This window comes from Lissotriton helveticus, chromosome 1_1, assembly GCF_964261635.1.
Source record: "Lissotriton helveticus chromosome 1_1, aLisHel1.1, whole genome shotgun sequence".
Classification (NCBI taxonomy): Eukaryota; Metazoa; Chordata; class Amphibia; order Caudata; family Salamandridae; genus Lissotriton; species Lissotriton helveticus.
Window position 1 is genome coordinate 1,197,911,567 of NC_136057.1, and position 72,089 is coordinate 1,197,983,655.

The window sequence follows — 72,089 nt, forward strand, 5'->3', positions numbered from 1 at the left end:
GTCCAATACTGGTTAGGGACATCAGTACAGCATCGTCTGCGTATAAAAGGGCTGGGATAGGTCATCCTGCCACTTGGGGGAAATCATGGTTATCTTTTAGGAGAGCCTCTCCCAGGCCATTCATATACAGGTTAAAAAGAAATGGAACAAAGACACAACCTTTCCTGACTCTGCTATTAATTGGAAAGGAAGCTGTGCGTTCACCCTGGAGCCCGCAACGCACACGAAAGTTAGCCTCGCTATATAAACGTTTAAGAAAATAAATAACCTGTGAATCAACCCCCATCGTGTCCAAAATTGACCAAAGTTTATCGTGGACCACGCAGTCAAATGCGGCTGTGAAGTTCACAAACGCTAAAAATAAATTCCCCCCCCCCCTTGGCCCTAGTATATTTTCCAACTAAAAGGGACAGGTTCAGGCCCTGCTCAACTGTACCTACACCGGCTCGGAAGCTGTATTGTAAGTCCGATAGGACGGAGTTTTCCTCCGCCCATGCTTGGAGGCGTTCTGACATTATTCTGCCTACTACTTTTGTTGTAGCATCTAATAATGAAATGGGCCTATAACATGTCGGGTCCTGTCTGTCCCCCATTTTAAAAATGGGGACAATAGTTGATTCTACCCATGTAGGAAGGAAATCTGCTTCGCAGCTAGCATTTAAAACTTGCAGTAGGATGGGTCCCCAGAGGGTAGTATTAGATTTAAACAAATCAATGGGTACCCCATCAGGCCCAGGTTCCTTGCCGCCTTACTTACGGACAGGGCCTGTTCTACTTCATCCAAGGTGAACATGAGAGCATTTGCTTGGGCGGGGGATTTCAAATTGCGAATATCCTGGTTAAAACAGTTTGTCAAAATAGAGTTACCCATGCCCTGGTAGACCTTGGTGAAATGGTTAATCCATTGCTCCTCGCTTATAGCTATTTCGAGTGATGGACTATCCTCTCTAGATAGAAAAGGGGCCCTAACCACTTTCCAGAAGGCCGCACTGTCATTAAACGTTGATGTAGAGATTAATGCCTCCAACAACTCCTTTTTGATAGTGGCCTTCCTAGCCCTTAGTGCTAAATTATACGTGTGTCTTGCCATCTTTACTTCAGTACCATTCCTCGGGATTTTATGTAGTACCTTTTTTAGATAGGAAAGAGCTTGAGTACATTTAGGGTCAAACCAACCCTTATTGTGACCCTTAAAATTACATTGTCTAGTTAAGGACTCTGTGACGGCGTTCGTGATGGCCTGGAATGAAGCTAAGATTGCTTCTGGAGTGGCTGTATCACTCAGGCACAGCTCTATTGCTGGTTTAATTTTACCCAGTACTGATTTAACCAGGGCGTCTTGATCCACCATAGTCCAGCACAGTGTAAACCCGTTGGAGCTCTTTATTGCTAAATTGCTGAGCAGATGGTTGTTCTTTTCCCATCTTAAGATGGTTTTGGTCAGGAGTGAAAAGGCCAAGCAAAGAGGGAAGTGATCGCTCAGGGGGTTATCAGACACGTAGAATGAGTAAAGGCAATGTGCGTGGCTATTGGAAACTAAAACATAACCGATGGTGGAGCAAAAGCCCCTACCATTAAATGTGGGGGGCATTTGGACAGGGATTGGGCACATTTCATTAGCAAATGCCAGATCGAGGGTAAAAATTAGCTCATTAAATTGTTCCCCCATTACCGAATGTCAAAAATGAGATATAAATGCCCCATCCTCATTTAACGCTTCACATAGTTTGTCCCCAGCATTCGGACATAAAGTACAATGAAAGTCACCAGCCACAATCAGCATTGCATCTTTACTACTGCCTGTATTTTTTAACATATTTAACTAGTTGTCAATTACAGTTTTCTTCTTGTCAGAAGGAATATTGTTATATAAATCAATAACTATAAGTGAGTGCTTAGAATCTAGATCCATTTTAACTAGCTGAAAAAACTCAGTATCTGTGTGCATTATTATCTTTTTTAAATTGATAGTGCATGATATGTAAACACAAAGACCACCGTTGTCCCTACCGCTCAGACTGCTGACTGCTGGCGTATGGTAAGTCAGGTAACCATTCAAATGGACAGGGTCCTTACTCCAGGTCTCCTGGAAGCACAAGATCTCAAACTGATTAATCAATTCTCCCCATATCGGATTGTGCAACTTGGAGGCTATACCAGCAATATTCCAGGAGAGAACTTTACAAAGTTCAGAATTACTTCTCACTGGGGGTATAGCCACATTTGTCCTGGTTGCTACTTTACTGATGTTATTAGGGGCTAGAGAAATAGCAGGGGGGTCAAGAGGATCATAAAGGGATCTAGTGTTCCCTGCTAGCTTTTGTTGAGCTGCTGGACTATCACATGGCGATGGCTGACTAGTTAAGTCCTTGCTATAAAGGTTAAAAAGTAAACCCGCAATACACTGTTTCACTGCAGGGGTTAAACGGGCTTGAGTTCCCCTAACCAGTCAATCAGCAGAGGCTCAAAAGATTAAACACTGGGATTGGAAATCTGTGCTCCCTAAAACTCCTCAAGTGGTCACCCAGAGGAGTAGTACCTCGGAATTCAAAGGGATTTGACGGTTTATAAAAAGAGCCCAGTGGTAAAGTATATATGTCACTAGCATTGGGGGTCCGTACATTGCTTCTCTCCAAGATCGTGCGCACCAGCAGGGGTGAACTAAAAGTTAACACAACACAGTCTCCATTAAAGATCTTCTTAGAGAGGCCAATCCAGCCTATTCTACGGGCCATTTTAAAGTCGGAGAAGAGGGGGTTGCCTAAACCAGTGTTTTTACTCAAATAATGGATTGACTTGTTTTTTAACGCTGCCCAGTGTTCATAGGTGTTATGAAGTAGGGAGGGAACATTTGCCAAGACCACGATGTAAGGAGTAGTAGCCGGAGGTAAGTTTAAGGTGGACGGAGATTGAATGCGGGACTCAGAATGATCCCTAGGGACAATACCCCTTTCACAGTCTATCGGCTGACTAGATGGCCCAAGAGTCAAGTCTCTGCTCACTGCATTGTGGTGACTGATTAGCTTATTGTGAGATAATTACCCTAAAGAAAAAGGTAGGAAGAAGGAATGTTGTAGTCCTAAGGGGGTACTAGACTAAGTGTTGAGATGAGGGTTCCAATATGTTACTGGTATTGATACACCAATCGCTCAACTAATCCCTAAGCATGAAACATCATGGTTGCATGGATTGGATAAAATGTCATGAGCTCCATAGGAAAAAGAGGGGGCGGGTTGGAAGGTCAGTAGATCTAATAGCAATTCACAGATCAGGTTTCTGGTATGTATTTGCTTATGGGAAAGGGACATAAAGAGACAAGAAATTCTATATAAATAAGACTGTGATTTGAAATGTTATTTCAAGAGGGTTGTATGGGACTGGAATTAAGGACATCTTAGGGTTGAGTGGTGCCACTGGGCAGGAGAGGATCCCAAGGAATTTGTATCTTTTTTAGAATATTGGACTAGGTGATGGGCAAATATCTTTGTTTCACGGCTGTAGGTAAATACTTTGTGTAGTGCAATTGAAGGCTTTGGGATTAAAACATTTCTTACACTTTGGTTCTCAGGGTGTGAGGGGAACAGGACCCATAAAAGAGGAAGAAGATCGGGAGATGGTAAGCAGTCTGGAGAGACTACCCCTCAAGTCCTCTTGCTCTGAGATGATAATAGTTGATGGTTGGACATTTGTATCTATGTGTGGAGTGACCCTTGACCCTGCTCCAGGCAGTTTGCTCCCCATGCCGCAACAACACCACCTGTTGTGCCTGTGTTCCTTGCCCAGTGCTGCTGGTAGGTTTGCTTGTCTGTATTGCCTCAGTTTTTACTGCTCTTATTGCTAATTGTTTCGTATTTCCTCTTTTTTCCCTTGTATTCTGTGCCCTGTGCCCTCTTGCCTTCTGTTACCTCGCCATTCCTGCACCACCCCCCTGCTTGTACTGTATTGCCTCTGCTCTCACCTTGTTTAATTGCATCGTTTTTCCTCTTGTCCCCTTGTATTCTGTGCCCTGGATGGATTACTGTATATGTTTTTGTTTGTCTATTTTTAAGAAAATGATAAAATATTTAATAATGACTAACAAATAAAATATCAGCTCAGTTGTTCTGTGGGTGAATGCTTCTATATCATGGAGCTATTTTTAATTACTGCTGGAGGCATCCTTAGATGTTCTTTAGTTTGTTCTTTTCCCTGGTTGGATGCTCCCTTAGAATAGGTTTTTCTAGGGGTACTCAACATCGCCATAGCCATTCCGGACGGCTACAAGATCACCCGCAGAGACCGCACCAAGGGAGTAGGTGGTGGAATCGCCATCATCCACAAATCCACCCTCAAGGTCTCGACCAACTCCAACGACACCCTCAACCCCGCCCAATACCTGCACTTCCAGATTCACCCCAATCCCAACACCACCCTTAGAGGAACCCTCATCTACAGACCTCCCGGTCCCTGACCACAGTTCAGTGACTCCATTGCCGACTTCATCAGCATGCACACCCTCGCCTCCACGGACTACATCCTCCTCAGAGACCTTAACTTCCAACTCGAGAACAACAACGACACCAACTCCACCACCCTGATCGACAACCTCGCCAACCTCGGACTCAGACAGCTCGTCACAAAGCCCACCAACTCTGCCGCCCACACGCTTGATCCCATCTTCTCCGCAAGCTCCCACGTCGCCTTCAGCCACACCACCAAACTCCACTGGACCGACCATTGCTGCATCCACTTCACCTTCCTGAAACCCACCACGCACCACCGCACCCAACAGATCCCCCGCCGCAGCTGGAGCAAAATCACCGAAGACCAGCTTCACCTCGTCCTCGCCCAAAGCCCACCCACAGACCCTACCGACCCGACGCCGCCGGCAGCAACCTCAGACACTGGATCGACGACTACGACAACACCCTCGCCCGATCAAGAATCCTTCCAACAGACACACCAACAAGAATGCCAGCTGGTTCACCGCGGACCTCCAGACCTCCAAACAAAACTGCCGAAAACTGGAGAAGAAATGGCGCCACAAACAGACACCAGAGATGCAAGCAGCCCACTAGAACACCATGCATCAACACCATCACCTCATCAGATCTGCCAAAAAGACCTCCTTAAAGGACCTCCTTGACAACAACGCACACAACAGCAAAGAGCTCTTCAACATTGTGAACGAACTCTCCAACTCCAGCTCCAACACCAACGACATCCCACCATTGCAAGACCTGTGCATATCCCTTGCCTCCTTCTTCCACCACAAGGTCACTGTCATACATGACAGCTTCGACAACCAGACCACCACGGCAGCCAACAACACCTCAGACCCCACGGCCACTACACACAGCTACCCCCCTGCTCACCTGGACTAATATTAATGAAGATGACAATATCAAAATCATGAGCACCATCCACTCTGGCTTCCCATCAGATCCATGCCCTCACCACATCTTCAACAAAGCCAGTGCCACCATCGCACCCCATGTGTGCAAGGCCATCAACATCTCCTTCGAGACCGCGACCTTACCGGAGAACTGGAAGCATGCTGAGATCAACGCCCTGCTCAAGAAACCCAAGGCAGACCCAAGGTACCTCAAGAACTTCCGGTCCATCTCCCTTCTTCTGTTCCCAGAGAAGGTCATCAAGAAAACCGTCAAAAAACAGCTGACCCGCTACCTCGAGGAGAACAACATCCTAGACCCATCCCAGTCCGGGTTCCGCAGCAACCACAGCACCAATGACATCAGGGCCCGGCTGGACAACGGCGAGACCGCAGCCCTCATTCTCCTGGACCTATCAGCCGCTTTCGACACGGTCTGCCACCCCATCGTACGCACTCGCCTCCATGACGCAGGAATCCAATGCAAAGCACTGGACTGGACCACTTCCTTCCTCTCCGGCAGAACACAGAGGATCATCTGCGGCATACCCCAGGGATCATCCCTCAGTCTGACATTGTTCAACATCTACATAGCCCCACTCGCCTGCGTTGCCAGACTACACAACCTCAACATCATCTCCTATGCCGATGACACCCAGCTGATCCTCTCTCTCACCAAGGACCCTTGCACCGCCAAAACCAAACTCCACAAAGGCATGAAAGCTGTCGCCAAATAGATGAAGAACAGCCGCCTGAAGCTGAACTAGGACAGACGAAGGCCATCTTCCTCGGCCCTACCCCCTCTGCCTGGGACGACCCTGGGAGCAGCACCGACACCCACCGACCACGCACGCAACCTGGGATTCATCCTCGATTCAACACTCTCCATGACCAAGCAAGTCAACGCCATCTCATCCTCCTGCTACAACACTCTCCGCATACTCCGAAAGATCTTCAGGTGGATCCCCACCGACACAAGTAGAACGGCCACCCAGGCCCTCGTCAGCAGAAAACTGGACTAAGACGAAGGCCATCTTCCTCGGCACCACCCCCTCTGCCTGGGACGACCCTGGGAGCAGCACCGACACCCACCGACCACGCACGCAACCTGGGATTCATCCTCGATTCAACACTCTCCATGACCAAGCAAGTCAACGCCATCTCATCCTCCTGCTACAACACTCTCCGCATACTCCGAAAGATCTTCAGGTGGATCCCCACCGACACAAGTAGAACGGCCACCCAGGCCCTCGTCAGCAGAAAACTGGACTACGGAAACGCCCTCTACGCTGGAGCCCAGGCCAAACTGTTGAAACGACTGCAACGCATACAGAACACCTCTACATGCCTGATCCTCGACATCCCTTGCCACAGCCACATCACACCTCACCTGAGTGACCTGCACTGGATTCCAGTCAACAAGAGGATCACCTTCAAACTCCTCACCCACGCACACAAGGCACCGCAACCTCGCCCTCACCACCTTCCTCCGCATCCGAAGTGCGACCACCGGTGGCAGATCATTCTCCTACCTTGCCGCCAAGTCCTGGAACACCCTCACCATCCTCCTACGGCAGACCGAAGACCTACTAATCTTCAGGAGGCTACCCAGGACCTGGCTATTCGAGTAATAGCAGCAACCCCCCCCCCCAGCACCTTGAGACCCTTGCGGGTGAGTAGCGCGCTTTACAAATGTCTTGATTGATTGATTGATTGATTGATTGAGTAAGAACCCTGGTTGTTCTGTCAGTCCCCTCACCTCTGGAAGAGGTTTAGCGTTATTTTGTGCTGGTTAGGTCTGGGAGCAAGGTAAGCGTAAGAATAAATTAGAACAATGGAATAAATAGTAGAAGGAGTTTGTGATTCGATTATAGGTAAGATGGTAGATGGCAAATGATAGGTATTGTTGAAGGCATAAATACACTTTTTTAATAGATTTGGGTAGTGGAAAGCTGGGGATGGTGGCGTATTTATCTTACAGTGTCTCATCCTAAGAAATATGTGTTGGGACATCGGTTTGGTGATTTATTGTACATCTAAAATTCTGAAAGTAAGCAGTCCCAACATTTAGTGACAAGAGTGGCTGTTTGTAGGGGCCTTACAAATGCTTCTGGTTTAACCATATGATAGAACCGTCGGTAGGTGTCTACAATGGCGGCATCTGTAGTGTGTTCTACCGCGTCCCGATCTCGAACCGACTGTACGGCATGCATATGAGAGCGCCTCCGAAGCCTGTGGGCCAGCATCCGACCCGCCTTATCCCCACAGAGATAGAACTTGTGCCGCAGACGTAGGAGAGCATGCATAGTTCTGTCCGTGTCTAGATGTTTTAACATGGGCCTCTTTGTCTCCAGTTCCCACCAAATCCTCGTTGCCCCAGTCCGCTTGTGGATCGCCTCGAGGCCACTAATGTCACCCTCCAACTCCGTTTGTTTTTCCCTACGCAGGCGATAGTACGTCGCTGCCAGAGCAATAAACTCGTCTCGTGCCACTAACTTTAGGGCCTCCCGTACCGCCACTAGGGGAGTGCCCTCTACCTCATTCTCAGCCAGGTAGTGAACTATCGTCTCTCTGACCTTCGCGATCACTGACTCGGAGTGCAGTAGGCAGTCTCTAAGGCGCCATCCCGCCGATGGTGGACGAGCCCCACTAGAAGTCAGGATCACCGAAATTAGTGCGTGGTCCGACAAGGAACGCGGCATAATGTCTTACCCTGCCAAATGAGATAAGATGGAGGTTGAGGCTAAAAAGTGGTCCAAGCGCGCATATGTCTTGTGGGCTGCCGAGTAGTAGGTGTAACCCGCTACTGGGGATGGTGAACGCGCCACACATCATGTAGTCTCCCCTCTGTTAGCCGCTGTTTTCCTCCCTAAGACAAAGCCCCCGTTTGGTACACCCGCTGGCTCGTCCTATCCAAATCTGCCTCCATCACAATGTTTAAGTCGCCTCCCACCACGATCTGAGTGTCCGGTGTGGCTAAAACCTGCGCAAGCGCTGACTGCAGAAAAGGCTCCTGGCTAGTGTTCAGTGCATAGATGGTTCCCACTGTGAATTGCGTGTCCCCCCACTGTACTCGCACAGCCAAGAGTCTTCCTTTAATTTCCACCACCTGGGCTATAATTTTGCATTGCACCCGCGCACTAAAGAGGATAGCCACCCCATTCTTCTTGTCAGGCCCTGAAGACCAAAGCTGCAACGGGAAGCGCTTGTCCGACATCCGCCGCGTGTCTTTGGAAAGGAGATGGGTCTCCTGTAACAGACAAATAGCACCTTTTGACCTCTCTAGGAGAGACAGAATGGAGGCCCACTTGATCGGGCGGTTGAGCCCACGGACATTCAGTCTCACTATTTTCAGTTCCCTACCCTGCATGTGGGTAGACAGGGAAAACTCGTGTAGCACCTTTACGCGCTGTGAACCCCAAAGTGTCACCCTGCCCTGCCACCCCTCTGGACCCCTTCCTCATCCCCCCTCAGCTGACGCGAAGACCCCCCATCCCCCCTCCCCCCAAGCCCCTTCCCTCAACCCCCTCTCACTCACACAACTCTCACCCAGACCAACTTCAACAAGAAGGAAAACAAAGAGGGTTAAACAACAGTTTGTCAAACAGGCCCCAAGAGCTGGGGAACATGGCACCAACTGCTCAAGTAACTGGTACCTGATACAGGGTTCAGCGCTCGTCGAGGACATAAGAAGAGCTACAGCAAACTCTCGTGGACAGTTCCCTCCGGCGCCATCAACTAGCCCTAGAAGTGCCAGCTATAGCTCACTCTGCGCCGGAGCCCCTAGGCGCCTTCGTCACCAGTGCCACTGACGCGACCGCCGCTCCCCTCTCCAGGCGGCTCGTGGACAAATCAGGCTTCGCAGTAGGTGCTGGCCTGCCGACCCTTTGCCATTCCGATGACTGTCTGCGCCTTCTAATGGGAGACCCAGCATCGCCCGACGGAGCAGCGGATTTTTCCAGCCCAAAGAGATCGAGGGCCGACGTGAGGGAGCGAGTCTGAATCAGCTTACCATTGAGCTTGAAGATTAGTCTGAATGGATGCCCCCAGGAGTAGGGGATGCCTTGCTCTTTCAGGTAAGTAGTGACTGGTTTGAACTCTCTTCGCTTGGTCAGCGTGGATGCCGCTAGGTCCTGGACAAGCAATGGACGGTGCTCTCGAAATTGGAGGGGAGCGAGATCACGAGCCTTCCGCAGAATCCGCTCCTTCAGCTGGAAGTCGTGGACGCACACCAAGATATCCTGAGGGGGGCTTTAGGCCCCCTCGGTAGGCCCACCATGTGCACTCTGTCCATTTGGGTGTCTGGCAGGTCTTCCTCATCCAGTACTTGCTTGAAGAGGGCCTCCACATACTCCCGCAGATCAGCCCCTCGCCCTTCCAGGGCACCGCTCGGATCCTAATGTTGTTCCTGCGTGACCTGTTCCCTAGGTCCTCAGCATGTGCCTGTAGGTCTAAATTCTGTTCAGACAGTCTAAGCACATCCTGCTGAAGGCGATGTATGTCACCCGCTGTTTCCAAGTCGTGCTCCTCGAGCGTGGCTACTCTCTCTCCCACCGAACCTACATCGCGCCGTCCTTCCCACAGATCAGAGGCTAACTGGGATCGCAACTCTGCAAAGTCTTCCTCAATGGCCGTAAACAACTCCACCATGAAGGCCTTGGTAGCTGGCGCGTCATCGTCCTCAGGCCGCGGCGACCTCTCTGCAGTCTTCGGGGTGGCGTGCCCCGTTAGCGACGCAGGTGTGTCCTTCGGGGGCTTATCCTTCCTGTTCGTGCCCGTCGCCATCATGCCCCAGCCACCGACAACGGCACCACCGTCGGGCCTATGTGGGTACCAAGCCTGAACTAAGTATGCTATCCTGCGCAGATGCCCACAGCCACCTCCCGGGACACAGCCCCTGCAGGTGAAGTCAATGGGGGCTGAGAGGCTGAAAGGTCGCGGAGCACCACACGGCAGGACTGAGGATAGTCACTCAGAAGGGGGGGCAGTCCACTTCCACTAGCGTCCCCCAACCGCCGCCCTTGGCACTTGTCTCAGTCTCACTCGCACAGCACGGGTCGGTACATACAGGGGGGGGCCGAGCATCACTCCCCTATCTTCTGCTGGGGTTCCGTGCTTCAACGCTGCCAATCTAACCTCAGGCCCCGCCGCTAAGCCGGCCCTGCGCTGTCCGCCGAGCTCCTCCCTAGGCCTTTCCCACTCTCCTCACCTCAGTGCTGTGCCGGACCGCTACCTGACAGAATGTGGGGCGAGTGCCCTCCTGGCCGCCGCTGTATCAGAGGGACAGGCCTCCTGTGCTCCACTTGCCTGCTGACTCTCGGGCCGAGATTAGGTGCCCCCGAAGTCTAGGTCCGAGTAGTCTCCCACTGCAGCCAAGGCCTGAGGGGGAATCGCTCCCCACGTCTCCACCGTGGCCCGCCTCCGGCAGTAATCACAAGGGCCCCTACACCACAGTTCACCCTGAGACTCGTATCAGGCCGCAGTCGCTCCTTGTGGGGGAGGGCAGAGCCTTTCCGCAGGGCACACAGTGCTTCCCGCCAAGCCGCGGGCCGATTATGTTCTCCGTGGGGTAGGTCCACGAAAGAGGGGGGTCCCACACTCACTGGTCTCCGTCTCAAGGGCAGGCGGAGGCCTCGTCGCGCCCACGGCCCGAAACGTATGCTGGGAGGTTGCTGCTACATCTCTGCCTCCTGTGACCTCCGAGTAATGGTGCCCGGGCTGCCCAACCGCAACTGCCACTGCGATAATGCCCCAACAGCGTCAAGCCCTCTGGCGGCAGCGCTCAGCCCGACTTACGGTCCGGTGTACCTCCAGCCTCACTGCCACGGCATTTCAGCCGAACACCAGTCACTCGGAGCCCGGGGTGCGCCACTCTCCTCTACAGGGCCTCCGCGCCGCCCCACACGTGGCCGGTCAGCACCAGGGGCTCTGAGGCCGCGACTCAGCAGGGCGGCGGGTCGCCATCAGCCCGCACCCAAAGAGTGGCTTCGTTGGAGTCAGGACACACAGGGGACTCCCGGGCACCCCGTTGTCAGCGTGGCTGGGCACCAGGTAGGGCGAAAAACAAAGCTGTAGAATAAGCGGCGCCAGAGGGACTTCAATTCACGTCCTACTCTGCCGCCATCTTGGCCACGCCCCCTTGCCCGTAATTTAGAGCTCAAATTTGAGATGTTGCAAGATTTTTAATTTTTTGACCTCAGAAGCTATAAGCTATTTAATTCCATGCTATTATTGTTCTCCTGCGTAGTGTGGCAGTAAACAAACACATGTATTGGTCACTATTGAAATGGGGGTCTCTAGTTGGCAATGGTTTGCACCGTTGACCAAGTAGGGGCCCTTCTTCCTAGTCAGGGTAAGAAGGATACACTTCTAAAATAGCCCCTGCTCACCCCCTTGGTAGCACGAGCAGACAGGCTTATCTCAAAGGCAGTGTGTAAAGCATTTGTGAACACATACAGTAATACAGTGAAAACACTACAAATGGACACCAAACCAGTTTAGAAAAATAAGTAATCTTTATCTAAACCAAAACAAGACCAAAGCAACAAAAATCCACAATACAGTACTAAATATATGATTCTTAAAAGGTTAAACAGTTCTGATCCAAGAAAATGTCGGATGCAACGCTTTTACCCAAAGTACCTTGGATGCGTTGGAAAAAATTGCAAGCAAAAAGGGTCACAGGGAAAGTGATACTTTGGTTCCTTACACTCAGGGAAGGTGATGTGTTGGTTCCTTGCTCAGGGGAGGTAATGCATCTGTTCCTTACTGCTGCGCAGGGGAGGTGATTCGTCGGTTACCAACTTACCAGAGAGGAGGTGATGAGTCTGGTTTCTTATTGTGTGGGTAGGCGTTCCCCAATGATGCAACAGACTTGACGCTTCGATGCGATGTACAAGGAGATGCATGAAGACCCGGGATGTGCTGGGGATGACTTCAGCCATGTCCCCTTGATGTGTTGGTTCTTCTCCAACAGGGCCTGCATCAGAATCGGTGCGGTGATCTCTGACATCGGAGATTGGTGCACAGGATTCGTCGCAAGGCAGACACTTCAGCCGCTGGCAGTCGCTGTGTCGATTCTTTGGCGATGCGCCGGTAAATTCTTCCTGCACCTTTGTGATGCGTAGGAAACAGGCGATGTATCGATTTTCACAGTTCTTGCAGTTTCCAGTCCCAAAACAACCACCAGATGTCCAGAACACTGTCAGGCACTTCTCAACAGGTAAAAACTCCCAGAAAAGGAGTTCAGTGAGGACTGGGGGTGAAGTCTTTTTGTCCCTGAGACTTCAGAACAAGAGGCAAGCTCTACTCAAGCCCTTGGAGATCTTCCTCGAGCAGGGTACACAGCACACAGCAAAGTCCTTCTCCTTTACTTGGCAGAAACAGCCACTGCAGGCCAACCCAAGACAGCACACAGCAAAGGGGCAGTACTTTTCCTCGGTTTCCCCAGCTCTTCTCCTTGGCAAACGTTCCTCTTGATTCCCAGAATGATCTTTGAAGTTTTTTCTATCCCGGAGACTTCCAAAAGGAGTCAAGCTCCACTTCACCCCAGGAGGAAACTCTAACAGCAGGATGATGAAAGCACAGTCCAGTCCTTTCCCTGCCCAAGACAGAAGCAACTACTGCAGGCCAACCCCAACAGCACATAGCACAGGGGCAGTACTCCTCCTCCAGATTTCTGGTTTCTTCTTCATGGCAGGTTCCTTAGTTCAGCAGTAATATAGTTCAGGAGTCTGGCCCCACTTTTTGTAGCACAAATTCCTTTGTTACTTGATGGCAGAGACGCTTTTTGCCCAGCCAAAATCAGCTCTGTCTTCTCTGGTGCAGCTGCCTAGCAGGAGGTGGAGACAGCATTGTGTAAGGCAGACAGGACCTATTCGGGAGCAAGGATACTCTCCTCCCACCACTCTAAATGCAGACCTGGCCCATTCAGGTGCTAGAGAGAACTCCTCCCCTTTCTCTGAATGCAGCCCAGGACTATTCAGCTCAGCCCTGATTCATTCTGGAAAGTCAGGACACATACCACGCCCCCTCCCTTGTGGTTGTCTGAGAGAATGCTTTGCAGCAGCCCCTGTCACTCCAAAACCAGACAGTCAATACACAAACCAGCCGAGGCACACAGGATGGCTAAGCAAGAAAATACCCACTTTTCAAACATGCAAAATATAAAAAACAACTTTACTAAAAGATTCATTTTTATATTCTGAGTTCAGGAATACTAAATTCCATCTTTCTATCTTGTCCCAATGCAAATTTATATTTATAAGATGCTATAAATACACTCCCATTCTATCCTATGGGACAGATCTCCTTTCGATAGTAAAATATGAAATTGGGAGTATTTCACTATCAGGACATGCCACACACATCAGGGTATGTCTGACCTTTCACATACCCTGCACCCTGCCCACTGGGGTACCTTGGGCCTACCTCAGGGGTGACTAATATGTGAGAAAAGGGAAGGTTAGGGCCAGGCAAGTGGGTGCACTTGCCAGGTCTACATGGCAGTACCAAACTGCGCAGAGACACTGCAGTGGCAGGTCTGAGTTACTATACAGGCTGTTTATGTGGGTGGCACAATCGGTGCTGCAGGCCCACTAGCAGCATTTGATTTACAGGCCCTGGGCACACACAGTGCACTGGCAAAAACACAAAACCTCTCCCAAGCAATAATTTTGACAAATGGGTATTATCTCAATTCATTACGTAAACATTAATATTGTCCCGAATTAGAATCATATAAACAGTTATTTTTTTATTATTAAGTCATAAGTTTCAACGTACTATTTATACCTTATACACATTAGTTATCTGTACATCCTAAATATTTACATAAAGCCCCAACCACAAATATATACATGAAGGTCATTCCAATCCTACTCATTCCACACATACCCACATGCATCAATCAAGCCATACACAAAATACATCAGACTAAGATACATCAAACATAACAATATACACAAAAGTTACAATATCTACAACCACTGGAGACAACAGTAAAAAGAGAAACCACCAACACGCGTTTCGGAGTAGGATAAGGGTCCAAATTCCTTCATCAGGGCGCAATGGATGCAATATCTTTACAGATACGGGATTCCTCCGAGGATTTTGGAAAACAGAAATGCATAAACACCAGAAGGGGCTCAGCCTCTATATCTGAATGGGACAATAGAACAATGATATACACAATTATTTACAGTACTGTAAAGAAATTGCATGTGATTGGCTTAAGGGATGGAGCCTGGATGCCTACTTCCTGTTTCTGGAAGCAGACTCAGGAGAGAAGGAGAGGGAAGACATGGGATCCGGCTTCAAGGTAAGATTTATCTAATTTAAATATTTATAACACCCACTTCCACACACACAGCTACATCCACGCCCCATTCGGCGTCCTTTCCGGCGTTTCCCATCTCCCACCTGTCCAGTCCCCCGCAGCACTTCTTAATGGCAGTTGCTGTGCGGCCAAGCGCAGCGTGCGTACCCCTGGTGTGCCAAAGGTATATATGAAGTTATGACGCATACCATTAGATCGCATTCCATTACAATGCATCCTAATACTAGGCATATTGCAAGAGTATGGAAAGTGTTAGATAGCAGGGATGTAAGTATTACTATTCCCGCTTTAGTGAGTGTACCCTAAAACTAACCCTTGCACCCCAAAGCGAACCCGAACCATAAAATTCATCTTTGAGCTCCAAAACACACCATAAAAATCAAAGCTGACCCAAATGCACACCTCAAATTTCCCAATTGACCCCAAAATACACCCCAAATTTAAATTTTAACCCCATAATACACCACAAATGGAAGCTCCGACAACCAAAACCCATACCCACCCTAAAACTTAAAAATATCCCATTACTGACCTCACAATACTGTGTAATGGAATGCGATGTAAAGGCACCTGCGTTGTTGGTGTTGCGTTGTAAAGGCATTACGATGTAATGCCTGCATTGTAATGGACATCTCCCGTACCAAAGACAAGCCATAGGCCATCGCACCAAGCACCCATCCTCTCGGACACTCCACTAATACGACCCAAGCACCCTCCTCGCCATCAACCCTGGATGCCACATTGCCTGCCTGGACCAACCTCTATTCCGGACCGGACATCTCCATCACCACCACTGATAGCTACTAAATCACCCGCAAGGACCACCCCAACCGACCTGGAGGAGGCATTGCCTTCACCTACAGAAGCACACTCCAACTGACCACTCACTCTAATGACCCAACGGTGACCATGGAACACATCAACTTCCAGATCTGGGCCAACCCGAACCCCATCCTCTGTGGCACCCTCAACTGCAGTCACCCTGAGCCATGGACCCCCATTCTTCGATACCATTGTAGACCTCATTGCACACCAGCTCTCCCATACACCGACGACATCCTACTCAGCGAACTCAAGTTCAACCTGGACAGCGCCAGTGACCAGAACCCACCCCCTCCTGGGGAAGCTCCCCAACATCAGACTCAAGCAGCTAGTCCCTGCAGCAAGCAACATAGCAGGACACAGGATTGACCATGTCTCCTCCACCTGCAGGACCTTCAACTACAGCCACAGCACCGGACTCTCCTGGACCAACCATCATTGTATACATCACGTTTTCACCATCCCCACCGTACACCACCGCCATCATCGCCCCCCTCACAGCTGCATCAAGGCCACCAAAGTACGTCTTGTCAACTCCCCCAGCACCACCACTCAGCCAACGCTTACAGATGATGACATTGCAGCGCCCAACCACAACCGATGGATATCCAACTGCATCGACACCCGGGCACCCCTCAAGGACGGCACTGCATCAGTACCTTACGCCTGCCTCATGACAGTTGTAAGGGTGACGCAGTGCCACAGGGATAGGCTGGCCCCATGCATTGCTAGAGTTGGGTCATGGTTGTGAGACGACAGCAGCAATGCTTGACTTTAGCGCAGACAGATACATCAGGATTCCAGGCGTATCTGTCAATACTTGCATCATGGAGCGCTGTCCAGTGAATACAGCGCATCAGTGGTGTCACAAGAAGGGGGTAGTGAAAAGTGTTGCAGCTCTGTCTTGTTGCAGCGCTGCAACACTTTTCATGAGTGAGGCCCAGGAATGTGCACTATCTTATTGATGGTGTGCAGTCCTGCCCTGCAGTTTTGCCACATGGCAACGCAGCAACATTGCTTGCATCGCTGTCCTGCTGAAATGAGGCCCCAAGGGTTATCTCCAGTTTTCAAGACCAGCTATTTTCTGGTCATAAAAACTGCCTCTAACTTCAGTTTGAGGCCGTTTTTTTGGTACTACCAACTTTCAAGAATCCCCTTGTAAATACCACAAAGTGGGGTTAGAGGCCGTTTTTGCACGGGAACGCATATCTTGCATATCATTAGCGATAGTTATCGCTAACATCAGGGGCGATATGGAAAACTGATGTTTTCGACTGAAATCTATTGCTAACGGCTGTTAGGAACAGCATGTTAATACAGCGATAAAAATATCGCCAATTTTGCAGCGGAAAAGTGCTCCTAATGCAGCATTATCTCCTTGTACATATGCCCCTTTGAGTTTCATGCATTGTAAATTGTGATGACCTAATTGCTATTCTCAGGAATTCGCAATTATGTATTCATAATTTACAATTTTGATTCATGTAGCCCACATTTTTGTAGATATTGAAGGCCTTTAAGACCAAAGCACTCTGATCAGGTCAATATATTAAATTAAAGGAGGAGGAAAGATGGTCATCACTTGAGGTAGTATTGGATCTCTGGAAGTACTTTCAGTTTTTTCTAAAAAGCCTGGAGAGTTGTGGGAATTATTTAATGAGGATCTACCAAAGATTAAGTTTGAACCTTCATTTCAGTGTCTTTCTATACTTGTCAAAAACTGGTGGTGTGGCAGTCAGCCGGTTGTGTCCGTTCCTTGTTGAGGCAGTGGCTTGAGGTATTTTTGTTCTTTCTGTGGTGCTGGGTTGTAGTGTGGATGCAATAGAGGATAGATAGAGCTAAAAGGAAAGAGCAGAACATGTTCTAAAAGCACTCTGCTTTTTTAAAGGAGGAGAATTTTCCATGTGTTTATTTTCATGAAATGAAAATAACGCAACTATTAATATTGAAGCGATATCATTATCGTTATCGTTGAAACATGTACTTTTATTTTGAATTTCCGAGACTGATTAAGGCCCAACCGAGTATAAATGAAGGAATGTTTTATTCTTTTGTATCGACAATCTTGTTGGAATTGTGGGGCATATTATCAAGAAAGGGCGATACATTATCGCCGCTTTTATCGGCATGAAACTGCCGCTAAAGCGGCGATAATGGGCTTGATAATATGCCCTTGTGAATTCCCATAGAAGCCCTGGTTAACACCAGAACCTGGGTTTCTATGGGAATTCACAAGGGAATATTATTAAGCCCATTATCACCGCTTTAGCAGCAGTTTCCTGCCGATAAAAGCGGCGATAATATATCGCCCTTGCTTGATAATATGGCCCTATATTTTTTGTGTACTGCTCGAACTAAGAATAAGGTGATCAACAAAGAATAATACACTCGGCAAATATATAAATGGCAATACGAAGTGGAATATTTAAAGTTAGTGTCTCATGAATATGACCAAATAGAAACTTTTCTTTTCCAGTGACGTGAATTCTGATTTTCTTTTAATTCGGATTAAATTAAATCGGTCCTTGTAGGTGTCATACAGAATGCAGTAGACACAGGGTAACATAAATATGAAAATATAAATTTCTCTACAATGCATTTGCACATTTCCCAGCAACTATTTTTACTGGAGGTGACACAAAGGTCTTCCTGGTGTGTTTTATCACCTTATGGAGGAATGCTGTATAATATATAGGAGTGCTATATAACACCTGCACAGATAGCAGCTGCTAGCAGGCTTGATAGACACTACTGGAAAGCAATACATCTTGTAGACAAAATGAGACCAGTATTAATTATACAGGCAACCCCCACCTGCTGTTTCGTGTATGAAAAAATAGGTTTGTTTTAATTTTGGAACTGGAGCTTCTGTGCTGTGCTACATTGGGGCTTTTTTAATAGGCATAGTTCAGTTTATACACTCTTAGAGGTTAGATTTTCTTAGAATTCACGCAATGTGCATCAAGGTAAGTTGCTTCGCTGCATGAATGCGAGAGAGCATCTGCTCTCTCCCTGCCCAGCCGCGTTTGAGTCTGTTTGAGTCTGCCTAGTGACAATACCGTCACCCTTGCACCATGGTGCAAGGGTGCCTGAGTTATGGGCAGGTTTCTTTTTTTGCAAGAAGGGACACCTTTGCTGCCCTAAAATAATCTTTAGAGGCATATTCCTTTTTCAATGTGTACTGCAGAATGCAGCACACATAGAAATAGTAAGTAATATCGAAAAATACCTTTTATCTATCTTTCTATCTAATGTATAGCTATCTATCACCTAAAAAATAGGGATATTAGTTCAGAGGGTGACTACCCATCTCAGGCAATAATCCCATTTCTTGTCAGGGTAAACCCTTAGGGGCTTATTTACAAGCCCCTTGCGCCTCCAATGCCTCACTTTTATAATGGGGAAAAGTGACGCACCGGCGGCACAAGGGGCTTGTAAATAAGCCCCTTAGTAACTAAATTAACCTATGTTTTACCCCCTATGGCACAGAGCAGGAAGGCCTAACTTAGGTTACTGTGCAAAGTATTTTTGCAGTTCCAAAACAGTCAAAAGACAACAAAGTAAAAGTCTCAAACTGATTTAGAAAAATAGAATACATTTAATAAATAAAATAGCACCAAAACAAGAAAAAATCAATTAGGGGAACAAGCGATCAGAAAAAATATAATGTTTAAAATAAAAATAATGCCAAAAAGCATTAAGCCATGATTACGGTCAAATGGACACAGTAAACCCAAACATGGACATGATTTGAGATCAAGAGCAATGTAGAGCAGGTCGGATATAGAGACCAGATTCAACGCAGTCGAAGGTTTTACCTTGGGATTTAGGGCCTCATTATGATTGCGGTGAATCCGCATACTCCGGGCTGGCGGAAGCCACCGCCAGCCCGGAGTATGCGGATTCACCGCCGCAGCCACATAGAACACCCACCGCCAGGTTAGGATGGCGGTGGGATTGCGGTTGGACCAGCGGCGGACGGCAGGTCCGTCCGCCGCTGATCCGCGGGGTGGGGAGGGCTATTTGGTAACGGTGTCTGCAAGACACCGTCAGCCAAATTAGGATTTGCACAGAGACATGCTTTTCCGTGGCGGCTTTTCCGCCGTGGAAAAGCATGTGGACTTTGGCTTTTGGGGGCCCGTTACGGGCCCCCACGGTGTCGGGGGAGGGGGGTGCACATGGGGGGGTACCTATGGTACCCCCCAACATTTACATGCACAAAGCCGCAGCCACCGCTCGGTGCCTGCCGCTTTGTGCATGTAAATGTAATACATGCATTTGTAACATTGTGGTGGGTGCTGCTTGAAGCAGCACCCGCCGCAATGTTATTAATACAGGATGTGACCGCCACCCTGGCGGTCACATCGTAATTTGCACGGAGGGACCGCCGCTGCCCCTGCGGACGGTCCCTCCTACTCTATGGTGGCAAACAGACTCAGTCTGTTCACCATCATAATCGGCCCCTTAGTCTCCAAAGTAGAAGTCAAAAAATGTCAATGAGCTGTAACTTAGGAGGACTCCATGAGGTCAGATTGCCTTTGGATCCAGTGCCGGTTTTTGTTTTAGAAGGAAAAGTTCGAAGCAAGAGAAATAGAGGCCCGTATTTGCTAACATTTGAAGCAACACCATGCAGCAAGACAACACAGAAGGAATGCACCATGTTTACTAAGCTATGGCCACTCCTGCTCTCTCTATCATTCTCTCTGTCTGTCCTGGTACCTCAAGTGGTGCCTAGTGCTACCAGGGTCACCCTTGCTTCATGGTTATATTCAGGATTGTTTTGTACTGAAAGGGACACCATTTCTCACAAAAACAATACTTAGAAATAAATATATTTTGCCTTGTAAGACCAGTGTAAGGATGGCAAAGCATTTTGCTGCATTCCCAGATTTCTGACCTTGAGTAAATCTAGGAATGCACCAAAGTCTATGGATTGATGAGTGGAAACGCCCACACTCCACCCATGGAATGCTTTCCCAACTCAGAGTAATGGAAGGTAGAGATTTGCACTGCCTTGTGTTACTTTGGATTTGCTAGGCAATACAGAACCGCACAAGATGGCTTTGCGTGGCTTAGTAAATATCACTTAAGCCCTTGTGTTGCCTTGCTTGATGCAATGGCTATGCAAGGGCTTAGTAAATCTGGGCCTGAATTTAAGGACCAGAGAAGTCTTCTCACCAGCCAGATACTTTTGGCACATCCCCCGGTCAAGATATCTGTGTATGCACATAGTCACTTTTTTCAGAGGTCAGAATCCTTCAATGGGATAAGACTATAGGCTGTATCAAATTCTGGCTCCCAGAGGTCAGATATTTCCTTTGTGAGCTCCCGCCGAATCCAATTTTCTGCTGCAGAGAAGCTCAGAGCAGGAACAACCTGAATCTTCAGCCCAACTCCAAAACACCTTGGCTTGGCAAGTTGGTTCCTGGCCTCTGGAAGTTTTCTAATTCTCAGGTTTTCAGGGCTGGTAGTGAAGTCCACCCTGACACAGCCAGGGGTTCCAGGAGGACCTAAGAATCAGAATTTGGGGATCAGGATTCACTTCAGCAGAGGCCACCAGCAGGGTACAGTTAAGGCCCAGTTGGAACCAGTCAGTTTGGAACTTCAGGAAAAGGTCTCTTGAAGCTTATTGTGAACATGTAGAATGAACATGCTGTATTTCAGGCCTCCCCTCAGGTCACATACAGCAGGTTTCATCCTCTTCTGATCTTCCTCAGGTTCTGTAGTGTTCTGAGAAGGGTGCCAGGATAACCACATTTATTTCTGGCACTAGGATGTGGATAAGGTGCGTCTTGGCACCTCCCTAACTAATGGGGTAAATGTTAACAGGGGTAATTCTACCTACTTTTTCAGCAGTTTGTGCCTGTCCTACTACAAAAAACATCACACAGAGTCTCTCACTCCTAAAATCCAAAATAGTAAAACCGTTCTTGTCTTGTGCAGAGTCTATATGGCCACACGCAGGAGTAGTCAGGGTAATGAGCAGCTGCCTATGTGGTAACTGCACTGCAAACCAGTACTGTGGGTAGCTCTCTACCAACTGGGTTTGGTGACTGTCTGACTGGGGGAACAAAGGAAGGAGCTGCACAGTTGTCATCTTACATTTGCTGGTGACAGGGTAGACATCTTTGAAGTTAATTAAGTTCCTGTCTTCACCCCAACTAGAGAAACTACTACTAGAGACACAAAAACACCTCCACACACCCAGACCTTTGTCCTTGCTCTTGGAGCAGTTTTCACTCCTCATTCAGGGTCATCCATCAGCTCGGTGACACATTGGAGCATTGATCTAGAGCAATCGCCCAATCATTACATATAAAGTTGAGCTGGAAGCTCAATATAAATAACCCTTACAGAGTTTCTGGGAGGGAAAAGGTAACTTTCTAAAAATATTTATTAAACGTCTGACTGCACCACTGAGTCTGGCTTTTAATAAATACTAAAAAGTGCTGTTGAATCCTTTTTCTAGCTGGACACTAGGCTGAGATACCATAAGTAATACAGAAGAAGTAATATTTAAGATTGCTTAGTGTTTCTCTAAGGACCAGCCAACCTTCCTACAGTGAAAATGGCTTTTGGGTACTAATCATTATAACAACATGTTAATATGAAATTTACTACTTTTAAAAGCCATGGACAGTACCTTATGGGCTCCAAGGCCTACATGGGCCCCATAAGATGGGAATTCGAGAGGACACGCTCAAGTGGCTTTCATCTTTCCTTACCAGAAGAATTCCCTCCCTCAGCCCCAGCCTGTTCAATGCCTATATGACCCTCTCTGGCCAACCTGGTCAGGACCAATGGCTCAACATCACATCCTATGCAGATGACACTGAGTTCATCTTTTCTCTATCTGCAGACCCCTTCACCACCAAGGCTAACTTCCATCTGTGGATGACCAACATCGCCCACTGCATGCAAAACAAGTGCCTCAAACTCAACACTGACAAAATGGAAGCAACTCATCCTTGTGGGATAACTGCTAGCAGCCAGCAGAACTGGGACCCTCACACACTCCCACAGAACACACCAGGAAACCCGCCATCATACTGGACAGCAAACTTGCAATGATAAACCAGATTCACACAGTATCCTCAGCATACTTCCTCACTCACCGCATGCTCCAGAAAATATTCAAGTGGCTCCAAGCCAGCACCAGATGCACTGTCAACCAGGCCCTCGTCACCAGCCACTTGGACTATGGCAAACCTTTCTACATAGGAATCACCTCACACCTGCTAAAAAGACTACAGACCATTCAGAATTTGGCTACAGATTCGTCCTCGAGCTCCCAAGAGGGGCCCACATCACCCCAAAACGCAGGAAACTACACTGGCTCCCTGTCTGCAAGAGGTGCCAGTTCAAGATGCTAACCCACACCTACAAGGTCCTGCACGATCAGGGACCTGCCTACATCAACCACCGTGTGAACTTCCACCACCCTTCCATGCAAAAACACTCTGCCTCCCTCTCCCTAATCCAGACACCCTTGATCTGCCGAAGTTAGAGCGGTGGACGCTCTTTCGCCTACCTGACATCAAAAGGCCTGGAACAGCCTCAACCTACATCTCTGGACCTCACTCTCCCTGAATAAATTCAGGAAGGGTCTGAAAACCTAGCAGTTTGGCTAACTCCACCCAGCAGCAGAAACCCCAAGTGTCTGGATACCATTGCTGGTGAGAAGTTGTGCTTGAAAATTCCCATTTGATTGGTTTATTGAAGCCTTTTATCTGCTGGTTGAATTGCAGTTTTTAAACTGCTACAGTCAAGATACAATGGCAGGCCTGAAGCCATGTTTGCACTGCCATTATATTGACTGGCACAATGGGTGCTGCAGTCCACTAGTGGCATTTAGCTTTTAGGCCCTGGGCAGACATTCTACTATGTACCAGAGGCTCTTAAGCAAGTTAAATGCACAAATTAGAGGTTTGCCAATTCAACCATATTTCCAGAGGGAGTGCAAGAACTTTGTTATTGGTTAACTGAAGTGTACACAGTTCTAAATACAGCAAAACAAATAGGTCAAAAATCTTGGGAACATCATGCAAACCAACAAATCCATTTCATATGGTAACTAGATCCTTATGATAACTACAGAGTAGTGTTTGCTATTGTGTAGGTGTAATTACCATAGGCAATGGATTTTTTGATTACTTCACTGAACTTTCCAAAAACAAAATGTTCAGCCTCTGAGCCTCTTCCTTGAAAATGGGTATTCTGCCAAGCAGAGACTGAGACATAGGTGGGGATCCCAAAACACAATTCCTTAAAGCAATTTCCATGGGTAATATTAGACACCACAACAGCCAAAATCGCTGAACAGAATTAGACCAAATTTGATTTAGCAGAAACTTAGATCTTTACCCAGAAAGCGTGCTATTTGTGATTTGGTATAAACCCATTGAGTATTTTTTGGGAAATTATGGTTCAGAATGTAAAGATTTCTGGGCCGTTTGGATTGCAGGACAATCAAATGAGTCCTGTGGGCATGAAACTTCAAATATTCAAGCAATCTTATGTACAGCAGAGTGCGGTAATAAGCCCCCTGGGCCTTGAGTGGGATCACAGGGAGACTATGCTGACTCCTCGAGAGTCCCGTGGGATCAGCAAAACATTTTCTTTTAAAAAAAGAGAGGCATGAGTGTCTCTGGTGGGATGGCCTTGTACAGGCGGTTTGGACGCAGGGCTGTGAGCATGGGTGGGGGTTGGCTGCCCAAAGGAAGCATTAAAATATAATGGTTTGGGTGGTATTAAAGTTAGGTGCTGAAATAATACAAAACTAACATTTAAGAACCAGAAAAGCCACTGAAATTCACCTGTCACTATTTACTGAACTAACTATATTTTGCGCCTCACCATGCATTGCTTGTGACCTCACATATCTCTCAAGACCAGAGTCACTTGAATTAAGTGATTGTGGGGCAGTGGCATTTTTCATGTAATTATGGATTTGCCACATAATCCATCACCTGACACATAATCTGCATATTTCAGCAGAAATAATTTGTTTTTAGTTCAAATGGTTCAAAAGTTACAAAAAACACAGTGGCACATGTTTTAAGGTAAGTAATTCTTTATTGCTTGATTAATTAAAAAAAACACTGCATTGTAGTACATGATAGGCACCTATACAGTTGCACAAATGATTGAACCGTCATCATGCATTCATGGAAATATAATCCGTTAAAACCCCATTCCTCCGGCAAAGGGTGCGCCTTTCCCTAAGCAATTACTACTTTGTCGGGAGGTGCAGCATCGTAGTGTGGTTTAAATTGCATATAGATAAAGGTTGCACCTACACGATCAGTATAGGTGTCTCCTGGGGCACAGAAATGTGCGAAAATTCTGCTGATATAAATTCTTCAAAATTGAATCAAAAAGGCTATGCGAATGAGTCTTTAAAGTATTTCAATCATACTTCTTTTTATTTCCACGTAATCTTTCTCAATAATTCCATGATTAAACGTATATTGTGATGATCAAAGGTAATTTAGATACACATCATTCCATGGTTTGATTTCATAACTTTGTAATCCAATGCATTTCGGCTATAAATGCCTTCATCAAGGAAGTCTACAAGAAAGGAATAAACAAACATTCTAATATTCCACCTTTAGAATTCATTGTGTCTGGTATATGCTTACACATTCGTAAATAATCAATTAAACAGTGAAAAATTCATGCACTTTAGTATTATGGGTTTCCGTGCAACAGTATTCTAAAATGTAAATAAACCTAATGAAATCAATAAGTGATAACCAGGACATATGTAAACATGTATTCAACCTGTAAGCGAGGGGAATTAAACTGGATCAAAATAAGGCTATAACACTGTAGCATGTATGATTGTCTCGTTCAGATTATTAAATTTGGCAACATTTCATTAGTGAAATCGTGATCGCCATTGGCGTACTATCTGATCTCATTCATACCTGGTAAAACAGAGTCGCTTCATTTACGCAGGACACAGTATAATACTACGCCTAGCGCTTGACCAGTGAAACGGTATTTAACGTGATTACTTCGTAATGTCTTCTTAAAGTCGCTCATAGTGTGCTAACGCTTACCGTTATTAATCAGTGTGTCTTCGAAATGTCTGGATCAGTACTGTGCGTTAATCCAGTATGTAAGGCGAGTAACCGGCGATGGTTCCCTCGATGTTTAAAGTTGGCGTGTGACGCAAGAGGGGGAGTGACTAAATACGTGATAGTTACAATGCTCCGGGTTAATTAAAGGGTAAGTGTGATGGCGGACGGTGGGTTCTACGGGAACGAACAATAAAGTAAAAAACACTCAAAACGAAACTGCGGTGACGTAGTGTAAATATACTAGAAGGTGAGAGGATGATTCTCTACATATGAATCCTCACGGTTAACTACAATAATATAGGTAACTGGAGTGTGTCAGACTAAACAAGAATGACATTGTGAATAGGTGATCAACAGCAACGCTGAAAGTCAATAGTTAGTAAGCTCAAGGTATAATCAGTAACAAACAACTAAGAGACAATTATAAATAACAATTACATTCAGTCCTTTCTTTCAACCCTGTAGGCTTCAGGGTTTGTAAATTATATATCCAATAATTCTCTCTTTTTAACAAAGTTTTTTTATTGTCTCTATCCGTTCGTTTCTCCACTGTTTCCAAAACGCAAGTTTTGATTTGACTGATCTGGTGGTTGGCTTCAAGAAAATGGGTAGCCACGACTGATTTCAAAGCCCTTGTTCTAATGTTGCTCTTATGTTCATTCAATCGTATTTTGAGTTTACGTTCAGGTTGGCCAATATAGGCCTTACATTTCTGTGTCCCAGGAGACACCTATACTGATCGTGTAGGTGCAACCTTTATCTATTAAAGTATATACTCCAGTGCAGGGAGTACACCTGTGGAGCACGAAGAAATTCATACTAAAGCTCCTTTCAGATACGTAGTGCGCAGTCATAACATAGAATCGTTTAAATTGCATATACTCATTTTAGAGATTGGGCAGGTGCAGGAAAGGATTGAGCAAGCCTTATGGGATCAGTGTGCCCTGCTTAGTCAAAAATATAGTACATATTAGAATATCAAAGAGGGAACAAAGCTTAGAAAGTAGTGCGACCATAAAATTAGAGTTCATTTTTTAGATGAAAGTGCAGAAGCTCATTTGACCACTCCAGGACAGTGCTGTATGAACCATTAAGGTGCAGGTGCAGATTTATAAAATCTAGTTTGATAAAATTTTGTGTACAGATACTTATGTGAAAATCTAGTGCGAGTGCTAGGCATAGAAACAACAACCATTATAAAGAAGAAAATCCAACTTGCTCATTAAGAGGTCTGTGGCAGTGCATTTTTATATTTTAAGTGTGAGTGCTTATTCGAGCAATGGGCATTATGGAATTTAGCCATGAGTTTGGACATTGTGTGCAGAGGGCAAGTGAAGAGGTTTGGGAAGATTTGACGTGTGGGTGCACATAGGAAAATCAAGAACAATACATTCACATGTTGCCGTGCAGTGGATGACCCTTCGCAAAGATTGACTGGTCATCTTTGTGTTACTTATTGCCATATTTTGATGTTAAACTGTCACAAATGAGGTGCAACCTATGCCCAGACAATGTTAACAAGGGTCAAAATAACAAAGTAATCCTATAACAAAATGTGACACGGTACGCAACAACATTTGCCTTTCTTTGCATGCATAATTTAGTTCAACTCTGCCACATCATGTCCTCTCCTGAAACATAGTTCCAGTGCCCCTGCTCTTGATATGTTAAATTGTTGAAGACATCCCTGATTACATCATCCAGCAGTGTCAATGTTATACCAGTTTTGCAGAGGTCCTGGATCACCTTATGGCCTAACTCCATTAGGGAAAGCTGGAGTCATTAGTAAGGCAATTATTGTTGTTATGTGTGACTCGTATCCACATATTTCAGTATGGCCAATGACATGAACTTAGGTCACGAACACAAAACCACTGGGTATGGGCTCCCACGGGCATTGCTTGCCACAATTGTATAATGAACAAAACAGTTGCAAATGCCACTAATTTTTCAAATTGAACATTCGTTGAATCAACATACGACTGAAACAATATGTTTAATGAATTAAATTCCGCTTGTTTTAATTTTCTTTGTATTTTCAATTGAACACTTCTATTTGAAAGTAATTTTCACATATATTCTACAAATATTAAAAACCTGGAGTGCACAACAAATATCATATACAGTGCTAACAAACTTGTTGAGTATTTACAATATAGTACAACTTCCTCACCATTCAGTCTTCACTCATACGTCACTCAATCCACTACAAACCACACCGACTGACAACAAAACATAAATGATTCGAAAAATGCTGTAATAAATCTCCAGCAACAAAAGCCAATGTTTTTTCACAGTAAATTGAATATGTACAATTATTCCCTTGTTAATACATCAATTGTAGTTTTTTGGCTATTAAAAGGGTCTACGCGTTTCGAACTACCGTTCTTGCGTAGTTCTCTTCAGGACCAATCTGTAATGAAAAAACAAAATCTATTGGAGGGGGGGATTATTTAACACTACGCTGCCTTCCCCAAAACTCGAGTGTCCTCACCTACCTTGCGCTCGACAAAACAAGCTGAAGGAGTTGTGATCCCAATCTAAAAAATACATTGGAAAATGCCAAAGTCAGAGATACATTCACAAAATCTCACATCATATCAAGCACCCTTTCATTCATGCCCCTGACTTACTTGGGGATTTGCAGTGCGCTCACGGACTAGCCTGGCTCGCCTGTCTGTGAGGGGGAACAAAAACATGCCGCCGGTTAATGGCAGTCCTGAGTGTCTCTTGTTTGAAGAAACGCGGAAGTGCGAGCGCCGCTTACCTGGTTCAGGCGGGTCAGGCGCGTTGTATGTGATAACGAATCTATCGCCTCATTGTTCTTGTGTTCTTTGGTTTTCGCTCGTCGCAGTTCTATGTAAAAGGAACGTGTAAGGAGAGTTATTAATCCCTCCGGTTGTGCCGGTTTAAAGGCGGCGGTGATTGCTGGAAAGATGCGCGAATTCGCACTTACTCCACAGGTCGTGGCTTAGTCCCGTCTGTGTCACTGGGCGTCCGGACGCTGCAATGAATGTTGGCACTTCCTGGTCCACTTGGGATTGTGGGTAATGTAGTTCTCGGTATACCGGCCATTGATGATGTTGAAATTGGACAAAACTTTATTGTTCTTGTATATGATGGTGCATGCAACGATGTTCAAATCGTGCACAAACTTTATGGTTGTTTTGCAATAGCATCTTGTGTCTGATGGTGCATACCGCGATGTTAATTCTCTTCAGGATTGCGCTGATTTCTGCTCATGGCTTGATGGCAGGGCTTATAGTTTGAAAATCTCCGACAGTTCATTTAATCCTGAAAACGCAGTGTTGAATTTCAAAATGAGCATTGCCTCTCTTTTAATTAGTTTGGCATCCAAATCCCCTCCTCTGGTGTCATTCTCCACTTTGGAAATAACTGTCCAGGTTAATTCATTTTCTTGGTGATTTTTCTCTTTCCAGTGATTCACCAAGGGGGCATTGGCAACATTGTTTTTAATTCTGGATTTATGCTGTTGTATCCTTACGCGAACCTCTTGGTTGGTTTTCCCAATATATAAGAGGTTGCATGGGCATAAAATTCCATACACTACATACCTCGTTTTACAAATGGAGAATGTCTCGTGTTTCCAATTAATTGCACTGTGTGAGAATACTTTGCCTTCTTTTGTAGAATCACAACATGAACAGTTACCGCATTTATGGTGGCCTTGAATGGGAGGCAAGCGTAGCATATTTCGTAAGTCTGGCATTTTTGTCGTTGGTAGTGCTGCTCTTACCAGATGATTAGAGATACTATGATTTTTTCTGAATGCAAACAGGGGTTCCTTATGAAACATTTGGTCTAGATCTTTGACCAGGTGCCAATTCTGTTTCACTAATTTCTTTAGTGTGTTTGAATTAGGGCAGAAAGTTGATACAAATACCATTCTGTCCGTGTTCTTTTTCGGTCTCCTTTCCAACAAACATTCTCTTGGTGTCCACCAAGCTCTTTTGCAGGATTTCTTGAGGAGTTTCTTTGGATATCCTCGTTGTTTTAAATTGTTGGTCAAGACCTCCGCATGCCTTAGATATTCTTGCTTTTCCGTGCAATTGCGGCGGATGCGGAGATACTGCCCATAAGGCAAATTTTCCTTGAGGCTCCGCGGGTGTTACTTCCGAAGTGTAATGCTTTATTACGGTCTGTGGGCTTTTTATATAGCGTTGTCACTAGACCACCCATGGAGGGGTATACTTCCACGTCCAGGAATGGCATCTTGTCACGTGAATAGTCCAAACTGAAATGGATCGCTGGTACCCTGTTGTTAAGCCATTCGTGGAAATTTTTTAGATTTTCTTCCGACCCAGTCCACACAAAGAACACATCGTCAATAAAGCGATGCCAATTGGTTATCCAATGGGAGAACGGATTGTTTGTATAGACAAATGTTTCCTCGTATTTTGCCATAAACAGAATTGCTAATTCTGGAGCAAAGGGGCATCCCATGGCCACCCCTCCTGTTTGAAAGAAAAATTCCCCATTGAAATTGAAGTCGTTTTTTTTAGCGCAAATTCTGCAAGTTTTTTTATGAACGATGTCGGCACCTTGTGTGGTCGTTCACGTTCCTCTAAGTATACTTCAAGGACGTTGAGGCCTTCTTCCTGCGGAATTTTGGTATACAGGGACGTTATGTCCATGGTTACCATTAAATCACTGTTTCTGTCAAACTGGATGGTAGTGAGCTTATTTAGAAAATCAGTGGTATCTTGTCCCAAAAGAATTGATCACATTCGAACGCACTGTGTTATCAGCTATAACCCAAATGGAGAACAACAAAAAATGGATTAAATATAATATCTCAAAAGCTGAACTTGTCGCCCTCACCAACTTGAAAGCAGACACTTCTGTCATTATCAAACAGGCCGACAAAGGCGGATCTATAGTCATTTGGGACAAAGATTTATACATAAAAGAGGTGACCAGACAACTGGAGGACATAACATGTTATCGGAAAATTCCGAAAGACCCCACTCCTGACCTTAAAAACGAATTATTTGCCTTTTTGGATGAAAGTGCCACACAGGGTTTCCTAGGAAAAAAAGAACTGGAATTCTTGAGAACAAAACCTCCAAGAACACCGATTTTATATGTATTGCCGAAAATACACAAGGATGCTTCAGCACCCCCTGGCCGCCCAATAGTTTCAGGTTGTGGATCCTTATTAGAACCAATTTCCAAATTTGTGGACTTCTTTCTAAAACCTTTTGTGCATCAGGTTAGATCATACCTACAAGATACCACTGATTTTCTAAATAAGCTCACTACCATCCAGTTTGACAGAAACAGTGATTTAATGGTAACCATGGACATAACGTCCCTGTATACCAAAATTCCGCAGGAAGAAGGCCTCAACGTCCTTGAAGTATACTTAGAGGAACGTGAACGACCACACAAGGTGCCGACATCGTTCATAAAAAAACTTGCAGAATTTGCGCTAAAAAAAAACTACTTCAATTTCAATGGGGAATTTTTCTTTCAAACAGGAGGGGTGGCCATGGGATGCCCCTTTGCTCCAGAATTAGCAATTCTGTTTATGGCAAAATACGAGGAAACATTTGTCTATACAAACAATCCGTTCTCCCAATGGATAACCAATTGGCATCGCTTTATTGACGATGTGTTCTTTGTGTGGACTGGGTCGGAAGAAAATCTAAAAAATTTCCACGAATGGCTTAACAACAGGGTACCAGCGATCCATTTCAGTTTGGACTATTCACGTGACAAGATGCCATTCCTGGACGTGGAAGTATACCCCTCCATGGGTGGTCTAGTGACAACGCTATATAAAAAGCCCACAGACCGTAATAAAGCATTACACTTCGGAAGTAACACCCGCGGAGCCTCAAGGAAAATTTGCCTTATGGGCAGTATCTCCGCATCCGCCGCAATTGCACGGAAAAGCAAGAATATCTAAGGCATGCGGAGGTCTTGACCAACAATTTAAAACAACGAGGATATCCAAAGAAACTCCTCAAGAAATCCTGCAAAAGAGCTTGGTGGACACCAAGAGAATGTTTGTTGGAAAGGAGACCGAAAAAGAACACGGACAGAATGGTATTTGTATCAACTTTCTGCCCTAATTCAAACACACTAAAGAAATTAGTGAAACAGAATTGGCACCTGGTCAAAGATCTAGACCAAATGTTTCATAAGGAACCCCTGTTTGCATTCAGAAAAAATCATAGTATCTTTAATCATCTGGTAAGAGCAGCACTACCAACGACAAAAAAGCCAGACTTACGAAATATGCTACGCTTGCCTCCCATTCAAGGCCACCATAAATGCGGTAACTGTTCATGTTGTGATTCTACAAAAGAAGGCAAAGTATTCTCACACAGTGCAATTAATTGGAAACACGAGACATTCTCCAATTGTAAAACGAGGTATGTAGTGTATGGAATTTTATGCCCATGCGACCTCTTATATATTGGGAAAACCAACCAAGAGGTTCGCGTAAGGATACAACAGCATAAATCCCGAATTAAAAACAATGTTGCCAATGCCCCCTTGGTGAATCACTGGAAAGAGAAAAATCACCAAGAAAATGAATTAACCTGGACAGTTATTTCCAAAGTGGAGAATGACACCAGAGGAGGGGATTTGGATGCCAAACTAATTAAAAGAGAGGCAATGCTCATTTTGAAATTCAACACTGCGTTTTCAGGATTAAATGAACTGTCGGAGATTTTCAAACTATAAGCCCTGCCATCAAGCCATGAGCAGAAATCAGCGCAATCCTGAAGAGAATTAACATCGCGGTATGCACCATCAGACACAAGACGCTATTGCAAAACAACCATAAAGTTTGTGCACGATTTGAACATCGTTGCATGCACCATCATATACAAGAACAATAAAGTTTTGTCCAATTTCAACATCATCAATGGCCGGTATACCGAGAACTACATTACCCACAATCCCAAGTGGACCAGGAAATGCCAACATTCATTGCAGCGTCCGGACGCCCAGTGACACAGACGGGACTAAGCCACGACCTGTGGAGTAAGTGCGAATTCGCGCATCTTTCCAGCAATCACCGCCGCCTTTAAACCGGCACAACCGGAGGGATTAATAACTCTCCTTACACGTTCCTTTTACATAGAACTGCGACGAGCGAAAACCAAAGAACACAAGAACAATGAGGCGATAGATTCGTTATCACATACAACGCGCCTGACCCGCCTGAACCAGGTAAGCGGCGCTCGCACTTCCGCGTTTCTTCAAACAAGAGACACTCAGGACTGCCATTAACCGGCGGCATGTTTTTGTTCCCCCTCACAGACAGGCGAGCCAGGCTAGTCCGTGAGCGCACTGCAAATCCCCAAGTAAGTCAGGGGCATGAATGAAAGGGTGCTTGATATGATGTGAGATTTTGTGAATGTATCTCTGACTTTGGCATTTTCCAATGTATTTTTTAGATTGGGATTGGGATCACAACTCCTTCAGCTTGTTTTGTCGAGCGCAAGGTAGGTGAGGACACTCGAGTTTTGGGGAAGGCAGCATAGTGTTAATTAATCCCCCCCTCCAATAGATTTTGTTTTTTCATTACAGATTGGTCCTGAAGAGAACTACGCAAGAACGGTAGTTCGAAACGCGTAGACCCTTTTAATAGCCAAAAAACTACAATTGATGTATTAACAAGGGAATAATTGTACATATTCAATTTACTGTGAAAAAACATTGGCTTTTGTTGCTGGAGATTTATTACAGCATTTTTCGAATCATTTATGTTTTGTTGTCAGTCGGTGTGGTTTGTAGTGGATTGAGTGACGTATGAGTGAAGACTGAATGGTGAGGAAGTTGTACTATATTGTAAATACTCAACAAGTTTGTTAGCACTGTATATGATATTTGTTGTGCACTCCAGGTTTTTAATATTTGTAGAATATATGTGAAAATTACTTTCAAATAGAAGTGTTCAATTGAAAATACAAAGAAAATTAAAACAAGCGGAATTTAATTCATTAAACATATTGTTTCAGTCGTATGTTGATTCAACGAATGTTCAATTTGAAAAATTAGTGGCATTTGCAACTGTTTTATGAACTTAGGTCACAGCAATTTAACAATCATCTTAAGCCACAGTGAATTTTAATGAGATGTTTTCAATAGGACCATAGTAGTTTACCTCACAGCAGGTAAAAATCTGAGAACTTTATCAAGGTAAATAGAGGTTCGTTTTACTATTTTATTAATGCAAGAAGACAGAATCCAGAGTTGTAATGCTTTATAAGTGATGGCGATCCAGTAAGATTAATTAAGTGCACGTGCACTAATATTACTCTAGGTTTGACACAGTCAGGTTTAACAGTGGAGAAATGCTGGACAATTCATCATTACCAGTAATCAGCGTGTCATGAGCATAAATCATTAGAACTAGTTTATTTCCACACAGATTAACCAGAGAGATAAGATAACATTGTATTGGTTGCTGAGGACATTACATGGTCTTTTGTCAGCTTCACATTTTGCAAAAGACACTTGAACAGAATAAATAAGGGTAACTTGAGGTTTTCAGACTAGTAGCTTTATTGAGAATGTGTCCTGCTGCATAGACAGATACAACATTTAGGGCATGCCACATGGTTTATTAGTCAATACAGGTTCCTATGATGTACATTTTTGACACTGATCATATTTTGTGAATGTTTACATTTCTGATGGCCAGCACTTGACAATTAATTAAGAGAATATGCTAATATCCATTTACAATGTAATGATTTGAAGCATTGGAAATTATTACTACCCACATGAAGGGCACAGCCTGTAATGCATTTGGGATTTTTGCACAAACAATAACATTGTTTTACAATGGAGGTTGGTTATGTTGTGGATGTAACTTATCTTAAGAAGTGACAATATAATTTGATGTTGTTTGACTAATAAACACACTATTCCAAAGAACTAAGAATCTTTAATCACAAAAAATATGCTTGAATCAATTATTGAAGCAAGAATTTGCAATATATAGAGGTGCAACCTTGAACTATATTGTCTGAAGACATATAGCATATGCACAAGTAGAAACAGTGGCTAGAACTCAGCAGACTGGCAATGAAGTATCTAGCATGTCCAATTGCCAGTGTATCTTTGGAGCTTCTGTTCAGTGCAGCTGGGGGCAATTCCTACCCAAAATTAATATTGCTCCTGTAGATGCATTTATGGATCTCGGCAATTGGTCGGACATCACAAATATGGCAAGTGATCATCCGCTTGGTGAATCCCCTGAATTTGATGATGAACTCTTCCGTCCAGAATAAAAGAGAAGAATAACACAATAATTATTAAGATATATTGCACTGCATAGATAGTCAATCAAGAATGCACACACATTTTTGGGAAGGACTGAATGAGTGGTCAGACCAGACAAAGCTAATTCAACCTTTGCGTCAACTAAAGACTTTCTAAAGAGCAATGGTATCAGTCTACAATAGAAGCTCTGTTTCATGAAAACAAGAAGATGACTCCTATTGCTCTCCTTTGTTTCATTCGCATGCTGGGCTGCCAGAGAAGATTTAAAAGACTGCACTGCTTATATGTATATGTATTGTATATCATGTCTGTAGGTAAATGAACACCACATTTGGAACAGGTATATTGCACCCATAAATACCAAATGCTGATGATTCTTGTGATGACTGGGAGTATCATTATAGGTAAAGTAAACTTTATATGTAATGACTGGGTGATAACTCTAGATCATGCTTCAACGTGTCACTTGGATTGTTACTTGATTATACTTTCATTAACTTAAGTCTATTAGCTCTAGGTTCTTCTGTGAGTGCTCAGTTTACCCAGTCTAGACTAAGACTCAATTTCTTGAGCATTGACAACAGCCAGAAGAAGGACCAATGCCTATCTAATTATATGGGAAACAAAAAGATTCAAAGAGGCCTGGAAAATGGTGTGTTAGTTAGGAAAACTCAGTCTCATGGCTAAAGTGACAATCGGTGTCATATCCAGGCTTTGGTCTAGACATGTCACATAATGGGCATTGCTACTTTTTTATTGTTTGTATGATCAGATGAGTAGATGCAGCAAGTGCTCTGGTTGTCTGGGATTGCTACAAGATTGGCACCGAGTTAATAGGATTTCACTGAACCAGTCTATACTCTGCCCTCAGACTCACCACATGCCAAGCATACATTGACTCTGCAATATTTTCAATATATTCTGCATTTCACATGCCTTGTCTTCTGCAAGGTACCTCCATGGCCCTCCTCTGTGGTTGAGCCCTGCACCCAAGACAAACAATGCCAAATAAGCAGTTGCATCATCCATTTGTCAACAGTGTCATTTTTTTTTAATTCATGAATTATTTTTACCTGTGTGGATCCTCCCTATTTAGAATATTTTCTAGCCCGAGTAACACTTAGTTAACTTGATAGTCTGTGGCCTGCTAAAGAGAAAGGTGTTTGAATTTGCTAACCATTTGCTGAAGTGCCATCTTTCTTACATGACAGATGTGATGTGCTTATGGACTTCATGAATGTTGTGTTAGTCTATCTCTCTCTATACCCGAATCACTTCAACCAACCCATACATGAAATCCCTAGCCTTTTAACCTCAGTTGGATCTGTTGTGCTGTCATTTGGCAGATGTGGCTAAAGCTACATCATGGTAATAGCAGGAGGTTACCAAAAGTTTCAAATATGCCCACATCACTCTCTTACCAGGGAAAGAAAGAAGCCTCAAAGTGGACATGACATGAGCTGGTTACCCAAAGTTGCAAATGCCCATGTTAGTTCTCCTACTGTGCCCCACAGATTCTACCAAAGAAACCTTTTCCTGAATCCTGAAACTTGAGAGTTCATTCATTATGCTTAGTTTAGTAAATAATTCTAAACTCTAAAATACAGAAGCTAACCCTATTGCCAAATGAGGTATTTATTTTGACAGGAAATATTGATGTTTTCACATTTCGTTTTCGCATAACATTTTTATCAGTAGATGTGTGGGCATACTGGGTGGTCAGAAATTTGTGGCTCACAGCAGATTCTAACACAGAAATGTAATGAAAAATTTGTGTTTTTAGACACAGTTTGAGGTTTGCAAGGCTTTTGGATAAGAAAGCCTGTTGACAACCACACAAGTCACACCAATCTGGAGTCCCCCGAGCATCTAGGTTTCAGAAATGTTTGGTTTGGTAGTTATCCCTGGTTGCTGTCTGTTCTAGGGCCCAAAATCAACAGCCACCCAAAATGCAAAAAGTGTTGGTTTGAAAAGCAAAACTTTGATCTGTCCTTGTTGCATTTTTGGCCCTTTCCTGTCCTGGGTGAAAGGCCCACACAGACAATTAAAGTACATTTTGTATCTGGAGCTGTGATGGTATGCTGGTTGGAAGGAAATGTGTGGCTCTTTAGAGTCCAGAACTTTACAACACAGGAATATGAGGAAAATATGTGTTTTTAGCCAAGGTTAGACGTTTGCAATGGCTTCTGGATATGAAACCCTGTGAGAGCTACACAAGTCTTGCTAACATGGAATCCACCAACTGTCTAGTTTTCAGAAATGTGTGAGTTTTGTAGGTTTTCCTATGTGCTGGCATATCATACCAAAATCTAAAGCTACCCAAAATGTAAAAAAGGCTCAATTTGTAGTGGTAAAATATGATCTCTTGATGTTGCATTTTGGGGCCTTAGCTGTTGTGGGTGCTAGGCACACCCATACAAGTAAGGTACCATTTATATCAGGAGATGAGGGAGAATGCCTCTAAATCCAGGACTTTCTCTCAAAGAAATGTGAGAAATGAGTGTTATGAGCAAAGGTTTGAGGTTTGCAAGGGTTTCTGTGTAAGACAAACTGGTGGGAGCCATACAAGTCATGCCATGCTAACTTTCCCAGGGTGCTACTTTCCAGAAATGTGTGGGTTTGGGTGGATTCCCTGGGTGCCATCTGAGCTAGGACCCTAAATCCACAGCTCTCCACATTGTAAGAGCAAGCATGGAATCTTATGAGTGAAATATTATGTCTCCCAGTCACATTTTGAAGCATCACCATCGCAGGTGCTAGGCGCAGCCATACAAGTGAGGTATGGTTTTTATTGGAAGATGTGTGGAAACACAGAGTATTAGAACATTTGTTATTATCAACTGGATTTGTCTGCAATTTTTGACTTCCAAATGTAAGCCAGTGTGTAAGATAAAATGACCTCTGAAAAACATGGATGTATGTGTACCCACAAGTTCAGAGATGTACACATGACTATTGCTCTTAAACTGAGTATCTAGTGTGCATTTCAGAAATACATAGATGTTATTCACAACCTTTTTTCACTCTGCACATTTTTCCATAATCTCTATATATTTTATCTCATGAATTGCTGTATACTCTGTATGCAAATGAAAAACAACAGTAAGGTGCAACTCAGTTGTTGGCTCTGAGTACCTAAGGTTCTTGGAGCACTTACACACCCTATATATCTCTATAACCAGAAGGGTCTATTGGATGTAATGATGTATTGCATTTGTTCATCAGCCATTTGTGACAATCAGCATTGTCACAAATGCTGCTTTTTCCTACACATTTTTTTATAATCAACATTTAGGGCCTACTTTATATGTTGGCAGGGAGTAAACTCCATTGCAATAGTGACAGAGTTCCATCCCTGATAATATAGTAGTCCACCCACCCCATTCGGATGCAGACAGATCTTAAGTTTGGTTACTATGATGATTACTCTGTCCTCACTGTAGTCAAACTTCTCTTGTAGCCCAATGGAGTAAGGGCCGTCGAATAATTGCCTATATGTTTATCTGTCTAATTAAGCTGAGCAATCATATAACCATTTTCTTTCTGTCCATCACCACTGCGCAAACCCTGGGGGTAAGGGTCAGTAAAAAAGAGATAATGCCCTACTCGCCATGAGAAATGACTCGCATGGTGAGAGCAAAAGACACACAAATGATGAACGGAATGCAGAAAAAATCAAAACATTCACCCCAGTCAAGAGATTTGGGTTAAATCCATCATTCTTTTGCTCACCATGCCACCCCAGTTTATACCTAGCCATATGTAAATCAGTCTTAACCCTGTGCCTCATGCTAACCGACCAGCCAGAACTGCCAAGCCAGGTTCTCCCTGGACCAGAAACAAGCAACGTAGGACCATTTTCAGGGTTTCATCCTCGCCGAGTATGTCCAGACTTGGGTCTCAAGCTCACTTTTCCACTGTATTCAAGCTAGGCTGGCTGATGAGGCGTGAAACCCTGAAACCGGTCTTAGGATGCTGGTTTCCAGTTCAGGGAGGACCTGGCTTGGCAGTTCAGGTGGGACTGTTCCCATGAGGCACAGGGTCAAGACTGATTTGTATATGGCTGGGTCTAAACTGGGGTGGCATGGTGAGCAAAAGAAAAATGGATTTGAACCAGATCTCTTGCTTGGGGGTGAATGTTTTGATTTGTTCTGCATCCAGTCCATAATTTGAGTGTCTTTTGCTTTCTCGACCTAAGTACGCTGGGTATGCCCAGACGTGAGTCCAGGTTCACTGTGCCACTGGATTCAAGCTAGTCTAGAAAAAAGCATCCTAGTACAGGTTTCATGGTTTCACCCCTTATTAGCCTAGCTGATAAGGGGTGAAACCATGAAACCTGTACTAGGATGCTTTTTTCCGGTCCAGGGAGGACCTGGCTTTGCAGTTCGGGATGGACTGTTCCCATGAGCCACAGGGTCAAGACTGATTTGCATGTGGCTGGGTCTAAACTGGGGTTGCATGGTGAGCAAATGAACAATTATTGACTGAGGTTGTATATTTTGATTGGTTCTGCATTACATACATAATTTGTATGTATTTTGCTTTCTCGCCCTAGGTGCGCCATGAATGCCCAGACATGGGTCCCGGACTTACTGTCCAACTGGTTTCAAGCTAGCCTGGCTGATTAGGAGTGAAACCCTGATTGTCCTAGGATGCTTGTTTCCGGTCCAGGGAGGACCTGGCTTGTCAGTTCGGGCTGGACTCTTCCCATGAGGTACAGGGTCAAGACTGATTTGCATTTGGCTGGGTCTACACTGGGGTGGCATGGTGAGCAAAGCACAATGGATTTAACCCAGATCACTTGACTGGGGGTGAATGTTTTGATTTAATCTGCATTTCGTCCATCATTTATGTGTCTTATGTTTCGCGCCCTAAGTGCACCGGGTATGCCCAGATGTGGGTACCGGGCTCACTGTGCCACGGGATTGAAGCTAGCCTGCCTGATTGGGGGTGAAACCCCAAAACCGGTCCTAGTATGCTTGTTTACAGTCCAGGGAGGACCTGGCTTGGCAGTTCAGTTTGGACTGTTCCCATGAGGCACAGGTTCAAGACTGATTTGTATATGGCTGGGTCTAAACTGGGGTGGCATGGTGCGCAAAAGAATGATGGATTTAAACCAGATCTCTTGACTAGAGTGAATATTTTGATTTGTTCTGCATTCCGTCCATCATTTGTGTGTCTTTTGCTTTCTTGCCCTAAGTGTGCCTGGTACCCCAGAAGTGGGTACCTGGCCTACTGTGCCACTGGATTCAAGCTAGCCTGGCTGATGAGAAGTGAAACCAGAAACCAGTCCTTTTATGCTTGTTTCCAGTCAAGGGAGGGCCTGGCTTGGCAGTTCGGGCTGGACTTTTCGCATGAGGCACAGGGTCAATACTGATTTTCATATGGCTGGGTCTAACTGGGGTCGCAGGGTGAGCAAAATAACAATGGATTTCAGCAAGATATCCTTACTGGGGTGAAATTTTTCATTTGTTCTGCATTCAGTCCATCATTAGTGTGTCTGTTGCTTTCTCGCCCTAAGTGCGCTGTATATGCCCAGACGCGGGTCACGGGCTCACTGTGCCACTGGATTCAATCTAGCCTGGCTGATGAAAGGTAAAACCCTGAAACCGGTCCTAGGATGCTTGTTTCCAGTCCAGGGAGGACCTGGCTTGTTAGTTCGGGCTGGACTGTTCCCATGAGGCACAGGGTCAAGACGACTTTGAATATGGTTGGGTCTAAACTGGGGTGGCATGGTGAGCAAAAGAACAATGGATTCAACCCAGATCTCTTGACTGGGGATGAATGTTTTGATTTGTTGTGCATTCCGTTCACCATTTGTGTGTCTTTTGCTTTTTATTTGCAAAACAAATATCCCAATTCATGATTTTCTTTTTGAAAATACAAAATTAAACAGGTTGTAGTACGGGTACATCATGTTGACGGAGCCTTGCACTGAACTTGTAAAAGGATTTATGAGAACCGCTGTGATGGCGCTACCTGTCAAAGCTTCATAAATGACTGACAGATTGGAGGTCATTTATATATCTGGCAAGAGGGTCCTTCACCAAAATTACGGGGTAGTTTACTCCATCACTCTGGCAGAAAACAACTGGCCATCTGTCAAAATATGAATAAGTCCCTCAGTTGCTTTGGGCAAAATTTGAGGGATCTACACAAATGACCCCTTGCTGAATTCAGAATTTGTCTACTTTTCATAAATGTATTGTTTTACGACATTACCAATGGGTTTCACAACTGTTGTCACCCTAAACTGGAAGTAGGCTGAAAGCACATAAAATTAGGGAAAAAGGGCTACATCTTAACAAAATGATCAAACTGTGATAAATAAAATCGGTTTTTGATAAGGCTCTGCTGGGAAGATGGGTATTTCAGCACACCAAACCTTTTGTTGAATCTATTTTTAGAAAAAGTAACAGCCACTTTTTGTGGAGTACTTTTTACCACTTTTTCCCCCCAAAACCCCAATTTAGCTGTATTTTGCCACTTTTCTCCCTCCATGGGAAACAACAAACTGCGGGTAACTTTAAATTCACCAGGTTGTAAGAAAAAAAATGACACAAATTTGGCGTGGGTTAATTACTTCTGTGGAAAAAAGTTTGGAAGGCACAAGCACAAAATACCCTAAATACCAACAAAAAAAGGATTTAGCGTTCTAGGAAATAATGGCTCAGCAATGAAGGGGTTAACAGACTTTTTTTTTAAATATACATCAGAAAAGTCTTGTTTTGTGCTTGTATGTCCGCTGAAAACGGCAGTTAGTGTTTTTTTGTTGTTGTTTCTGCATCCTGCAAAGTAGTAACATGATACCCATTAACAAAGCTCTTCAGCCTCTGGTCGGTGGAAGTTAGGACTCTATAAATACCATACTATACCAAGTTGTTGCCAGTGGGGCCCACCAGGATTCATTTTTGTGGACTAGAACTAATTTTGCCTCATCAGACATTGACTGAGAGCAAGGCAGAGAAAAAAAAATCACAGGGGAAAGAAGGAGGAAGAGAAAGGTGGAAACCTTTCACAAAGAGAGACAGCAGAAACCTGCAAGAGAGAGATAAAGGGGATTAGAGAAGCATACATTGGATTCAAGATTATGCATTCTGAGTGCCAACATTTAATGGCACCGGCCGTGGGCTGCTCAGCAGAATTTGGACACCGGCACTTATTCATTCACAAATCAAGCACTGACTATAATATCATTCTCTATGGAGTGTCCTGTTTTAATTACCATGTCTTTGAATTTTACATGGTTGTATTGCAACCTCTTTCTATTATCACTAGCGCACCATGCAGGAAGCAATTTCATTTTTCATATGCCTTTTCTAAAACAATATGGGGCAGATTTATGTTAACTGGCGCATCCCCAGGGATGCGCCAGTTAACATGCGCCACAGTGCGCCACTGCTCCGCCACCCATGGTGCGCCGCATTTATGATGCGGCGCACCATGGGGCAAAAACGGCACAGATGCGTGACGCATCTGTGCCGTAAAGGTGGCGCATTGCTGGAGTTGCGTCGCAAGCGCGACGCAGCTCCAGCAAGGCTCGGGGGTGCCCATCTTAACAATGCTGCGTCAAGACCTACGCCTGCTTCAAGCAGGCGCAGGCTTTTGACGCAGCATTGGCCTGAAAGTGACTGAGTGAAATCTCATAGATTTCACTCAGCCACTTTTGCGAGGCGCACCTGCCCCGGAACGCCCCCCCTGCGCCGGAACGCCCACAAGCGGCGCAGGGCTTTACAACGTGACGCATCTGCCTAGATGCGTCACGTTGTAAATCGTTCGTAGGGATGCGCCACGTTTACGCCGCCTTGCGTGACGCAACAGCGGCGTAAACGTGGCGCAAGGGCCTCATAAATCTGCCCCGATGTGCTTACATGCATTTCTAGTACGACTTCACTAGACTGCTGAAGGTGTGAGTCGTAGAAACAATTATCAGTTTCCTGCCAATTAGATACTTCCCAACTAAGCAGGCACATACGTAAACTACAGCGTGGATTCTTAATGGAGAACAAATTGGCCTCCACCGCACCCTGCAGATAATTAGACTAAAGCAATTGTGAGGCGCATTCAACAAGCTAACACTAACAAGGGCAGACTGATGAAGCCATTAATCACAAGGGCCATCTGGGCAATGAGAAGCGACTGACTGACGTTCACAGCGGGGGGAGCCCTCGCTGAAATGAACAGCTCTCTTACACGTCCCTATAGCTATGGGGCCTTTATCACTTTTCGCTGGAAGGATTACAAAAATATTTTGCTATACAAAAATACTAGAAGAAACACATAAAAATATAATTTTAGCAAAGTCGATAGCATGACATTTTTGAAAATATGATTCATTCATAAAAGCGGTAATGGAGTTTTTAATTATTTTGCATTTTTCATCAAATGCGGCTAACCTTATTACATTCTGGCAGACTACCCCCTCCCCTTTAATTGGTAATTTTGCTGATAATATTATTGAGCATGCAGATCAGGAAACAATGCTGTGAACACAATCACTGAAAAAGAGTTTTGAATGAAATCCCAATGCTAAAAAAAAGTCAATTTGCTAACCAGCAGGCGTTATTGCTGTGCACGCATATGCATTGCTTTAGACAATTCTGGCAAATACTTTTACTGAATTAAATTACTTGAGGACTTCTACAAGAAGTATTATTGAAACACTGGAAAACAACATTTACCATCTCAGTCCATGTTGGTCTCATTTTGTTAAGTACGTTTTCTGACGACGGATTGTCCGGATTTCCTGAAAAAGAGCTTTCCATATCTCAGTCAGGGGATTGAGGCCCTTCACAATAAGAGTTGTGATTCTTACTTCTGTCACATTCCTGCAAGTATATATTCATTTTCCCTATTCATTATATCATACTTATACTCTTGCCTAACCCTGTATAGAGATGTTTGTGTATAGCCAGATTCCCATACATGTTAAATTATATTTGTAACTGTAAAAATAAAACCAAAGCTTAATAGTGTGATTAGCACTGTGTTGTCAGTCAAACCTGACTGAAAATGTCATGCTGGTAAGGGGAGAATAAGAATAGGTACTGCCCCTCACCCGCTCCCACAAAGTGGAAAACAATATTTGACTAATGAGGACACCTGGAAGGAGATTGTGGTGAAGTTGCTTGAGTAAGCATAAATACTATACATACCGGCTCCAGCAAACTTTGTGTAGAGCTACACTAGTGGGCCACGTCTTGGTGTAGAACCCTCCAATTACTACAAATACTTGAATTCTCCCATTTTGGTGTCTCACGTCCTTGTCTTACAAGCAGCGGGCTAGGTTACCCCCTTTCCCAGTCTAGAATTTGTGACCTGATCTAATCAGGACAAAGTACCTGGGTCAGATTATACCTCACCTCCTTCTCAGTGAATGTTTTGTTTGTTACTTCTCTCTTTGTCTTGTTTCCCAACAGCATTGTGTTCTAGCCTTATTCCTTGGACTCTTAAAGGTAGATTGCGTTGTTGATGCCTGAGTGAGCCACAGACTGGAAGAAGTTCTTGGTGATCTATCAGTGAGACTCAAACCCAGACACATAGCTGAATGTTCTCTGGTATTTTTCGAATAAGATACTAAAGAGAAAGGTTAATCTATATCTGATGTTTTCATCCTTTAGTTTATACATAGGTGGGTTATACAACTTCTTCAAGATAGAGGCAAACCGTTCTGTCACAAATGTCTTCAAATCAGACCCCTACGCTCCTCCTTGTTGACCCCTAATGCAAATATTCTATCATAGGAAGAGGTTGTCAGATTGTTCACACTGGGCTAATTCGTATTCCAAGGTCTTGGTCAATCTCTCCAGTTCGCTTTCAATTTTAAGACAGTTTGAGTCAGAATTTTCCATCTTTTTTTCTAGCTCCACTGTCCTTGCTCCCAAGGAACCAACATCCGTTCTCAGAGAGTACAGTCTGGTGTTCCATCATCAATTAGGGCTTGCAGTCCCTTGTCTAGTTTGCTTTTCAGGTCTACCTTAAGTTTGGTCATAGTGGACAGCTAGTTCACGATTGACCACAGCCAGATAAATGTTGTTACTTTTTTCTTTCCAGGTTTAGAAGTTTGTATGGAGATGGATATTCTCTTGCCCTGCACATCTTTCCCTTACTCAACAACATTCTTTGCAGTTCTCTTTCTGTGAACATTTATCACATGCTTCCTTTGACCCTGCTCAATATGTTCTACTCACTTTTTCTTTCTCTAACAACCTTTTCCTAATGCAATACACTGTTTTTGACTTTGTCATCTTACATTGTTCCTTTACTTCCACTTCTTTTACTCTTCAATCTTTTTTTCTTGACAAACTGTTGCCCCTTATACGCTCTGATTCAATCTCCCTCTATTCTTTTTCTTATTATCTCTTGCTCTGAAAGTCTCGAGAGCTCCCATGTCATCACATCTGCTCTGTATCTTTGCACTCTCTTTTTCAGCAGATATATAATAACCTCACTTTTCCTACATTCTGAGCTATTTTATCAACTGCACATCTCTCATATGTCCTCTGATATGTTCCCTGCCCCACACCCTAGGCAATATTTCTCAACTCTCTCATTCTCCAGTTCTCTCATATTAGCTTCCTTTCCTATTGTACAAATCTCTTGTTTCACTGTTCTCCTTATCTTATCTCTCACACACTTCCTTTCCCTTGATATACATCTCCTTGCACCAGGTGAACAAAGGGTTTTAACAGTGTCAAATGGTTTGCAACTGAGAAAACCATTTTTCTGATGTACTAAACCCATTTAGCGTTTTTGGAAAACTTTTTCCAAATTGCTAAATGGGTTTGAAAATTGTTACCAATTTGCATTTCGACAGGGGAGTGTTTCGGGCATTCCACCCAAACTGTGAATTAGTAACCTGTTGGACTTGGCCCTTAGGGCAGGTTCACCCCTAAACTTTTTGCTTTTATTTGTGACCCAGTGTTAGTGATTTTTGGGTCTCTGCGCACTTTCTCCCTGTGTCCCAGGGTAAAGTGCGTGCGTGTAGTATGGCTGGCCTGCCCTCCCATAGGAATGCATGGGGAATGTGTGTGTCCCTGGTAGTTCCTGATGCGTGGAGAGTGCAGGCTCGAGTTTGGTATGTGTGAACTCGGGAGAATGAATGCTGCACGATGGTATGTGCGGCTTGTATGTGTCTAGAAGGGAAGTGTTACTTTTGGACATTGATGTGTGTGTGCAGTGAGGGTGCTGGAGCGTGATTGGCTGGAGCTGGCTGGCATGCCAGGCTCTAGGAAGTCTGGATGGGTCTGCCCGGTGGTGAGTGTGAGATTAGCATGAGTGATGTGTGGGAGGAGTGTACCTGTGTCCTGGATGGGCTGGGTTTTTCCCCACACAATACTGGCTCCACCCCCCTGTGGTGTGTCTAACGACCCTAGCCTCCCCAGTGAATGAAAGGGGTGGTTGGGCCATCAAGGGTGCTCGAAGACCAGCTGCGACTGGTTCTGCCCCCACCCTGCACCCTGAGACAAAGGAAATGATGTATAAAAATGGGGCTGTGTCCCCACAGAAGTTGTTCTGCTTTTGGATCCTGCCAGAGGGGGCTGTTGCTGCTGCTGGGGCCAGGAGGACCGCCACTTGGACTGTCTCCCTGCCTGGAGACCCAGTGTGCTGGCTCTGGCCCAGCCTTGCCCCCCTGTCTGCCTCCAGCCCCTGCTGGAGCTTGTGCTTTATTTGGCTCCTAGCGCTGTATCTTGTCCTGTGGCGCTTGGGAGCGCCTTGCCTTCGTTGCTAGCGCCGCTAGCGCTTTGAGAGCCCAGCCGGTGCCCACCCGGCATCTGCTGATTGGGCGGTGCCACCGTTTGATGTCCGAGTGCCCACCTCGGATTATTGCCCTTTTGGAGGCCGGTGCCCACCCGGCGTTTGCCCCTCAAAGATCACCGCCGCAGCCCAGGGGCGTTGAAATCGTTGCCGGGCCGCTGCCTTGTGTGACCCGGAAGTGCCGCCTCCACGTCCCCAGGGCCGCGCTGCTACTGGCTGCCCTCAGCAGCGTGACCCGGAAGTGCCCGCGGCTCGCCTGGTTGTAGGCAGGACTTTGGGACGACAGGAAGCCGGAAGCTGCCGGGAGCCGACCCCGGGATCCGGTGCACTCTGCCGGGTGAGAGAAGCCTTCTGCCCAGCAGCGGGGCCCCGATTACTGGTTGTGTGCTCTATTTTTATATTGTGTGCTACAGTGATTTTACATTCTAAAGTGCTATTTCTAAAAGTGTTACTTCTAAAAGTGCATGCCCTTGACAGTGGTCCAGGTGGCCCTGTCCTGTACGTTATCCCTTGTAAATTCCGCCCGTGCCTGTTGGCACAGTGTAACAATATGTGTGTTTTATCTAATGTATATTTCTTATAATACAAAGGCTATTTTTATATAACCTTGTGTGGAGTTTCCTTTGTGGTGGGCCTTGGGAGTTGTTGCTGGGGTGCGTGCGCAAATACTTAACTTACATCGCCTCCAAGTTTAGCCTTGCTGCTCGCGCCACGTTACCTAGAGGGTGAGCAGGGGTTATCTTGTTGTGTGACTCCCTTGCCCTGACTTGGGAATAGGGATCTCTGACTGACTTTGGCGAAAGCCCTGGCCAGCCGGGGGTCCCGTTTCCAACATAACCTATGAATCAATAGACTGTGATTCTGGTCGCAAACCATTTAACAGTTACCAGCTCCCTGTTGGTGAGATAACTGATTCACAATAGGGAAAATGTCCCCTTGAACCACTTTCTCTTTAGGAATCATGTTGTCGGCTTCAGGTGGAGTAAGCAGACGTCTTTGAATCACTGCCTGCTCTCACTGACGTTTTTGAAAATGGATTTTATTTTTGAGGCAACGTCACTTTCTTTAAGAAAGTCAGCGTGCTTTAAAAAAAAATATCTATTTTGGAATACTTTCATAGCGATGGTGGTTTATCCTTTGCAGGCCACCATCCCTGTGAAGGTAGCCAATCGAAGGAAGCTGCAGTTTGTGAGCTGCCTAATGAATTTAATTCGACAGGTTTTTTTTTTTTTGCAACCATGTCTGATTGCGTATTTTGCCAGCTGTCCTATTAGTTCATAGGCCGGTTCGTAAGGTAAGTTATTAAAGTACAATGGCCCTACACTCTCTACCCTCGGCATGTCTTTTATAATGATTGAATTCTAACTTCAGTTACCATTCTTTGCAGTCTTTATTTACTTATCTACATACCCTTGTCCTCCCTTTAATTACTCACTCCGTCTCAGAGGAGTGTACAACTTTGCTGTGACAGACGGAATCACGCTGCAACTCAATGATGAGGCCTAACCAGATGGAGACATCACTAGCTGTTTGGACTCAACTGTCCTTTTTGGTGAAAGTATATAACAGATTTGCATGTGTTTGGTCCCAGTCAGTTATAGCACAGAGGAGCTAAAAGTGATTGATTAGCATACTCCTAGAGGTAATACTTGTGGTTTACAATTATTTAAGCATTTCCACCCTTCAATTATGATCTGTCTAAGTGAATGACAATGAAAGATATCTGTAAGCCTATACAGAGGTTTCAAGGTCACTTCACTACGTACTCAGTATGATATCAATGTAGGGGCCCAAATGTAAAAGCTGTTACTTTTTCTATGGTTTCAAAAGAATATGGATTAGCATTTCCAGCTAGTCTGCCATTTTTGGGCAGGCCAAGACTGATTTGCATATGATTGGTCCTGTTTTGTAAAGGCAAGGAATTGAAATGCACTTAAAGTAATAACCTATGATTTAGACTGACATAGTCAGTTTCAGACACCCTCCATACACCTTTATGCTATCTCATAATCTATATACCTAGGGTGAGTGGAACTCTGTGACAATACTGGAGCACTACATGAACTGGTTCCAAACTTAGGTGGTATGGTGTGCAAAATAACCATAGACAGGGATGCAGCCCAAGTAATTACCAGTTTCTGAGATTAATATAAGCATTCCATCAATCGCTTTTGTACTCTTAAATGCAACACCCTCGTGGGATGGGTAACCCCAGATGTGGGTGCCTTGAACACTGTGCCACTGCAGGGCGGTGACATGGGGAGTGGGAGGGGCAGGGTGGGGGTAGTAATCTATGGGTTATAGAGCTTTACAGGTAAGTAAACATATAAATAAATAAAACTAATTTCTTTGCGTGCACTGCATCTCATTTGGGGATGCAGTGCACGCAACAAAATTCTTTTAGATTCGTAAAACTCTGTAATTCATACATTACTACCCCCCACCTTGCCCCTCCCCCTCCCCAAGTCGCCGCCCTGAAGGTACTCCCACTACCTACCGCAGCTGCTGATAAGCCCTAATTTGGGTGAAACCAGTCTTGGGTTGCTTGTGTCTGGATTAGTGAGATCCTAACCTGGCAGTTTGGGCTTGGTTGTCCTTTTGGTGCAGGGTTAAGATTGATTTGCATATGGCTGCTTACAAACTGAGGTGGCATGGTGTGCTACGTAATGATGGATTGGGATATGGCCTGGGAAATTACCAGTTGCTGAGTTTAATTTGAGCATTCCATCCATCACTTTTTGTTTACTTCAGTGCTGTATTACAGCCGAGCAATTTTAATGCTAATGCATACTCCAGCCGCTCTGAGGAAAATGCATCTCTGAAGAGAAACTTACGGTGTAATGTTATCCCATGAGTACTTACAAGAAGACTACATTAACACCCTAAAGTCTCAAAAGTTTCCATTTGTTTTTCAGTTCATGCCATAGAAAGACATTATCCTACTACATCTGTCCAAACTATGCAGATAACCAATATTCACACAGAAAAAACTCCACCTATTTCACTCTAACATATGCTATACGTCATATATTGAGTTTGACACTCTGGCTGGATCATTACACACATACAAAGACATTTTAAGTAGGTACACTTATTCTTTAATTGATTATTTAATTATTCATTTTTTTGCTTAGATTTAAATGTTTTTGTTATATATACTTACAATACAAACATATCAGTGCATTAATAAATATATATCCTAAATACAAAAAATATTTTGTGAGATAAATCAGATCCCATTGCACAACATTAATTCAACAGCACTCAGCCAACTACATACTCAAATCATACTCACACGGAACCACAGATGCATACATCACATATATACAAAATAACTATGCAGATAAAGCAGTGATGAAGGGGGTGAATGTCCATTAAACACTTCCCTTTATAAAAAAAAAAATACTTTGCACTCCGCACACCATTGGGCCCTATCACCCAAAGTGATCATGTGACGTGTTAATTTAAGACATGATCAACGCATTAACTTTAGCCTGAATAGTTGAGCATGAAGTGGAAATGCTGTAACGAAGATATGTTACTATATTTGACGGTGGTAAATGTTTGCTTTCATTAGAGCTTTATTTAAAGTCTTTGATTTTCAGAAATGTATGTTTCAAATGCATCACCTTGCATCACTAGAGTCCATAGTGAAAATGAAGGGAGGGGGCCCTCTCCATCTTTCTCACTGCTTCTTTTTTAGGATTGATATTAGCCAAGACCTTTGGATTTTAATATAATTATATATACTATACTCTTGTTATGGAGGCTTTTAGGCAGCCATCCTCATCCATCATGTTAGTGGATCATTCATATTTTTCATCCATCCGCTATAGAATACATCATGGGGCCATGGTTCATCCCAGTTCACTCATTGGCAAACTTCACTGTGAGTGATAACATGTTGCCCTCTCAGAAGATGAAAAAGTAAAATACCAGCAAGGGAATTTATTTCAAAGAAAAAGTTACAGAAGTCAGATTGGAACAAATCTATATTAAGATCATCAGACTTAACCTCATTGGGACCTGTACAAAATTAATCTCAAACCACCTCTTTTTAAGTGAGATATAGAATCAATCAGAATGAAAGTAGCGACACGGGTAATCTTATATGAAAAAGATTTTTATGTATGCAAATATATTTAAAATTCGAAGGGTACAAAAAAAATCACTGATTCAATCAAACATTCAAATGTCAAAGGAATAATTAAATTGTCATATTTAACATCTGAAAACAAGCCCAATCTAAAAAATCATAACAAATGACTACTAATTTCATTAGTAAGTGCCAGATGTGTGGTTGGAAACCAGTGAAGAGATGGACTCAACGGTCGACGTTTCGGTCTTATATTGTTAAATCCTAAGACCTTCTTCAGGACAACAAATATTGTGACGGTGAACCCCTATAAAGACACAATATAAAACATTACTATCGTATCTTATTCATTCCTAGTTACCTAGAACCGAAGTGAATGAAGGTTGAAAAATGAAAAATACATATAACCAGTGTGTGAGCTATTTTGAGAAACTTAACATATAAACATCTGATATATATCATTGTGTCAGATTTCATGAAAAATTGTAACTGTCCTAATTCCAAAGGTTTTAGGGCATGTAATTATACCAATAATCATAATAACAACATCTTAGTCTATCAGAGAGCAATATTATAAACAGATACTTTTCTTATTTTCTACAGTCTTCCTTAGCCTATAGTTGAAGCACAACTCTTGACCACATCATATCAATTTGTCAAAGAGATACATTGTAAACAAATACATCTCATCAAAATCATTATCACATTTGATTTACTGTTCACTTTTGTCACTAAAGAGGTATGTAACATACTACAGAGTCCAAAGTAATGGTTAAAATTCGATCTGGTAGTATTAAGTATTCATCACTATAAACAAAAGTGGCGATCTAATCAATGCCTAGAGTTCATGGAATGAGGGTATGTTTCAAATTCCACTTACTTGTGGGAACTGATGGGGGCTTACGTTCCCGCACTCAATATATAACGAATTGTGAGCCGTCAGAGATATCCTAAAACGTAAGAATCAATGAATCAAAATTTGATTCATAAATGAATTGGACTCTTTCTTATATGTCTGATGACCGACTTACTTGAGTAAAGCATAGTTTTAGTAAAACGGAAACCTCACGAGCTAAGATCGGATGGACTGCAGGACCATCTAGAATATTCTGCAATATAAATTGAGATCTTGATTTAGAATGGACAAAGTCGCATTCTTTCTTTTTGTAAGTTGTCGAAGGGGAATTTTTTTTTTACCTGTGTCCTCTAGTGAAAGGACTTCTTGTCCAAAGATTTGTTAAATATTGCTTCCTGTTGTTTTCCAATATAGAATTGCTCTTCGACTGAATCTATAATTAAAGAGCAAACATAGAAGTGTAAATGAAAGCATTCCTATGAGGATATTGGTGTTGCATTATTGATGCAACATGGCTATTATTGCCACATGGTGTGATAGCCAAATACAGATGCAATAGTCCAGATAGGGTTAGAAGACGATGTCTAGCTTTATTTACCCATGCTTTAATTAATGAACATTTCACGTTACGCTAAGTGAAGATATATAAGTCTCTAAATCCCAGACAGTACTGTGATAATTTAGAGCATTTAAAGAAGCCTCTGACTCCCAGAATGTACTGGGAAACTTTAAAATTTAAAGCGTTGGGAGGCAAGGACGAAATAAATTCTCAAACAGAATCATGATTAGAGATTGCCGTAACAGCCCTCTCAGAAGAAGCAGACAAATATGAGTTCCCTTTAGTGCCAGGTATTGCAATGGCAAAGTGTGCTCTTTGAGATGGAAAAAAACATTTTCCTTAAGCTGATGTATTGTTTTAGATTGCTAAGACCTGGCAGATTCCTAAACATAAACTTTTTTAAAAAACATGAAAAAACAAAACAAGCATTAACAAATCCAAAAAGCTGGCAGCCTGTGACAGATGCATGCTTTTGCCAATGCTCACTTCACATTGCAGAAAGAAAAATTGATGGACAGAATGCAGAACAATGTCATGCATTTACCCCAGTACAGGGATCTGGGCCGAAATCCATCGTTTTTTTGCTCAGCTTGCCATTCCAGGTTGGACCCAGCCATATGCAAATCAGTCTTGACCCTGCGCCCAATGGAAACAGTCTAGCCCGAACTGCCAGGCCAGGTCCTCCCTGGAATGGAAACTAGCATCCTAGGACTGGTTTCGGGCTTTCAACCCTCACATTGCAGGACACGTTATTTTTAAGTAACTGCTCTCTGAACGATTGATATGTTTTTTTGCAGCAAAAGTAGTCATTCTATCCTGAAGAATTGCACAATGGACAGAAATGAAGTTTAATTCAGAAAAGAAAGGCAAAGGTGTAATTTAATTGATAAATAAAGGCGTGATAAATGTTCACATTTGATGCGTAACCAATGTAAATGTGCATTTATATATTTCTTCTAAATCATCCTCTATCACCTAACTTTAAAGGCGTTCAAGCACCTCTTTCCCCTTGGTGTGTTGCTATAAAAAACTGTAAGTGATTATCATTTGAAAAGATGCTCATTCAAGGTGCGAACAACAAACACTTTTGTATGTTAATTGTGCAGTGGGTCCCTGCCACATTGCACCTACCAATAATCTCTCCTTTTATGATATGGTGGAAACCGGTGTTTGGAGCAATCACTGCTCCATCTGCTATGAAAGACATACATTACTGCTGAAGACAGTGAAAGTGATCTGCTCCTCTTTTCTGTAGTTCATATGATATTGGCTAGGATCGTAGCCTCAAGTCCTCAAAAATGTGTCCATCTTAATTTATTTTCAATATATCATCCAGAATGGATGCGAGGTTGAAAATAAATTAAGGTAGTCATTTATAGTTTGGCAGAGAGGGGAGAACTCCCATAAATTGGCAGTTCACCCTTCTCTGCAAGCTCACCGGTCCCCCATCTCATTTACAGATGGTGGACCTTAGGATTTTCACCAGTGGAGGGTCAGCTGGCTCATCCTCTGTATCTACCACAAGCTGACAGACTGCAGTGATGGTTACCCTGCCCTTAAGTGAAGGGATGACGTCACTTGAATACTCTGTGCCTGATTGCAAGGTCAAGCGGAATACCATCCGACAGCTAGTCAGAGGCTTTCCACCTGACATCTACGGTTTCCCTCCAACTATTTATTATAATACTGGCGGGCAGAGGGAAACCCATGGGCAGATTCAGCTCTGCTTCTGACGGGCTCACAGAGCCTGTCAGGGTGGCGGGTAGAATGATAATCCCAAAAGGACGACAGAGCCAGCCACAGCATCCGTCTGGATTATGATGTTGCTTTCCAATTGCCCTTTCATGGCAGTCCACCTGACATGAAAAGGCAGGCAGAAAGTGACTTTGGGGGTCCCTAGCAGTGTCTCCTTACCCCCAGCCCTCTGCTATGTGGCCGGGGGCCATCTAATGTGCTCCCCTAAACATCCCTCACCATGTGCCTGCTACACGATGCAGGGATGATTGTCAACATCTGTTTTTTCAATGGTAGCTTGTGCTGTGGCTCTTTTCCGCCACCTGCACAAGCAGCCAATGAAAAATGAATGTTTCCAACCGCCCTTCGGGTCGTCACATCCAAATACAGCGGGTGGAGTAGCCGACATATGGGCGGATGGTTCCATTCAGCAACAGTGTTGGTCAGACGCTTGTCCGACCAACATCTTAATTAGGCCCTGTTGGAACTGCCAATTGATGTGAAAAACTAGGACCCCCTGTGTAGTTCTGGTAGTCCTAGGACAGGGCAATTTACCAAAGAGAAAAACTTTCCTAGGCAGTAAATACCAATGGCATTACATTAATTTATTTTTAACATGATGTGGGGGATAGCCCAAGCTCAGTGCAATGAACCAACAGCTATTTAAAACATATACATTCTTTTTTTATTGAAATGTATCTAAAAAATGAGGCAAACTGGCTTTTTTTTCTTTTTCTTAATTGAGACGAAGAAAGTCTAATGATGACCGTGCCATCACTTCCCACTATATGCAAAGGCTAAGCATTGATTCCATTACTTATTTAATAATTAATTATATAGTTGATATCCCCTTCAATCAATCAATCATTATTCACGTGTACCCCTTAGTTAATGCCTGCGTTGCTTTAAAAGAGCAAGTGAAGGCTACGGGTATTGTTGAAATGTGAGTAGCACCATCATTAGGAGGAGGGATGGAGGACAGGCAGGCAAACACTGTAAGCATCAACACACAATGGGCTGTATTGAGCTACTCTAATTGCCAATTGATAATCAATTCTTCTCGCAATGCAGTTCTGCAGGCCCTCCTTTTCAACTCTCATGTAATGATAAACCATCTGTGATACATGGAAGAGTTCAGAGGCACAGCTTTCAACAGTGCAGCATGTGCAGAAGTATTGGAGCCGAAGGATGTGAGCGGATGCCTGCAACCCAATCAGGGAGACATTTTACTTTCTGAAAGGAGACATTTTTTACTTTCTTGCATTAGAGCCCATGGCATCCTTGGTAAGTCACTAGGGGGCAGATGTATCAAGCCTTTTGCGATTCCGGCCTTTGCGAATTGCAAAAGACTTTTTTGCATTTTTTGATATGTATAAAAAAATCGCAAAATAAGGAATCACAAAAATTTTGATTCCTTATTTTGCTTAAGCAATTAAGGAATCGCAAATTTTGCGATTCATTAAATGCGATGTATGTAGGTTTTTGTAATTGCGAATTTGGGTTAAGAAATTGCAAATTACCACCAACTTGTAGTACATAGGGCATGTATGTGCGCCATATGCACATACAGGTAAATGTCAGGGGTGCAGCAGGGTTGAAATTATTCTCAATTTGCGATTAGCAAATTGCGAATCACAAATTAAGAATTATTTCACAATCATTCCTATGGGCCTCCTGGCCCATAGGAATGCATGGGAAATTATTCCTTAATTGCGAATTCGCAAATAAGGAAGACTAAGAAATCGCTAAAAAATAATGATTTGCTACATACATTCCATTTTGCTATTTCTAAATAGCGATTCCTTAAAAATCGCTATTTAGAAATCGCAAAATGGAATCTTGATACATCTGCCCCTAGTAGAATTATTAGGAGATCCTAAGTCAATCATATAACGTCACCACAGTTATAATTTGACAGCAGGCATGATTTGAAGCAGCAAAAAAGATGGAATATTTGGAAGAACATGTAAAATGTAATTTTATTTTCATTGTAGACCCTTTTATCAAGTTGATTTTATAATCTGAAATCAATACTTAGTATCTCCAGCTCCTCATGTAAAATATAGGTGGGGGACTGAGGTAGGGACAACAGACAAACCTATAGGTGGGATGCACTGAGGTAGGGAGCTTATTTTCCCTTACCTCAAGGAAGAAACCCCTTGAGGTGCTGACATTGGTATAACCCCAGATGTCAATACCATAAAAAACTGCGGATAAACAATTAGATTGATATAGTTTTAACAGTGCCTCCATTCCAAAGTCACTTAGAAAAGGAAAACATTGCCGCCCTACTTCTGGCTATTACTAATTTCTTCACTACCTGTGCAGGCGACCAGGTACCTTTGTTGTCAAAAGTGACGCCCAAGTAGGAAAGTCCTATATTTTAATTAATTCTCCCCCCTCCATCATTTATCGTTTTGATTTCATGTTCTTAGGGCCTATAACCATAATATGTGACCATTCATAATTGATACTGAAATCCAAACTATTCATGAATTGCACGAAGCTATCTAGGAGAGGTTGCAAGCCCAGAGTGAAGCATTGTTCACATAAAGGAGTGCTGAGATGTACTGCTTCCCCACCCTTGGAATATCACAAAACCATGTCTAAATTGTTGATATATAAAAGGAAAAAAATGGGGGCAAAATATGCCTTACTGGACTCAACAATGGTCATTGTACGGGTTTGTACGATCACCCTCTGTGTCGTATCTCACCACTGCAGAGTGGTCCAAGTAGTTCTCTTGAAAAAGTGAAAAATGGCCCATTAACTCCCATGCTGAACATTATGGGGCATTACAAGGAAATGGCACAGCGCTGGGGCTAATGTTTCAGCGTTGCGCTGCACCATTTCCAGAACGCAGGAATGCGCCATACTTACAAGAATATGGGGCACCCCTGTGTTTTCCCTAGCTCTAGCACTAGAAATAGCGGCCTAGCACCAACTCAGACACCCCTGTGCCATAGTGCAAAGTGCTTGCATAGCAGGGATGATTGTTTATGTGCAGGTAGGTATCCCTTCCTGCACATAAACAATAATCGCGATTTGCTGCTGATATGTGTGCTGTTTCTGCATATATATATATATATATATATATATATATATATATATATATATATATATATATATAAGAACCCCATCTGGCTCAGGTGATTTCTTTGCAGTTAATAACTTTCTCTCCATCTATAGATTTGAAATGGGCTATCCAGGCAGAGGGAGCAATATGAAAATCAACCCCCCCATTAATATGCGGGGAGAAGATGTGCCGATTCACTATTTCCCAGAATTGTTCACTTGATTTGAGGGTGTTGGTTTTCACAAGATCATCCCATGAGTCCGTTTGTAATGATTTCTTCCTCTTTGTATGTGCTATTTTGTATACTTCATTGCAGCAAGATACCTTGGGTGGTTGAGGTTTCAAGGCACCAATATGACACTTACTTCTAAAGGAGAGAGAGAGTACAACCATAATCGATAATCAAGCTTATTCCTATTCCTATAATTATTGGTATATTGGGTGATTTAGAACTGTCCTGTTCTGCAATTTAGGTGGAACAAGATTAAATTCCACCAATATGGAGCTCAAAAATCACCTTGATGTTTGTGTTCATAACTATCTAGGCCCTTACTACTCCTCTCATCCCCATCTCCTGATAGATAACAACTACCTTAGCATGGGTGAATATTAAAATCCCATAGAAGGACAACAGGTGTATATGTTTGTACTTCCTCTGGCCAGTCAGCCAAATAAATACCTTAAAACTATTAGCTGTTCCATAACATTTTGAGTATTATCTGAATTATAGAAACTTACCACAAGAAAATCAGTTCCATTCAGGAACCAAAGTGTGGCCCCATGCAAATGGGGAGATCTTGTGAGGATGCCTCAGTTTACAACTTAGAGACAGAGATGTCACTTATCAAAATTTACAATGACACAATCCCTGTTTCCCTTCTTTGTACCCTTGCTTACTTACTCTGTTCTTTGAACCATAACAATGTGATTAACAAAATTATCTCGTCCCTTGATGTGAGAACGACACCAATGTATCACTTTATTCATCAGCTGAGGTGTTGTTTCATTCCATCCTTAATGAATTGAGGAATGTTGGAGAAAACCATGACCAGTGGTGTGGAGGCTAGGGGAAGGTGCATCCTTTTAGTGAGTTTATCCTGTCTATGGCTTGTTTTCTCCCTTTTGAGCAACAGCTTGTTTTAGGGAGTCAGGCCCTTTGGGCTGGTCAAGGATGATCCTATCTTGTGAGGGCCCAAGTATTGTTCCCAATTGCTTACCACTTTCACCCTCCATCTGACGCTTTCCTACCTCATGGTAAGCCCTACTGGTGGTTGGTAGGTTGGCACCTATAATTCTACCCTCTATGTCTATGTTATTACATCGCTTTTCTATCATAGATTCTGAATATGGGCTGATAATCCCTGCCCTGTGCCTTATGTTACAGGGGAGTTTTGCCATCCTTCACATCCCTCTATACAAAGATACCTGCATTTACCCATACTCTTCTACACAAAGCAAATTTCATAATTTTATAAACAACACCATTATTTTAAATATTAGAATCTTCTTTTAGCAAAAACTGTTATATTATCACTGCATTCCTATTCATTTGTTGTCTAAAGTGCAACATGTCAAATTGTTAAGATTCCATTCTTTATATTTTATAATATGCATAATTAATACAACGAATTTTAAAGTGCTATTAATGAGAGAGTGTGCATTTTTACTCCAATAAAGTGCATTTTCCTATCATCTTGCCCCGATTATTCTAGACCTCAATAAAATGAATCAACTCCTATTCTGCCCCTAGCATCAGTGTTGTTCCTAGAACAAAGTGTAGTTGTGCCTAAATAAATTAACCTAGAGCTACTTTGATACGTTTACCCTTGCTGAGTTTCTATTTTATCCATATGTTTCCATACAGAAGTATATCTTTTAGTAGCTCTAACCCTTTTCGCATAAGCTTCTTCAGATTTTCTTACTCAAATCATTTTTTTTATACCATTCTAAGTATGCTGGTACTTTAATTGTCTTCCAGTTCTGGAGAATCAGTGAGCGTGCCACCAAGGAAGTAATTACAACGAATATTCCCTCCCCTCTAGTCATCGGCTGAGTTTGTCTCTGTTTTGATAAACCAAAAAGTGCTAGTTCAGCATCAGGTTCCACCATTCTCTGCAAGCCAAGACTGAGTGCAGCACAAACTCTCCCAGAACTGTCTGAACATTGGGCATGTAAACAAAACATGTGGCCAGCCTCCCTCTTCCAATCGGTGACACCGTAAACATTTATTCTCGACTTCTGGATACATCTTATGGAGTGCTTTGGGAGTGTAGTATACAATCCAGCGAGATAAGAATGTCATTCTTTTAAAGTTTGCTGCCCTTAATCCAATCCAAAAATTCTTTATTTCGGCCATATAGACCATAAAAGATACATTACATGTTATAAAATACATACATAATAAAAAAAATTAAAAAAAAGATACAATACAGTATAAAAAGGAATTCCCTACTTGTCCTTCGAGGAGAATAAAAAGTGTCATAACAATGTCCACAGTTTAAGAGGCTTTTTTTTTCCTGATTAGCCATACTGCCATTAGAAATTTGGATATAGCGAACACAATGTGGCCCAGAGTGTTGGTTTTCATTACTCTATATGCTTGGGAGTAATTTCTGAACCCCAAGTTCCTGCAGAGCGGCGCTATCCAGTATTTTCTAGGTCTGTAATAGGCAGGGCACACAAACATAATATGGAGGTCATCTTCCTCATGCATGTTACAACATGGGCACAGTTTATCACCCCCCTTGGTCCATCTATGGGTACATTTTTTAGTGGGGAGTGTGCCTAACCTCCATTAATGCCTTGCTGCCATATTGTGAAATAGCTTCCCACTCCGCATCTGAGAAACTAAATTGCTTTTCCTGTTTAATCCTCTTCAAAAAGCTATTGACCAAGACTTTCCTTGTTTACGTAATAATTGATACCAATTTCCTACCCCTCTTAGCTTTGTTCTAACAAGAGCAGCTAAAAAAGGTGTGGCACCTATGTTAGCTGGAAGGGCGTACTTATTCAATAAATGTATAATCTGGAGATAGCTGAAAAAGAAGAGTGTACTCCAGTCTCTGCATGTAGCTTGGACCTCCTGCCAGTTAAAACATCACCATCCAATTAAAAAATTACCCAGCTCTTCAAATCTGTTAGCTTCCCAAAATCTTAAATGGCTATTCTGGATTTGGAGGCCCAAGCTTTTACATTTGGTAAGCCGCAGGTATTCATACCCTGCAAAATTAGCCTTTAAGGAGTAAAATGCCTGAAGTCTTGTACCAAACTCTTGCAGTGTTCTTGTATCTAGTTTTTTGGGGGAAGTTTTGCTGTTTTTATAAAAACCGGAATCTGCGATCCAGCTTATACATGGAAGAGTGTCAATTCCAATGGTGTTAATCTAGAGATAACTGGTGACAGAGATGAATTTCTTACACGTTCAATTTTAGTGTACCAGGATTCTAGTATGGAGTGGATCAAATGGTAGGAATTCTGAACTATATTCCATTTGCCAGTAGGCTTTATGTTATCCCTCCTCTCAAGATGCAAGATGATCCTATTTTGTAGTGCTTGGCCAATGTGTTTACGTGGCTCCGCTTGATTACTCATCCTCCTTTTCATATTGGGAGGGGTGGTGTCGATGACATCAGTTGAAACATTTCTGCTTTTGTTGTCACCTCTGAATTGGGTGTGGGCGATTTTTGACTTAAGGCCTCACACTGTGCTGCAGACCGTGGTATATAGCTGCACCAAATTCCAATTTATGGCTAAACAATAATTGCAAACATGACCAGTCGATAGCAAATGAGCATAAACACTAAGATCAATTAAGTAGTTATGAGCCAATAGCTAAATGTCCAGCATCAAATTGACAAAGTCAGAGAAAAAGTATGAGAGTACACGGAGGTACCTAAGCCATGGCCTTAGTGGCAGAAGGTGTGATCTGCTCGCATTCCCTAACCCAGTATCTTGAGTGGAAGATGTTAGTGGGGTGACCCAGCCTTCTCCGTCTTTGACTGGCAAAGACTTGCTCACCCTTGGCCGTGCTTAGCCCAGACATTCTCCCTGCTCATCCCACACTGCATGGAAACGTAAGAATTTTTATAACACAGAATCATTACTGTTGGCCTTGTCTGTCCTGGCCTCTCAGTGGAGCTCTGGGACTTGGAGTCCCATCGTTCTTTTTAGCGCATTCCATGGGGAACCTCAGGGTGCTTTTTAGCACAGAGTGACTCGAGTTGGCACTGCACCCCCTGACCTCAGCGTGGAGTTCTGGGATTGGAATTTCCTTATAGTCTCTAGTGTGACCCACACAGCGGGGGAATTTCAAGGGGCTTTATAGCACAGTCACTAGTGTTGGCCCCAGTTTTCCTGGGCTCAGCGTGGGATTTTGGGACTTGGAGTCCTCTCACAATCTCTGGCATGTTCAAATTAAATATGCCGAGCTTATGAAAGCTTGAGGTTATTAAAGTGCTGTCCATGGGCGCAGGAAGATTACGTGATTTGCCCAGAATCACAGGATGTTGCACTGATGCAGAGACTCAAACCTAGATCCCCAGCTCCCAAGTCAGCAGCTCTGGCTGCTGTGCCACATCCTCTCCAGAGGAAATGAAAGCATGCTGAGTAAAGTGAGCTAAGATTACTTTCAATAATATGAAAGAATGCAAAATGGCAACCAAGATTGCGGTCCTTCTGCTCACATTTGCATGATACAGCCCTTGAATTTCACAATAAGGAGTGCTTAAGAACCCAACATTTCTGAAAGAAGTAAGCACTTCTCCTAGGGCATGATGCACTAAATACCTTTGCATTTGAAAACCCTGGTTATGCAGCCCATACTGCATCACAATTAGAAGGGGAGCTGAAAGAAGCATCCTCTCATATTTGCAAGTCTCAAAAGTATATATCAATGGGTTATTACTGCAATTATCTTCAACAGCCCTGGAAAGAGTATTGATGGTGCAGGTCCCTCATGTGCATGCACTAGTTATCAGACATATTTTTCTGCCTCACATTTCAGGACCCTCTCCAGCAGTGGTCTGTATTTTTTATACTGTACTGAATAGCAGTATATTTTTCACTATTAGTGGTAAAAGGGACAGAGCCGTGTCGCAAATATGAGAGAGCCGACCCTGCAGAATACGCTATACACCTCTTCCATGTCAGGCTCCAGTTTAGATCATTGTGCTGAATTTGATTTTTGTTTACTTTGTCTTTCGGACATTTGAATTAGTAGCCTGTCTGTCTGCTTCAGGCTCCACACTTAAATGAAAAGCAGCTATATAGCATTTCTCAGAATTCTAGACTGAAAAACCAATATCAAATTAGAAGTTACCAGCCAAGCCTCTAACGGTGAACCGTCGCTGTAGAGATTTTTGGGAAATTTGTAGAATCACCTCAGGTTCTCGGTACAAACCTTAATAGTTTACTGTAATTTCTTACAGGACTCTCGGAATCAGTGCCAGAGTGTGAGCCCCAGAGGTTGGCAAGAATCATTTTGCTCAGGAAATCATGCAAATAATTTTCTATTGGAGCTCCTCATACTTACAAATATCCCATTGGAAAAGGTGGAGAAATTAAACGTTTGTTTTTGTTACAGCCATCAAATCTGTGCACCAAGTTGTGGCCGTAACCTTGATAGAATCCTCATTTCTGCATTTAATTTGATGAAAACAATCTGCATCTTAATCAATGGAATAAACGTAAAAGTCCCTATTAATTATATACTTCAGAACAAAAATTAACCCAAAATGTTGCTATGTCAATCATTGTGATGTTATGAACATGGTCACATAACCAATTAGGATCCTCAATAACTGGTCAGAAAGGAGTGGTACCAGAATATTTTTGTCAGTATCTCGTCCAACATAACAAACAACAAAACTGGCACGGTTTATTGCTAGCACTTTTATTATTGTACACAAGAATGTCACCTTATTGGAGTTTATACTTGCATATTACCTCAGTTTCTTAGATTGTTTTGGTAGGAGTTTTACATTTTTTTAAGATCCCAATTTGAAATGCATTCAAACATATTATTAATTGTTGTCAATGATTTTGTTCAGCTTTACAACAAACATTTTGGAAAGTTTCTGTCAGGTTGCTCTATCCTTGTGCACAGATTCCAATGGAAGAGATTCTCTTTTCCATCTCTCACAACCTGCACTAGTGACCACAAACACAGAAATCCTATGGTCACTGGTAGAGGTGGGGAAATCTGAATGGCATAACAGAGAAAACAGAGACCTAGGACTCCACTACTGCTGCCTTGTTATTTGGATACTCCATAAGGTCTGCGGAATGTAGAGAAATGATATTTTAAGTATCCTGACATTCAGATAACTGTTCAGACCTACAATTATAAATTGATATACCTGAGCACTATCTCTGTGTAACCTACTCTACATATATGATGAGTAATTGCTGAAAACAATCTATGAAAAAATATGTATCTCAAATATATCGGTGTATAAGTACTTCTTGGTGCATTTAATATAACTACCTCAAGCTTTCTCATTATGCATTGCTTGGTGAAGAATGATATACAGCTTCTCCGTTGACTTCATGAGAACTGCAAAACAGCTAATGCCACTAATAATCTGCTGTTCCTTAAACCTGGCCATAGCATAAACTTACTTAAACTCTAATACCTTATACATAAAGGGTCTGATTCACAAAGGTAAACTTAGACATTTGGTCTAAGTTTCCAACTTCGGAAATTCAGAAACTGCATTCACAAATAGTATCTTTAGGTCCGCACTCGGGTGGATCTCCTTGTAAATTCCCTTTGTGAATTCCCAGAGTTGTAGACAGTAAGCAGAGAATGTGGGACCATGTATGCAGGAAGCCAGCAAATCAGCACCTGTATAAATAACAGTGTGCTACTATTACTTTACAGCCATTAATTTGTGGTGCTTTACCACCATGTTTTACTTCACAGTAATGTGTACAGATGGTCGTTAAATCGTGTTACTTTACAACGCAAGTGATTACATCATGAGCGTAGGTAGAGGTAAGCTTTTTAGAGCTGGGTTTGAATTGCAAGGACTTTCAGAAATGGTGTCAGTTTAGGGGCAGTAAAGTTTTGTAGATTTAGAGGTTCAAATGGGTATTGGGGAAGTAAGGGGTTTTAAGCTTCAGGGATGGGTAGTGTACAGGGGTAATGTTCTGGGGTCATAAGGGATTCTTGGACTCGGGGATTGGCTGGCTTTAGGGGTAGAGAGTGTGTTTATAGCTATATAAAGTGGTACTGGTTTAATGGTAGTAAGAGGCTTTTAAGGTTCAGAGATCAGTTGGTTATAGGGGTTTTTAGAGTTGAGGGATGGGTTTGGTTTAAGGGGTCATATAAGGATTGGAGAGTTTACCTCAGAATTGTTTTGGGTTTATGAGTAGTAAGGGTTTTTAGGTTTTCAGGATTGGTTAAATAACTAGTGCTTGGGGTCTCATCCTCCAAAATATAGTACAGAGAGAAATAAAATGGGTATGCAACCGTTTTACAGTGGCCTGCAGTGGTGATAGGGACCCAGAATGGGAATTGTTTTTTATTTTTGCATAATTTGTTTTTCGGTCAAAACTTTTGTGTGCATATTGGGGTAATTTATCTTTAGGATTCAGCTCTAAATATTTATTCTTTCTGTGGGTTTGGGCATTTATTTTTAATTATTGTAACATTGAATCTATATGCGGTATATCTAGGTAATTTATTTTTGGGAGATGGTTTTTATTTACTTTCAGGCGTAAGTTGATTTAAGCGTTCAAGGATGGGTATTTATTTTTTGGAGTGAGTGGGTATTTATTTTTAATTTAATTCTGTATGATATCACTTTGGAGTGGGATGCTGGAGGAATAGGGGCCCTGGATGGGGAGTCTTTTATTTTTGTATCCTATTTAAAAATGTAATGCATTTATATCAGCTTTTTATTTAATTTATAAAACATTTGCAAATTAAAAAATATTTTTAATCATTTGATAACATTTGTCTAATTTCTTCCCACATGATGGATATTATAGTGGTTACAATTACTACTCTAACTTCTGGGGGTGTTGTAGTAGTGAAAGTGTTGGATAGTGTAGGGGTTAAAATTACTATTCTGACTACAGGGGGTGTAATAGTAGGGTAAGTGTTGGATAGTGTAGGGGTTAAAATTACAATTCTAACTGCAGGGGGTGTAATAGTAAGGTAAGTGTTGGATAGTGTAGGGGTTAAAATTACTTTTCTATCTCGAGGGGATGTGATAGTAGGGTAAGTGTTGGATAGTGTAGGGGTTTAATTAAAATAAATTAAATAAAAATACATCAAATTATTTAAAATATATTAAATTAAATTAAAATTAAATATATATTAATTAAAATAAATACTTACCCATACTTTCGTTGTAATGGCATGCGTTGTAATAGCATATGCGTTGTAATTGCATTGTAAAAGTTTCATTGTAATGGTAGTGCATTGTTATGCCCGCGTTGTGATGGCTGTTTCCCAACACTCTCATCTCCCTCCAAACAACAATAAACATTTTTTTACAAGCTGACATTTTCGGACCAAATCAACCATGTTATATCGTTGTTCTTCTACACCTTGAGAATCCTAAATAAACATTTTCATCTGTATTCCCTTGGAAAAAACACAGTGGTGGATGCCTCAGTTCTATCAAAAATTGACTATCGTAATGCTCTATATGTCAGTACTCAGCACAGATTTCTGAACAAACTCAACATTGCAGATGCCCATCTTCTTCTAGGGATTGCAACGTTTCAACTCATGTCTCATGCATTACCCAAAATACACTGGCTACCAGTAAAAAAGAGAATCATCTTTAAGACCATGTGTATTGCGCAGAAGACCCTTCATAACTGTGGTCCTAAATATCTAAAAAATAGTTTCCAGCATTATGCTCCCACAAGAACACTTTGTTCTGCCCATTCATTTAACTTAGTAGTACCAAAAATCAAAACAACAACTTGGGTAGGAAGAAGTTTTATCTTCTCCACTGCAAAACCTAGTAATGGGCTACCTATGCACCTGAAAACCCCAATTAACTTGCCCATTTTTCGGAAATTCCTTAAAACTTGGCTGTTTTCAAACACATAGTTCAGGTGATAGTCCAGTTTTCTCCATTGGGTTTTCGTTTACTGCAGCCTAATGCCCTCTCCATTTCCCAGTGCCAAGATTCCTATGGAATTATGTGTACTCTATAGCCCTTATTATGAGTCTGTGGTTAGCCCCCAACTGCCCAATTACAACTGGTTGGGACATCCTGTGACCTTCGCAACTGCCAGGGAGCCGCCGTTACCTGGCGGTTGTGTGGCGGTCCTGAGGCCGTAATATGCTTGGTGGGACCACTTTGGTCCAGCCAAGCATACTAAATGTTTCCTCTCCACCATGGTTTTCATGGTGGTGAGCCTCACGCCATGTGGATGCACACATGGGGCCGGACATGTGCCCCCTGTGTCCATACACCTCAGTACCTGCATAGGGTGGACTGACTGCCATGGAGTAACTGCCTTTGACATTCCCATTGCGTTGCCTATTTTATTGTCACCGCCCTGGATATGCCAAAGTACCATCCGCCAGACAAAGGAGAAAACTCCTGATCTGTTCCTACACGGGTTGGGCGGTGCGGGAGTAGGGCAGTTCCGCTATCGCAAAGTTAAACTCATAATAAGGCCCTATAAGTTTTCATTCATTCATTTGATTAAGAGTTATTTTGGTTGATGCCTCTGGTTCTTAAGTTGTTGGAGCACTGCGCATGAGGATGGCGGTCTGCTGCAGCGCCGGACAGGTAGAAACCTAAATTGTTTAATTGTTACTGGCAAATAAGGGTGCTTTTATTGTTGGGAAAGCTTTTGTATGTTTTTCTTACCTTTACATCAAATTCTGGTTGTGAGAGGATCCCTATCAAGGGGTCGATTCCGATCCGGTAAAATCCCCGTCCGTACGAATCGTATCCGGAGCCGTTTCCGTACGACTCGTACGGACGCCGTACGACCGGACGATTCCGATCGGCCGACCTGGACGCGATTTGTACGGTACACGTCGATTCGTACGGAAAAGCGCACGATCACCTACACTCTGTACGGCACGTACCCCCCATGATCGCAGGGGTACGGCGCGTACCCCTGCGATCATGCGGGGTACGTGCCGTACACCCAGCGTACATGGGGTACGTGCCGTACACCCACCGTACATGGGGTACGATGCGTACCCCATGTACGCTGGGTGTACGGCACGTACCCCGCATGATCGCAGGGGTACGGCGCGTACCCCTGCGATCATGGGGGGTACGTGCCGTACCGGGGGGGGGGCGTTCCGTACCTGTTTCGGCGCGAACTGTGCATTTACGACTGTTTTCAGCTCCCGTAGGAAAAGGGTCGTACGGTGCGTACCCGATACGAATCGTACTTGCTGGGTCATAAAAACTAGCCACGATGTCGCGTACAGCGGGTTCCGAGTGAGATTCGTACGGAGATTTGAGTCGTACGGAGTCCTGTACGACTCGTACGGAGTTCGGCACCTAGTACGGATCGTACTTCATCGTACGTACGGGACGTCTACGGATACGATTTGTACGGGGAAAAAACGCCCCGTACGACGATTCGGAGCGCATTTTACCGGATCGGAATCGACACCCAAGTCTAGTTCTTGACTGGGTGAAATTTTTACAAAAAGTAAATAGTAAAAATAAAGAGTATTAGTGGAGTGTATGATTATATTTACATACTTTTCTTCTCTAATCTTTATATATTTATTTTTTATGTGGGTTGATTTTGGGGTTACAGTGGGTATCAAACCTATGGAATTGGCTTGTTGGTGCTTTGGATTTAATTGTAGATGGTTGTTGTGTGCAGGACTTGGCTAAAATCCCCACAACTTTCCTTTCTCTATTTACTATCGAGCATTTTAAGTGGTTTCAAGAACTATAATTATTTTTGTATTTTAAGGGTTTCCAATGTAGATTATATGTTGGAGGTTTAAATGCATTTTTTAAGGTAAGATTGCTTATCATTTTTCAGATTTTTCATGCCATAGACAATCAATGGTGATGTTTTGCATAGTGACGTGTTCGAAGAACTATCAGTGATGAAGTTCAGAAAATCTTTAAAAACATGACTCTTTCTAATGCAAACCTAGCAATAGTGAAAACAGTGCCTCAGTTCAAGTTTTTTTTGTTTCAAGTGCCTATGTGCCCATGGATGAATGCCTGCACTATATAAGAAAACATAAATACATTTTTAAAAAAATACTTATATCTGCACGCTGCTAGGAAGAATCTTCTTTATTTTGGCAATGTTCCTATTGATTTTCCTTATCCGTTTCAATAGTTTCACTGTAGAAATTGGTATATTAAGAAACATTTTATATGCATTGTCTTTTTAAAGAAATGTAATTCCGTTAATATTTTTCCTGTTCATTAAACACATTAATTCATGTAAAGAAAATATATTTGAAAATTTCCTCTTTGTGAATTTTTATTATTTATTAACTTCTGTTTTCACTATTGCATGAAGTAATCCCTAGAACTTATACTAGTTTGTTTTAAATGTATGCATGCTTTGTAAAAAAAAAGAAAAATGCTAATATTGATAAGATACATTCGGTACTTTATGACTACTGGAGTTCAGAATCATGTTCAAAGTTTTGTTAAAGTAATATTCCTCTGTTGTCACGTTTTTTTCCTACCATAGGTGGACATTTTCCTTTCAGTATGCTAGTATTTTGATACACAAAAACAATAGGGACAAATTAATATTTTATTTTTGCAAAGTCATCCTGTGCCCTGGGCACCACCCATCTTTTTGCTGAATAATACTGGTGGTAGCTGACTCAACTGACCATGGGCTCTGTCTAACCAGGCCCAGGGCCAGTGCTATGCTGAAAGACACACATGTTGAATACAATGAAAACCCCTACATACACTAGGGTACACTGTGGCATGGGGTACCTCTGCGATTCGCAAGACCTACCCTATCAGATCCCATTCCATAATAGGGCAGGGGGATTAAAACTACCTAGACGTCCCTAGTCCACAATAGGGAATGGCAGTTTAGCGGCCAGCAGCTTTTTCTGCACTTACATGTGTACACTGCTGAAGCCTAAGGTCAGTTTAAAAGTAGCCGTGGGTGGCAGGACTGCTTTTAAAAAGTAAATGGTGCCCAAACCCGACTTTGGTGTTTGAGGCCCTTAAAAGGAGACAACATACAATGTTATGGCATATTAGGAACCCCCAGGGTCTCCCCTAGGTGTCCCGGGGGTGGGGGACATCTATTTATAAGGTAGACCCTGATAAAAATGAGTTTGATATGCCCTGGATTAGGTGAAATTTCACAATTAACTCCATACATTGTGAGAAAGTGCTGCCCACATTCGAATTTGATAAGTAGCACTGTGGAGGGAGGCTCTGAATTATTTCTACAGAATCAGAAACCCTAAAGTCTCACCTAGTTGTCCCATGGGGTGGGGGTCCTGTAGTATAAGCAAAGTACTTATAAAAATGTTTTTATAAGCCCTATTGCTGGAAAAATGGCCCTAATTATTTTTCCCATTGCAAATCCCATGCCACATAGGTTAACACAACAAGAAGTTAGTAACTAATAACTCCTGATAGGAGAATGATAGAATGTACATTTCAAGACTTCCGAGAATGGTAGTGACGAATCTAAAAATATCATATTGTTGAATTTCTCCTAAAATGTACAGACAAGAAGTTATAAGACTTTCTTATTTGTAAGTCCAGATTCTGCCTTCCAGTGGTCTTCCCTGATTAGTCAGAGTTAAGTGGATTAGCCAGGTTGCCTTGAAGAGGTGATACAGAGCTCCTGGGGTTAACCAGCTCTGCTGGGAGGGCAGTGTGCTGCTACACAGGAATGCCAGAGCAGGAGGAGGAGTCGTAAACCTTAGTCTTCAAAGGGAAGGGGACGGCCTCAGTGTCATTTACAACTCTACTCTATTGACCCAAAGCCAGAGCTAGGATGAAGGAAAGAATGGCAGATGCAAGGAGGAGAGGCTATGGAAAGTAGCCATCCTAGGGGTGTGTTTAGCCAGCTCGCCAGCTCTTACCGCCCTGCATCAAAATCAGCCATTATGAATCTGAAAGAAATGGTGCACTCTGGGACAACATAATGCCACACTCTACAGGGTGTGGTCATATCCTTGGCCCTGCTCCCATTGGTCAGGAGTGACCTCCTGCCTGACGCGGTGAACTTGGAATAAGTATCTGAGAGGGGCAGAGTCTCTCAGATCTGTTGCTTGAAACTAAAGAAAGCAAGACGTTGCCATGCTGAGAAGTTGGGGTACACATTCTAAGGACTGCCCTCTGAAGACTGCACCAGCTGAAACTACAGGCCTGTGGGTTACCTTCCTGGCTGTAAAAGAACTAAAGAGTGGACTCCCTGCAAGCTACAGGTTAACAGAGCTCACCTGGAACATCAACACCAAGGATCCTCAACCTGGAGAACTACCAGTGGAGTTGTAAGGATTTAAGTGGATTGTGGGAACTGAAGTCTCAACTTTGAAGGACCATCTTGGAGCTTCCAGACCCTTGGAGTGAGATTGAGACACTTTGGGGCCCATTGGGGAACTTCAGGAAGACGTTCCAAAAGTTTAAAGAACTTTGGAGCAATTTTGGAAAACAGCTCCAAGGGGGACCGACTCAACCTGGCCAGCCAAGCCGCCTGCCTTCAACCGCAAGCTGGCCAAGCCATTCAGGTTTGTCCTGCTAAAAGTCCAGAGTTTCACCGGTAGTAGAAGAAATCCAAGGCCGACGAACCCTCACGAATCCGGCCTGGTGAAGAGCATTGAGGGACCCTGCAAGAAAAAGCTCCAGAAAAGTTTCTAAGTCCTAAGGTAAAAACTGTGACCGAGACGTACCGCGTGGGGTAGCCGCTCAGGGCTCCTTCGCGGTTGGCTAGAAACTTTGACTTTGAGCCGGATATTCCAATATGGTGATATAAGTTTCTAACAGGCACATGCATCAAAGCCTTTTGCGATTCGCAAAAATCGGCTGTTTGCGATTGCAAAATGAGCTTTTGCGATGCATCAAGGGTCAAAGCCCTCGCAATTTGAGAATTCGCAATTAATTGCGAGTTCTCAAATTGCGATTGCATTTATGGAATGGCATTTTGCAATTTCTTAAATGCAATGCATTAAACTAAAAAAATCTGCGAGTACGCTATAGGGGGAGCAAATTACCATGAAGTTGAATTTCATGGTAATTTGCAAAAACTTGGAAAAATGCATTTTTGTGAATTTTACAAAGTTTCATGTTGTGCACACACATGCCCTTTGGGCATGTGTGTGCGCAACATATGTGCTCAGATCAATTTCAGGGGTGCAACAGGGTGTCCTTTTGACACCCTGGCACCCTTGAAATTGCATTCAAAATTTGCGATTCTCTAATTGAGAATCGCAAATTGAGAATGTCTTCCAATTCATTCCAATGGGCCTCTAGGCCCATAGAAATTAATGGGGAGGTAATCCTTAATTGCGACTCGCAATTTGCGAATCGCAATTAAGGAATGTTTAGATATCGCTATTGTTAAGCGATTTCTACATGCATAGGCTTTTGTGATTTCTCAATTGCGATTCCTTAAAAATCGCAATTAAGGAATTGCAAAGCCAACATTGATGCATGTGACTGTAAGTGCTATATCATGCTAAATCTTTGCAAATTCATATCTTCGGTTCCCTACATCTGATCTTTGTCATTTTTGTGTCATTTTAAAGATAAAGATATTTCCTATTTTGAATTTGTTGAATTTGTTGAATTTTTATTATGTGTTGTGTCTTAATTATTTGCTGAATTTGTGTTTTTAAATGCTTTACATACCTGTCTTTGAAGTTAGGCCTGCCTGCTCGCAGCCAAGCTATCAAGGGTTGAGCATAGGAATCATTTTCTAAGACCTATTCTGAGCCCTATACTGTGTTAGTGGCTTTATTGCCGGTGGCAGACCTACATTTGCCCCAACCAAGATTTGCATACCAGAGATCGAAGTATTTTTGGTTAATATTATTCGTTTTTCAATATTTGCACTATCCAGTAAGCCTGCAGCAGTTTTATTTACCTTTGCTTCAAGGCCAGACTGGCCGTAGCAGGCACCGGGTGTTTCCCCGGAGGGCCGGAAGGGTGTGGACCGGTTTTGTACCAG